Below are 70,516 nucleotides of genomic sequence, written 5' to 3'. Positions count from 1 at the left end.
ACTCTCTCTAGCCGACCATTACTCTGTGGGTGAAACCCTGTAGTCTGGATTTTCCTGATGTGCAAGAATTTGCACAACTGTTTGATCAGGTCAGAGGTAAAGTTTTGCCCCTTGATCTGTAATCAAAGCCCTTGGGAACACCAAACTTAGTAATCACTCTCTGCACTAGAGCTCGAGCCACCTGGTCTGCTGTTTGGTCAGGCAATGGTATAAATTCACAATACCGTGTGAAATGATCCATCACACTCAAGATGTACACGTTTCCTCGACTCACTGATGGGCAAGGGCCCTACTATGTCGGCTGCCACTACTTCGAAAGGAACCTTGGGCTCGTTAAACAACGTTCCAAGGGGGGCCCTTTGCCTTTCCATAGTTGGTTCGTTGACTACAACTGTGGCACGAACGCACATAGTCTAATACGTCCCTTATCCATAGCCCTTCCACCAGAATTTTGCCTTAATACGGTCTAACGTCTTAGCCACCGCTGCATGTCCCGTCGTTGGCAGGTCATGGTTCAACCTGATTACCTCACGAGTAAGAGATGAGGGGACCACAATCTTCTTGTCACCTCCCGCTCACTCTGTACAGGAATCTTTTCTGGGCTCAACTTAAAACACTTGGCCTTCCTTAACTCTTGACAATGAGGATCATTCTTTTGATGCTCACGCAGTGTGGCAAGGTCAACCACAGGGAGCCTCGTCCCTGCGAGTAGCTGCGCACATAGCTCTACTGAGAGCATCAGCGTTGGTATGTCTCTTTCCCGGCTTGTGTTCCACGGTGTAAGTGAACTCAGCAAGCCTCAGCGCCCACCTCATTAGTCTACTACTTGGATCTTTCAAAGATAAACATCCACTTTAGTGCTGCGTGATCTGTCACAGCCTTAAATTCACGGCCTAACAAATAACATCTAAAATACTTTGTAGCCCATACTAAACCTAGCAGTTCTCTCTTTCGGTCGTAGAATAATTCCTTTCAGCAGGAAAAAGAGTGCGAGAAGCGTACGCGACTGGATGTTCTTCTCCATCTACTTCTTGGGACAATACAGCCCCTAGAGCGTCAATACTGGCATCAGTAGCCAAGGTGAACGGCTTACTGAAATCGGGGAAGACCAACACTGGTGATGAGACTAGCTTCTGCTTAAGTGTCTCAAACGCAGTTTGGCACGCTTGATCCCAATCGAACTCCTTCCCTTGCTTGGTCAAGTCAAAAAGAGGTTTCCCAATGGCAGCAAAGCCTTCTATGAACCGGCGGTAATATCCGGCCAAACCTAAAAAGGACCGTACATCTTTTACAGTCTTAGGTACAGGGAATCCCTCTACAGCCTTAACCTTTCCTGGGTCGGGTTCTACACCATGGCCAGTTTATTACATGACCCAGGTAGTTAACCTCGCCTACTGCAAATTTACATTTACTGAGTTGCACGCTCAAATTCACATCACGTAGCTTACTCAACACTTCACTCAAATGCGACAAATGCGAAGCCAAATCTTTCGAGAACAAGATAATATCGTCCAGATACACTAAACACTTTTCCCCTTTTAATATCCCATAAGAACTGAATCCATCAGGCGCTGAAATGTTGCAGGCGCCGTAGACAGTCCAAAGGGCATACGTAGATACTCATAGTGACCTCCTGGCACATTAAAGGCAGTTTTCGGTCGACTTTCCTCATCTACCATAATCTGATGATAACCACTTCTCAAGTCAAGTGTAGTATACATGGTACAACACCTCCCAGCGAGTCAAGTGTCCTCAGCGATGTTGGGTAGAGGATATACATCAGGTACAGTCAAAGCGTTGACTGCTCTAAAGTCTACGCAGAAACGATATTTCTTACTGCCATCCACAGATTTCTTCGGACGATGACTACAGGCGACGCCCACGGGCTATGACTAGGAGTTTATTATTCCCTTGTCCAGTTGGTCTTTAATCAACTCATCCACTATGGGTTTTCTGATGAAATGGAACCCGATAAGCTTTCTTATAAATCGGCGCAGCATTTCCCGTTATGGATAACGTGTTTTACGGCCGATGTGCATTGCAGAGGCTGGGCCTCACTATGCGCAAACACGTCCCTGTATTCCTCTAGTACTCTTTTAACCTCTTGTCGCTCGGGTAGTCTCAAATGGCTAAGTTTTTCATCTACACATTTATCAAACAATTCGTATTCTTTGATAGCTAGTCCTACTCGCTTCGTTGTCACATCTACATCATCCAAGATGGTCTTCCGCATCAACTCTGGCGAGTTTCAGCTTTCCCTCTTCATTGAGGTGTAGCCCATGCTTGGTATACAAGCGCCTAGCAAACCTTCCTCGCATCTCACAGAAGGACATCCTTCCCCGTCCCTCCGAATTGGTTCTTTTTACGAAGGACCTAAGTAGATCATTCGCTCTCTTCAGATCTCCTATTACATTCTTGTCGAACCTATCAGGAATTCCCATAACTACAATGCGAGCATCCCACTTATTAGGTAATTGCTTGAAAGGCTTGTTTGTAGGGTGCGCGAGTAAGGAGCACCTCTATCCACGTCATTAGTTTCCTGCCATCACCAGTACCGTATCACCCTGAGTCAGCTGTGCAATCTCTCTTTTAAGATTACCCATCGCATCTTTAAGCTTACCATTAGGTACAAACCACGAACTGAGCTCAAAGTTCCCTGGCAACCTCTCTTCCAATAACTGCTGAATTCCGCGACCGTGACTATCCGCTATCAAGACTATCTTACGTTTGACCTTATCTATCGTATCGTTACTAACTGATTCCACTATTCCAAATTTAGAATTTACCGTAAGGGATACTTCTTCTCCACTTACATTCACAGCCTTCGCCCAACATTTATTGTTCACTATTTTAGTTAATACTCGTGCCAAATACACGCCCTGTATGGTAAGACCCACTGGTTCGACCACTACATCCGAACCCTCCAGATTATCATTAGTCGTAGATCCAAATTTGGCTTAACTTCAACTGAACCAGTTTTCTCACTCCGCGCGGGTATTGTGACATCTTTTGCGTTATACACGTAATTCTCTATACAACTGTCCTGGCGTTTTAGCCACTCGGACAACCTCAGGTGTCGTAGTAGGGGCCTGTGCCTTTTTGTGGCGCGGCGCAACTACTTGCCTACCTGAATCGGGGACACTCTCACCCCTGTGCAACCGATTTAAACCAAATGTCCATTTCCAGACATACGGAGAACAACCTTCCGTGATGTCTATCGATGCACTTCCCTCTTTCAGAATATCACAAAACCTAACACGGCTAAATACCCACGGGTAGGTTACTCACAACAAAGTTTCCCTTTCACCGGCACACCCGGCTTTAACATCAAAGTCACTTTTTTGTCTGCCGTAAATCTATCAGAGTTCGTCCTGAAATTCCCCGGATAATCAAGTCAGGCTTTGTCATCGGAGCTACAGCGGCCTCCACGTTTGATGAGCGACACACCTGAGCACCGGTATCAATTAATATCTTTCCCTCGGCATTATCCACACCGCCCCATGGCAACTAGTTCCTCGGCTAAATCTTTCACAACCGAACTATTCGTATTTCTTTATCTACTCGGGCGGTTTTCACGACTCTTAAACTAAGGCTCCTACTCTAGGCTCACAAGTGTTCTTTCCAGTCGTTACATTTCTTTTCGTCGCCTTGGCCCTGCGGTTTGTGGCTCATTTACTCTCGGGGACGGGTGGCGGCGACTCCACTGGCCCCTGCCCCGTTTCCCGACTGACTAGCACACTAGGAGTGCTGGTTTGGAAGTTTTACGCGACAATCCTTTTGTCTGTGCCCTGGCTTATTACATCGCCAAGCACCTCGAGTCATTACTGGGTCTACTAAATCCCCTATTGTCCCGACACTCACGAGACGTGGTGCCCCGGATTATGGCACCGATAACAAACAAGGTCAGTTTGAAAAACCTTCCGTTCATCTGTAGCGCGAGACGGATCTTTCGATTGCTTTCAAAATGTGATCAATTGCCACCGCTGTAGTGACGGCTTCTTTCTCGGATGTTAGTAGGGAATTTTAGTCTCGTCTGATCACCAACGTGTCCAATAAGACCTCGGGTAATAAGCAATCCAAAGCTCTACGATCGGCTTCTTCCCTTAGTGCAAGCATTAACTTCTGGATTTGCAGTGACTCGCACTGTCTTTTCATTTAATGTCCGCACTCGATCAGCAAAAGCTTTCAATCGTTTTCACCCCTCCGTTGCTGTATTACAGACAACTGCTGGAAGTAACAATCTTTCGGAGCTTTGTCACTAAACCGTTTGTGTCAAAACTTCTTTAAATCCCGCATAAGTACTCAACCGGCCTTGATCCTCCGATCGAATAAAACTCAAGGCGGTTCCAGCCAATCTCAATTTAGCAACCCTTAATTTTTCGTCGTTTCCCCAATGACTTAATTCACCGACATTGTCGATACTTTTCAAAGAAGTGGAGAAACAGCCTCCCGGCTTTCCTCCATCAAAGGGAGTGATCGAGCCTACCATGTCGAACGTAGGTCGTTCTGTATGACCTCGCAAAGTTTCCTCCAACATGGTGTTTCAGGTGGTCACTTCGATCCAACCTAGCATGACCAAGAGTCTCCAACCGTTTCAGTTTACCGCATCAATGGCTTCCTGGAGGTCCATTTCATTTGCCCTCCAATACTAACGCGACCAGCCCATTGTCAATCAGTTCAGAGCACACTTACTTTCAAAAAGTGGACAAGTCCCAACTTAGTTTTTCCAAAAATAATTTTAAAAGATTTTTCTCAATTAAATTTTCAATTAAATAATTATGTGCTCTCTCCCGTTTGTGAAAAGTAATTAAAATCAAGAAATAATATTTAAAATACCTTTTTACCTATCACTCAATTCATCATACAATTCATCACGAATGTCGAAACCTATTCCACAAAATTTAATCTTCTTTCTTCGTGCCTGTAAATAAACTTAGCAAACTAACTCAATCAGGGTTTGCTGGTTCCACCACGGACGAGAGGAAGAATTTAAACCATAATAAAAAATCAAAAGTCCAAAACTTTAAAGTTAATCAAAAGTTTAAAGTTTAATTACAATTTAACTATCATCAGATGAACAAGTTCCCAAAGTTTCAACAAAAATATAACCAAGTCCAACTTTAATTTTTCAAAAATATTTAAATTTATAATTTATTTCACTTTCCTTTAATGACTACTACCCCTTATCTTCCTTCTCTCACAACGTGGTTAGCCTCCTGCCCTGTACCGGTACCTTTGAGTTAGCCTAACCAAGTCAGAAAGGTTAGGTTATCAACTAATTTGTATAATTAAGTTAGTTTTTAGAAGCAGTTAATTTAGGTTAATCAGGTTTTTAACTACCAGTTTAAATCAGTACATTAAAACCTTAGAGTGTACGTTTATTTTTTGATCAATATCAGGTATAAGAATTGAAACTACTGAGGGACTAGTCCCAATCAAAACAAAGTACTACCGAATAACTACTCAATTATTCACAACTACCGAAATAACGATTGTCGAGATTCAAGTAATCGACAACCGAATGCCTAACAAAGAATATAACTAGTTAGTAATGTCGAATGGAATTGTGGGAGCTTACAACAAGTATGGCGGACTATTAGCGTCTATTGTTCTCTCAGCCAATATGGCGTCTCATATTACAACAAGTATTACTTTAAAATTCAGTAAAAATTATAAAAATTAATCAAAACAAGTTTTCAATTAGTTTTAAATTTAAAACATTAAATTACCTTTGACTTAGTCACCTCGTGATTTCAACAATTTCAAAATATTACGTTTTTATAAACAGTTTCTAGGCTAGCATTATTCTACGGGCAGAATAAAAATTACTTACCCATCATCCTTGTCCCGGCTTCTTGCACCAACTTTTCGATTTCTTCAACGAAACAAAGAAACACTAATTTATTTTTAGAAAGACGAACCGACCGACAGAACCAACTGACACAACCCCACAGAATTTTACCAACCCCACACCTGACACCAAATATGTGGCGTGACGACCACACGTAATTTAATTTTAAAAGTTCTCGGGTTCTAATGCGGACACGGTGATGGAATCTAGCCCAGGTTGCTGTAATAAAAATTCTCTCCTCGGTTGGCCAAATAAAAACAATTTAGTTTATTGCGAAAACAATTTGAATTTTATTGCATAATTTAGAATCAGTTGAACAATTACAAATTTAGAACGGGAGAGAGAGCGAGAGAGCGATTTCACGCGAGCTTGACGCGTTCAAAACCCTGGCACGACTGCGACTCAGAACAACGAACTCCAGGGAGCAGCGTTGTTCCAGACGCTACCTCAGCAAATTCCTGCCTGTTTTACCACCCAGTAACTGCGCAGCTGCTCTGGTATGGAAAATTACCAGGCTTACTGCTGACAGACTTGGACTTACAATTCATGTGCTGAATTAAAATATATTATCTTCTCCACCTGCACTGCTTAACCTAATAAGTCTGGCTGCATATATTCATTACTCGTTACTAACAATTAAATGTTATGCTGAATAAAAATAAAATATATTACTGATGATTTAATATTTTAAATTGGCTGATTAAGACCGCATACGATGTTACCGGTCTGGTCTTAGAACTATATGCTGGGGTCGTCACATTGATATATATTCTTGATTATTATTGCAGAATTTTTAATCAAAGAGTAGTTTTCCTCAAAACCTATATACATTGAACTCAAAATAGTCTTATTGCAATCATGTTGTTGTACGCCGGTCAGTTTGTCTGTCAATGTCTCCGTCCGTCTACGCGATAACTATAACTGGTAAGAAGATTCTTGCGACTTGAAACTTGTTACATATGTTCATATTTGAGCAAGTACGAATTATGTTGAGTTTTAGATCATACGGTTAAAGGTCACCCGTCTGTCTGTAGGTTCCTCGTAGTCCAAGGAAGAACCTTATTGGTATTTAGGTTCAAAGTTCAACGAAAAGTTAATATCTCCGTCTATCTGTCCGTCTGGGTAATAACACTTGACAGTAAGATCGTAGAGACTTTAATTAGGGGTGTCGGTTCCACTTAGCCCTAGTTAGAATTTAATTTTGGGGTATAAAGACCAAAGGGCAGTCCGTTCTTATTAATTGTTTTACCTGTGTATTAAAAACCAACGAAACATCCTTTTTCCTTGTTTTTGATCTTTATTCGTCAGTCTTTTTATCATGGCCGAAACTAAATTCGTTAGACTTATAGGTGGCCATGTTCAGCAGGCCTGCGCCACAACATATACTTGGGTACTGTCGTCGATTGGCGTTTGCATCAGTCTAAGATATGGCAAAAGCTTAGCTTCTTTTAACAGAGTTCCCTGACTGGGTGAAGTACTTAAAAAATGTTTGAGGTAACCAACTAGTACGCATTTATAGCACGGTAGCTACGTTAATGTGCATCATACAAGGGAGAAGTAACCTAAGCCAGTCAACGTGCCGCGTAACTGATTTCGCTGAGGTTACATGCAAAATTTCAACTCTACATGCAGCTAAACAAACTCAAGAGAAAAAAAATCACTCCTCAGTACCGTAAGAAAAACTGCCATGCTCCTGAATGCTGGACAGCAACGACGCTTATAATAACATTTCCATGATTAGATATGCAAAATCATTGAACTTAGTGTAGCACAACAAAGTTGAATGTTAAATGTCAAGTCTATAAATGAGTTCATGTTCAAAATATTAATTTGACATACAGATAGAACCATTTTTAGTTCAATTGGATATTAAAGTTCAGTTGAATCCGATTAGAGCATTACAAAATAAAAAGTACTCTGGAGAATCGTGTTTTATCTCTTGGATGCAGAATAGAGGCGTTTCGTATTTATGAAATAATGAAATGTGATAATTAGACTTAAGTACCAGTAATAGAGGCCGGGCTGACACAGAGCCATTGTCGTCTAGAGTATTGATCTAGACTTGAATGTACGAGGATCTTATACTTATAAGGTTGTTTGTACTCTTGGCATTTGCGTGGATATAAGCATTGCTGCTACTGTCTTGTTTGATACATCAAGCTGTTCAATTTTATAGACACAGGAGGTTAACTGCTGTTTTAAATAAATGTAAACAATCATCATTAATCCCACATTCATTCTGATTAATCATTTCATAATGTGATCAATAGAGATTTTAGATTTCACTGTAGTAAGTACAAACTGTATTTGTTGGGTTGTCCACAACTCGAAACAGTATTAATATATTTTATTATCATAATGACGTAAGGAAATTATACTGTTAAAACTAAAGATATAAGTAAATTCTTTTCTTATAATGCCAAATAAAAATGCCAAATAAGTTAAAATTCAAAAATGCCGAATTCCGTTTAAACAAAATGTTTACTATAAGAATTAAAAATTGTATTTTATAACATTCAAATGTTGATAGATTGACTTAATATAAAAGACATTATTAGAATAGTATGCATTGTATATTATCTAAATTAAAAACAAAATGTCAGGTTTGCTGTGCTATCTAGATTGTTTCTAGAATAGGTTTAATCTATAGATTTAATATATAGATGTATATTGTTTATATATATATATATATATATATATATATATATATATATATATATATATATATTAATTTCTCTCTTAGGGTTCTCTTGAGTTATAAATTAGGACTCGTAACAAGTGTGTTAGTTTCTGTCTCACAATATATATAACACTATATGAAACTAACACACTAGTTACGAGTCCTAATTTATAACTCAAGAGAACCCTAAGAGAAATTACAAAACCCTTTATTTGAACTGAATCACTGCTGTTTTACAATACTTTCATCTGTAATAAATTAATAGGGAATGATACAAACAAAACAGGTTATTTATTTTCAAGTGAAGTATGGAAGACGTCGATTCATTTATGTTAGTGATTCAAATTTATATTATAATCTAATTAACCAATATATTACTAAAGTCATGAGTAATTTTAATTTTATTGAGACTATTAACTATTCTCATGTAAGCATATACTGAACCAAATAGTATAAGTGTGCCATTCTGAAACAACAATTTTAACCAAATTGATTTAAACTTTTTAGTAGAACAATACATTACCTTGTGTATGTGTAGTGTGTGTATTAGTGTGAGTGGGGCGACTTCCTGCCGCATTGGCCGCATCACCCTGTAACAATGAGAAAAGACATCATGAAATAGTGTATCATGGTAAACCATAGAGTTTCCAAAACCAATTTAATTATAGAAATATACGTTAAATAAATAAATAGGTTTAATTCTAAGTATATTCATGGAGCAAATATGTAAACTTAAGTCTAGTATTAGCATATAAATTTAGTTACCTTAAAATGTTGTGTAGTGGAGAGTTATTGTTGTAGTTAAATGTAGTTCTACACGCACGCATACTTTCACACTTTTCCATTCAATCATCATTCATACTTTGTGTATTTTGCAACACACGTGGAATAGTGTTACGTGATAATGTCAAAGAGGGGACGACAAGCCGACGCAGGACCGAAGCTACCTGAAAATAATCAGAACAAAACACTCGAATCACAAATACGACATCAATTAGTAGGCTAACTTATAATACCTTGAAATTTGACTAAAACTGTAGTTTCAGAATGGCATTAACTTTACACCTGAATTGTCCCATATACTTACGGTACTGTGTCATCCCGCATTGAGGATAAGAAATATAGCCTACTGAAACATGATTTCAAATTAATAATCAAAACATAATTATTAAATTAATAAACTAATACTTAGCATAGATAATATTGAAGTGATATAAAGTGAATGTATATGTATATAAGTTCCAGTATCCAAGTTGTCTAAGACGTTGAACTTTGGATCTAAGCTAGAGATAGCACAGGTTTAACTTTTGCTTTTGCTCAGAAAAATTAAAAAAAAAAATAGTATATGTGACATATTTTAAACTAAGTGGTATTAAGGTTTCTTCAAATGTCTGATGGAAGTATCATTCAAAGAAAAACAATCTATTATAGTTTGATAAAACGTCGTGGCTATTCTGTGACATAAAAAGTGACCAGTGACATTTTTACGCAATAATTTTTGTCAATGTAGATAGTCTTGATGGAGAAACTAAAATCATGATTTTGACAAAGATAAGTGAGGTCGCTAACACACTGAGACAAGAATTGACTGATGTCAAGGCAGACCGTCATGAGCACCGTAATCACCAGTCCGACTCACGGTCGAGTCTTAATCTGCGGTCGTGTTCTCACTCCAGCAGCCGAAATCGAAACGGTGTGTGCTGGTGTCACTGGAGGTTCGGGACCAAGCCCAAAAATGCACTATTCCCTGTCAGGACGCTGCCAGACCTCGGGGAAACGAGCCGGGAATCACTATCAAACCCACACTAATGTCAATCCGCCGTCTCTTTATCACGGACAGAGTGAAGAAACAGTTATTTCTTGTATACATTGGAATAGATGTTTGTCCAACCAAAATTATGCTTTAGTGGGGAAGGGTAAAATAAGAGATTTTGCAAGGAATATTTTCACCATCACTTAAAGTCTCATTTATTAAAGACGAAAATAGCCAGGTGCTGTTCTGGATCTATGACGTACAAAAAAACGAGAAAAACTGTGTATTACTGTAATATCGACTCACAATTAGTAATATGAGTTTTCGTAATAGTGAATTACATTGTAAACTGCTTATAAATAAGATAATAAAAAAAAGATTTTTTGGCTAGTAAAAAAAGTTTCTGTAGTTGCTGCAATTGCTAATTTTTTTTTCACATGAAAAGTTAAACCAGAAATGTCCAAGTATTTGTAAATATAGAATATTTTTTTAAATTAAATTATGTTGTATTAAGACAATTATGATAGCTTTGTTATATATACTGTATACTCTTATAACTAAGCATGAAGAGAAGCAATAATAGGACTGCTACTGTGGGGAGTTAACATTGTAACGCCTGGCGTTTAATTTAAATTACTTTCTATGAGTAACGCGCTAAAGTCATACCAATATGATCAATGTTACTGCCTTTTTGTTTTACTGAACGATGGCAAATGTCCAGAAAAATCCTGTTTCCTTCAGAATCTTTCCATCGTCAAAAATAACCTTCAAACAAGGGAAAGAACTTATAATCAAGAAAATCAAGTGCTATATACGTTTTTTAGTTATATTTGTTTAAATTATGCTCAAAGTTTCATGTATACGGTAGCAAAGTTCTATAAAGCATTTGAACTTTCACTTCGGTAATTTTTAGAAACTCTACATACATGTACGTAATATCATGTACTCATACAACGTTCACTGTATGCTCCGCATCAGACATTGTTGGAATTATTGACAATAGGCAGGCTTGAGACGTAATGTTAATTGCGTGATAAACACTGTCTGCCATTGTTTTGTTTTTTAAAACACTCTGGAGAAAGTTTTTGTGATGACATATATGGTTGAAGTGCAATATTTTGTACATTCTTTTGTAACTGACTAAGCAATATTAGAATAGTAATGAATAACTGAGCTCTTGGCGTTTCTTCTATAACAGAATTTAGAAGTATACAATAAACAAGTGAGTAAAAAAATCCTAATACTTAAATATTATATATAATGGAAACAGCTTCTCTAAGGATAGAACGAGTTATATCCAGTCAAGGACACGCACTTCAAGTCAGTAGGTTAATTTGTTGTAGATATATTCCCCTGATTGATCGGCAAAGCTATTATTCAGTTAATTAAAATTCCAGTTCAATATGAGTTCATGTTTAGTTTAGTGTTAGTGTTCAAGTCTAGAAACCATTTGATCCAACCAGGTTACCTTAATATATTTCATATAAAGGGAGACTCACCTTAGTATACTACTTTCAGATTCTAAAAAACTACTTTTACATTTGTTCTCTATTTTGAACTCAGTAAAATGCCTGATTATCAAAAGACATAATAAGCGAGATTATGTTTTAATGAGTCTGCACGTTTGAAATAAAATAATTTAAAATGTGAGAAAATTTATAATTACCAGTGATTTTTAATACGGCCGCACTTCAATTCCTCTAATGAAAAACAGTTTATATTTATAACCTTATTCTGTTGCAAACGATTTAAAGTTTTTTATCGTCTCTAAAGTAATGCGTCATATAACGTGTGTAGAGTCTACTGGATCTTGTGACTACGAATATTTATAGGAAAACTAAGCATATATTTTAAGTGAAAACTATTTTATAGTCTCAAAACATATAAACCTCACATAAAAAAGCTATCAATTGGGAAAATTTCAAAACAATAAAATAATCTGTTACATTTAAAAAAATACTGAAACATATAATCCATCACACGTTTATGTTACGTAAGTCAAGTCATTTAGGTAGACAATCTTTGTTCAGAACATTTAGATGTTACTTTGGTAGTTAAGAAACTATTTTGTGAAACAAATGATGTTTGGTTTTGATTTTGCTTTGGTCAGTTGCATCCCTTATCTTTTTTAAGTTGACATTGTTTATGCTCATCAATTTTAAAGCAAATTACTGTCAAAGCAAAGACAAAGTCAGAATAAGTAAACCAAGCCTGAAAGATACGCAGAATAAAGTTTACAAAATCATACCAACGTTACATTAAAAACAACCATCCGTCAGACTCGTCAGAAATTAATGTCAAATCACCGTCAGTTAAAACTTTACAGACTGAAATTATGTCAGGAAGGAAATGTGTATGAGATCTATTAAAATGTTAATTTAAAAACATCTAAAGACCAACCTTGGCAGGGATTGGGACTGCCTGTGCTTAAAACAGTTACCGTGCATTCATCACTGTTACTAGAACCAACAGCAATGGCTGCAGTGACACTGTTATGCGCACCCAGGTTAGAGCATTGCATGATACTAGGGCCAGTCCTTGGGCAGGTCATCACCCTTCTACCATGTAATAATCCCCTCCCTTATTAGATTGGTTAATTGATATACGTAGGTTACGTCACGTGACAATATGTACTTCCTCAACAAGAAAATAATGTAGATCTGTAAATTCTCACTGAGACATGTTGAACTTTACAGTAAATTACTTGGTTACACCGTTTAATTTTTCAGATTATATAATTTGAAATTATTATTGTAATCCGTGTAGATTTATTAAACAAGAAAAGAGTATTTTATGTAACAAAGCGGTTGATATTTTAAGGCAATATAGTCTATTCTCTGTTGCAATTTAAGTAATATTAATATAGTCATTACCCCATATAAAATGTTAGGTTTGACGTAGAATTTTGATCCAATTCCACCCGATCTTTCAAGTGCACAATGTGGTGACTTGAGAGATGTATCAATATTATTATAGATAGTTTTGAATTAATATTAGGAATGATAAGAATTCTATATAAATGATAAGAATAAGTAAACCGATAAGACCAGTGCTAAACATTCCACAACAAACAGTCGTTTTAGAACGATTAAAACGACTGGATATTGAAAACATTTACGTTTTTGTAGAAAATTTCTAACAATGGAATTCATATATTTATAAACCTCATGGAATCTTTCCTTTTATTAAATATACTTAATAATATCCTCTGTTAATAATTTTCGTCCTATTCTCACTGATGCTGTGTTGGAAGTTAGCCACGACTACAAGTAGCGGGGGCTACTACCATTACCGACTTCCTGGTGAAGTCAAAGGAGACGAGACGAGAACCAACTCGTAATTGAATATTTATTTGAGTTTCAGAAGTGGAAAACGAAATCGTGTGTACCAATATCACAGGAGATTTGGAAACTTAACCGGTAAGTGTACAAAATCCTGTCAGTAGGCCATCAATGTCTCGGTAAAAATCAGGGGATCACTATTAGCGGTTAGTGATCTCGCCTTAATGTAATTCCGAAGTTTCTGTATCAAGGACATATTGATGAACAGCCTTTTCTTAGGGACACTGGAGCAAATCTACATTTATCCCAAATCTCTGCTATAAAGGAGAAGGTTGAGGAAAAGCTGTGAGCGCTTTGCAGCGAATAACACATGCATTCCTTTTCTCTTGTTTGGTGACGTTGAATATATATTTCCGACTCAGACTACCCTTTATTTGGAGTTTAATGATAGCTGAATTATCCAAAACTCATTATTGATTTCTAAACTTCTGTTCCACTATGATCACCTAGTGGATGCCCGATGACACTCTTAGGTTGACCAAACAACCTCGCTTCTGGCAAGTGGCATGAGGTAAAGTAACGCTTGTAAATTTTGTATATTTAGATTTAATCCAACACAATCTGCAATGCTTTTTAACATAAACATATAGTACAGCAATAACAATATTGTCTAGTGGAATCAGATAGTACAGTTACAACGCAGGGTGAGCTACGCGTGTTCACATAAAGCTTATACATGACACAATCAATCTGAGTTTACTGGTTGACCTGAAGAATCGATTGTCAACCACGCTACTCTTAGTGGAATCAAAATAACACAACATCGAAAGGGATACAAAATATAAAACTAGAATCCTTCCTTATACATTTTCCGGGCTTTTTATACTTAGTACTGACATTTAGGTCATAATTTAATCAACTTCAGGCAATTACAAGGGAGAGAAAATCGTTAGTGAAACGTCTAAATATAATTAAAAATATATTTACTTGCCTGGAGTTCAGTTTTAGTGTGTAAAGCTTAAGAAATATAATTTTAGAAACAAATTATTATATCATATATTTAACCCTATTCATACTTTCCTATGTCGACCATCATTACAACTAACACCCAAAACTATTTTTCTAAGATAAACTTTCCCAACAATTTGAAGAACCTGGTTGAGTACTTGAATCTAACAATTGGCTGTGGCATACCATTTAAAAATTAAACAAGTGAATAAATACTTTTCAAAGTAAATATCACAAGTAAGAAATTTTAGAACAGGTTCTGGCAACAAGCAATGGTGGCGCCAATTTAACAGTGAAAAGTGTCTATTATTACACTTCTAAGTTTTTCTTTTCCTTTGTTGTGTCTACTATACTATCTTCTCTTTCGTGCAGTATAAAAAGCCAAAATTAGGTACATCTGAAGAAATACACATATATTTTTATTGTGAACAATGCAAAACAATCGCATGTATAACTTCATTGTGGAGTGATAAGTTTTTTTAATTTATGCAAATATTTCATCAACTGTACTGCCTCAGCGGTAGTGATAATAATGGACATGTATGTAGAATAGTGTCTGGTGCCCATATAATAATTGCATATAGCTAAATATACAGTAAAATAAGTAGGTTATAGTACTTCTGCTGTTCTACAGGTTAATAAGTCAAAGTCGTGAGTTGCTACCATCAAAACTCAAGGCTTAATTATTTAACATCAAAATTCAGACAAAATATACAGCCATACATACAAGAAAACATCTACGTGATTTGTATTCAATGAAAAATGTGATGTTTTTACCTATCCATTTGATGAATATTCCAGCCAAAGCGACACAGGTACAGACGTGGTATTAGATAGTTCGGAAGAAGACTGAATACAAACTGTGTTAACTTTGTACGTTTCAAATAGGAGTAAAATTACTCAATATGCAACTGTACTAAAACATTTTTCAAAGGTATTAGGTTTTAAAATTGTGTTTTCATGGTAACGAGGAATACTTATTGTATGTTAAGAAATAGACTAATCGTAAGGCTTAAGTTACAGTTATATAAATTCTCAGGAAGAGAGCACATCTAGGTCCTTACACTGGGATAGGGAATAAATGAATGAATATTTCTTTCCCCATGGAAATAAAGATCACACATATATGCAAAACAGGATATGATCTCCATATGGGCGTAGCCTAATAAAAAATATAAGTAGTTTTTAAAAATTATAAGTTTTTAACTTCCCATATTTCCTCATAATTAATAATCTTCAACTGTTGTACAGGCATATAAGGTAAGAAGTCAACGACCATGATCGCGGCCTTTTGAGGATTTAAAAAGTTTATTTTTAAATGTTAAGGGCGGAACAAAAATATTTCTTGACGAATTAGTGTTACATATTACTTATCTATATATACACATAAAGGTTATAAAGCAGTAATACAGTATACCACGGATCATGTAACTAGCTCAGCTAAGATTGCATTCAAATTTCAAGTCTAAATTCATTTAGGAACCAAGAGATATGCGGCACAAAGTATCTGTGGCACATTTTAAAATGTCCCATGATTGCACTGTTTTTTTTTTTATTATTCTTAGATTACTCGTTGACATCATGTAGTAACACGGACTATCAGAAAACTAGGCGTTATTTATATACAAATTAAGGCTAATAAAAAATTTATATTTTATAGGTAAGTTCGTTCTTAAGATATCGTGCGGAAAAAAAGAGATATATGGGATTGTCAAATTCCAGCCCCTCGAAAGACTAAGCTCTGCTAACGCTCAGACAACGGTTTTAGCCCGAATATCTGACGTTTACGGTTAATGATGTGCCGCTGCTGGACTTCAATGGGATTGCGCAGATAAAAGTGATACATTAGTTTTTGATGTAACCTGTTTTAAAGATTTGGATGTGGTGCGACAGATAAATATCACTGCAATAAAGAAATAAAAAATTTTTGTCATGTGATTAAAACGTATTTCAGTTAGGGGTTTATTATTTAGTATTTTGTTTATGCTTGTTTATGATTTACTATACTGTTGAAGGCAGTTCACGGTTGAGGGCGTAAAGGGGGTGTACATTTCCGGAAAATACAAATGTATTTGAAAACTTCTAAGTTTTCTGTTTACAGTAACACTCAAGCAATATAAAATATATATATACCCTATATTATTGTACAACAATCAATATATCCGTAATGGTTAATTTATTAAAAATGTAAACTTTAATAATAGAGGAATAATTTAGCCATCTTAGACTACTGTGAAGAAACATTAGGCCGGACAGTGATAAAGTGAGTCGCGAAGTTTATATATTAAAATGCAAATTAGATTTCCTTCCAGATTACATTCCAAGCCAAATAGGCCTGGAAAAGAGCAATTTAGATACAATAAAATTACGTATCACATAATAGTACCTGGTATTGTATCAAAAACTTTTATAATTTCTAAAATGAATTATAAAACACATTAAAAACTCACAGATGTTAAAATTAAAAAATAAATATACCGGTAAATTTTCTTACATTATATTCATATTATATTTTGTATAACCATGGGTTTATAATTATATCCTATGATCCAAATATACTTATTGTTGATCAATAAAACTATAAGTAACACCACGAGTAAATGGGTTATGCACGCATAAAAAATCATATTATTGTATTCAATAGAAGATAATATTTTCTCGTTTATTGAAATTCAAAACTAAAAATTCAAACATTACTTGAACTGCACACAGATAACATGCACTGGAAATGAAATCAAAATATTTTTTGTGGAATTCAGAGGTATAAGTATGTGTTAGTATGTGGTGTGATGTAAGTTGTAGTAGCGTAAAATAAAAATACATATACCTATATTGAGTTACATTAAACTAATATGTATTGATCTACTAATTCAGTCTCGGACAGACTAAATATTTTTTTACATTAAAAATAAAGCAATAACAATTGGTACTCCATTGCCTGGCTATGGCCAGTATCCAATACATTAACGGTACACTATAAAGGTATTAGGTTAAATAATGTCTTGATTGGGAAGGGAAAGTAGTAAAGTCAAATTAAATTGTAAATAAATTTTGATAGTAGTAATTGTAAAGGTAGAATAAATTAGAGTTATATTAGTGTGATATTATAGGACTAGTGTACTACATAAGTAATGAAATAAATTGGTAACTTCCATTACCAAAAAGCAAGATGTAGCTTATTAAACAAAGTGCATTCTACTACGAGTTGTTTGGACTTATCTAACGCACAATTTTCCTAATTTTAAATCTAATTTAGACAGTGGTAAATAAAACATCTCTATGATTCAGTTAAAAGCATGTGGTTGTCATGTGAAACATAAAATTTGATAATGAATTTTTTCAATAACTTTACTTATGGTCTCTGTGGAACTATAAACTGTATAAGAGTGCTCTCTTAGTGTGAAACCTCACCCTCTGGATTAAAGTGGATCTATAGTGGAACTTGCTCAACGGAATAGTCAAGGGTTCAGGATTACTGTTTACCAAGTGTCATGTCTATGGTAAAATGTGCTAACATTGCTGTTGTGGGCGATACAGATAAAACAATAAATACATTTCAATTTTATATTAATACAAATAATTAAACGTGTGACATGTACTTACAAATAGATACAAAAGATCATTGACTAACTAAGTTGAGTTTTCCTATAAGTATATTGTTTTGGATGATTAATACTTACCGATCGCAGGCCACTTCTAAAAAATTTACTTCAAAGATTCCAATACTTGGATGAAGAATTTCGCCGCCAGCAATTTAGAGCTCCAAGGGGAATTAGACGGACGTAAGACCAGACCACATCATAGACCTACTCGTCGTTCTTACAGGAGGCTGAACTCCAAAATTTACCAGAGATCTTTGTTCAAGAACTGGCTCTCTCTCTCTTGTATGAAAACATAATAAGTAACTGAACTAATATAAAAGTTTAAATCCTACTTTGTATTCATGGAAACTTGTGCAACTTAGTTGATTGTTGTTCAGCCAGCCGTGTCATTCAGAATGTTTACTGTTTATGTGAAAAATTGGACGTCATAACCTAGTCGAGAGGCATTTTTATTGTTCGATTGTATCTTATATTAAACAAAATTAATAACCAAATACAAGGGTTTCCTCTATTCCTCTAAAGCTAACATGCTTTATCGTGTTAAGAAATTATAACGTTTTTACGTAACTTTGACGGAGAACAGTTAGAGTCTTAGAGTAACATTGAAATTTGACTTGTAATATTGTAAGATAAGACTATGCCTAGCAGTTCTGTCATCAATGTTGCTTACGGGAAGAAGGATATCGTGGGAATTTACCTGGGTAGGTTCTAAGGGAAGGTAGTATCTATGCTGTTACATTTAATATTTTGTTATGTCCTGTTAGGACGTAATCGCTTTTAGATGTATGACTTTGGAGTACGCGCGATCTTGGTATGTTTTTCTGTGAGAGTAATTTGTCCAGTACATTAAACAAATAAATATACAAGAGGGTAATTTGTCTAGTACGCCACACCATGTGTTGTGTAACAGGCTTTGTTAGTGTTGTATGCGCACACCTTAGCTTATTTCATTCTCGATACGTCCCGCGGACAGATAGACAGGCAAACAATCATACAGAAAACACTTATTTTACATCCCTCGGCAGGCTTCATAATAATTAATTTCCCCATACTACTGAGCCCTGATGCTTCAATAACACAGCTAAATTTCATGGTTGAACCTGCACCACCATAGACGCCATTCTTGTCTATGTAAACATTAAGTTTGTGCTTGTTAAAAAGCCTACAGGTTTCCGTGATATCTCGCCACGTAATATATTCATATTTTTCTGCATTGAATTAGATTTTATAGTAGTGTTCTAATAATAACAGTTCCAGAGAGATTGAGAGAGTACTATAGCGTAAAATTGGGCTGAAATAAAATCTTGTTAAAGATTTTTAGGATTGACGTTCCATTCTGTAACTTTTATTTCTACATACAACCCAAACTTTAAAAATAACAAATAAAAAATCTCATATGATTTTACTAAGGATCAAATAGATTTATTCTGCTGTTTCAGTAAAAAACAATTTAGTAAACATTGATAATTAAATGCACATCTATTACAAGTAAATCATGTAACTGAAATAATTTTTGTATATTTTTAGTTACCAATCAACGATCCTAGCTTTTGTCCCAAATAGGTTTTTTAATTTTATATTTAGAAAGTTCGTATAACTGTAATAATTATTCAACAAATTTTTCAGGACCTATTAAATATCACTTAAAATATATCTAGTTAGTGTTCTGTTGCAAGTCGTAACTTTATATGGAATACGTAAAATTGTTAGTTGGGTACTGGGAACAAAAAGTTTAGTTAACATTAATAATTAAATATTACACATATGTTATAAGTAAATCATGTAACTAAAATAATTTGGCCTATTTTTAGTTACCAATCAAAGATCTTAGTTACGTCCTAAATAGGTTTTTTAATTTTATATTTTTAGAAAATTGGTATAGCTGTAATAATTATTTAGTACAATTTTCAGGACCTATTAAATATTAATTCAAATATACCTAGTTAGTGTTCTTTTACAAGTCGTTTTGAAATGTTCATGTTTGAGAGATATATAATTCTTAGACTTACATAAGTAATAAAACTGGTACAAAGTTGAGGCTATTGTGGAGGGCGACAGCGAGATAGCCCTGAGGTAACGGTAGTCCGTTACATGATAAATCGACATCTCTGGTCAAGTTGGCAGAGACTTCACATTACGTTATCTTAACCACATATTATGTAGTACCCTTCTCTAAACGTCGAAGTATAGCCCCCGAGGTCCATGATGCTCGTGGGCAAAAACCGTGTCTTAGTCTTCTTTCTGTATTTCCTCCAGGCTCAGATCTCATGAGTTACAAAGGCACATGCGAATTGTTCCATCATTTTTAAAGATTTCTAAAAGTATCCTTACATCATATTTGTATGTCTTATATTAATGTGTGTGAAGAATTTAATTCAATAAAACGAAACAAAAATCGTTTTTTATATGGCCTTTGTGGGTAGATGATTTACTGTGTGGTAGAAATAAAAAAGAAAATGTTTGTATTACATTAATAAATTAATTTACTATGAAAAATTACGATACTATAACTTGGTAGATAGGGATAAAGACATTTTTCCTAAGCATCAGATCCCATAACGCCCCACATGAAAGAGTGCCACTTTTCGCTGTGAAGGATGGATGTACTCTCACACCAAGGAATTTCTTTATTTGGTCAGTGGTTGCTATCCGATTTTGATTTTGTACTGGTTCCTTTGTTCACAAGATGTACTGATTTAAAAATCGTTCTGTCGTAGGTAGTACTGTGTAATGGAGGACTGCACTGCTTCAGTTGGAACTTCACGCCATCCAGATCCAGGAATATAGTCATGTACACGATTCTTAACTCTTTCTCTTTGTGACTTCCTTATCCCCTAGGTATCAGGTGACAGTCTTTATCAAAATATTAGTATTGATATCTACTGTTTATTATCTTACTAGTTTATTTGTATTTTCAATAAGCTTGAGTTGCATACTCATTATCAAAATCGCAAACGAAAAACATGTATAGAAAAGAAATATAACGTTTCATTATACGTTGCCTTTAACAATATCACCATTTGCTTAATTTTAAATGGCCGCAAGACTGCAATGATGGTTTTTTAAATTGCTTTATTTTGCTTAAAGCTTTGGTATTTTAATCTCATCATAAAACCCTTAATCGTATTTTACTTGATATTATTTATACTACTAATTTTTACTTTCATATTTGTTCATGTAATCAACGAGAAATTGCAGATAAGATAATATAAAGAGTGATTCTCCAAAATCTATATTTCAGTATTACTTTGCTTTATAGAGTATAAATAAACAATGGTCTGAAAGAATTCCTTTAAATCGTGAAATTTGTAAAGACCGATCTCCAAGAGACAAAGAGAGCATCTCTTCAGTTGTTCTTGATGACATTGTCTGAGGATTGGGTCGATAACAAACAGAGAACACCATCCGAACGTAACCGTAGTTTACTTTAGAATACCTTTTGTATTTTAGAAGTTGATACGCAGGAAATAAAGAGCGTGAGAGAGTGATTTAAAAATGGTTATAAAATCGATGTTGATATTTTATTGGAATACCATATCGTCTAGGAAAATATACAAATTAAAATAAAATCCTTCAGATTATATGAAACATTCTTAATTGCATTCTTTAACTATTCGTTTAACCTGGTATGATGGTTGGAGATAATTTGGTCAGCCTAAATTTGATTATTATTGAATAGTATAACGTCTTTCCTCCTTTTATAGTCAACACGTGTGTTAAGCAGGGAGCGCGTCTAGGGACATGGTTATACTTTAAACTAAAATGGAAATATCTTGTAAATTTATTTTTATCAAATGTAAGTTATTTATTGCGAGGATCATGTAATATTAATCACTGAAATATAGGTTTAAGATAATATCCGACTGGTAATTTGTTAAAAATCCCTTTCTTTTTATCTAGTTGTTCTCAAAATTTAACTACGGGCTGAAGATTTATTTGTTGATAAGCTTCCAAATTATTTATACAATGCTCCTAAAATAACAAGTCTACGTAATAAAGTGTGTAATATCTAAATTATTAATGCTAGTATATTTTGAGATTATCATACAGGCTTCACAGTAAAATGTTAATAATTTATTGCAGTTTCAGTAGGTAGAATAATTACCAGATTAGAATGTAAAACATTGACTGTTAGACATCTGCATTCTAAGTTCTATGATGTATACCTATTTGTTTGCATAATTGAAGGTAGGCTTGTAAAAACAAATCGTACTGATATTGTTTATTACACTACAATTTCTTAGTGTAATATATGTCATCTCAACCTTTATTAAATTGGTTTTTTTTCTGCTTTAAACGTTATTCCATCATACATGCAATATTAAAATACTGCTAATCTATTATCAGCTATTAAATAAATTTGATCCTGCAGATTGAGCAGGTGAAATGTGTTGTGCGGAAATGACAAAAATGCCAATTTATAATATTACCTCATAATACCGAAGAATTTAGGTCAAATTTCCGACTTAAATAAAAATGACTTTCAAACGATGATCTTTAAACCAATCTAATCTAGTTGCTCAGGGATATATGGAATCCGTCCTAGTAAATTGAGGGAATAAGGAGAGCATATATTGAGGTTGGCGTCAGTGATGCTAGGGCACTTTATCGTTTTTATTTCGTAGCCTAATATAATATTATCATATGGATTTAGAATATGAACCTTCGTGGTTCTTCAACCGCAAATCGTGATGTCGCATTGTACTATGAAGCCTTCTCATTAAAGCTCTTTCATTTGAGGAGTCTGATTTTAGTTTGATGATCACAACTCATCTTACTTAACGAGAGGTAGATTATTACTCCTTTGTTACATGCAGTCATGGATTAACGAGATAGTACAGAATGCAAATACTGGTACTTATTCGTAATTTAATTGTATAGTATAACCTCAGAGATGAAACGTTGATATCTTTCTTTATGCGACACCCCACTGGCAATCCTAGAACATGGTGTAGATCAATATAAGTTGCAGACATGGAATTTTCTTCCAATGACCGCCACTTACCTCAAACCTTGGTATTAAAAAAATATATGTTTGTAAAACCTTTTACAAACATTTTGCTGTTCCTACTAAAATCCCAATAGTGACTTCTATGTTTGAGGACATGTGAAATGCTTAACTGTCTTCCCAGGATTCGGTAACGGTGTCGGACATATCCCACATCATAAAAAATCTAATTTAGAAAAGACAATAAAGTTAGTTGCTTTTCTTGAACCACGAAATAAAAGTAGATATTACAAATTGTGTGTAGAATATGCTATAACGAATCGCAATACTGTAATGAGTTTTCGAAACAATTTTAAACTCTAGAGTGAATTTGATTCTATAAAATAACATTCTTATGAACAAGGGACAGATTAAGCAATGTTATATTAAATATATGCTCTATTATTTTAGATATAAACAATTAGCTCATCACGGAAAGACTCAGCTTAAAAACTACTTAATGACTTAAATCAAAATAGGTTTATAAATAAAAGACTTCCTCATACATTGTAAAAATAACAACAGTTCTATACCAAAAATTATAGATTAAAAAATTAACTTCATATCCCCACCAATATGTCTTTAGTACAATAACTATAAACTGTAAAGGTGTTACACGACATCTGCTGAAATTACATTCACGTACTGAGTAAACTCTCATCAGGCCAAATGCTTTCCCAAGTGTTATATTATTTCTTGTATTAAACGTGTTTAACTAATTTACAGAATGGAAATATATATATATATATATATATATATATATATATATATATATATATATATATATATCAATATCTAATATACTATACAGCCGCATGTGTAACTGACTCACTGACTGATATATAGATACAAATTCTAACATAGTTCTAGAAGTGCTGGAAACTTGAAATTTGGCCAGCAGGTTCCTTTCACAATATGACCCGGAGGAAAAGAAAAGTCTGAAAACCGGACTTTTTTTACTTTTAAACCCCTCAAAAAAATTCCTCAAAAATCGCGCAATCTTTACCCCTGCAGGCATTTCTTGTAAGCCTGATAGCGGGTGAACCGTTCGAGCTAGCTTCGATCTGACGAAAAATCGTTTGTCAGGAATAAAGTGAACTACAAAAAAGGTCTAGTGACTTTTTGTCCTATCTCGTGTGGTTAAGCGACAAAACGCGGGAATGTTTGACATTCCAGAGATTTTTTTGCTTAAAATAAAGTTTCGAGCCTGATAGTGTCCAAACGGTAGGTCGTAGCTCAAATCTGATTGGCCCATCAAATTAGCAAATTGCGCGATCTACAGAAAAGGACCAGTAACTTTTTCCTCTACCTCCAGTGGTTCGGCCGAAAAACGTGATTATGTGCATTTTTTGTAATTTTTACGTGCAACTTTTGTTTTCGGGCTCGATAGCGGCGAAACCATTGGTCGGAGGTCGAAATAAGACAAGCGTTGGAGTTAGGAAATGAGGTGATATACAAAAATGTGCCAGTAAGTCTTTACTCTATTTCCATTGGTTTGGCCGCAAAATGCGATTAAGTGAAAATATTTGGAAGTTTTCGCCTAAAAATTTACCTTTCGGGCTCGATAGCGGCTAAACTGTGGGTGGTAGCTCAAAACAAATTTTTAAAAGGATTTATGATATTGCGTGATCTACAAAAAATGTTCAGTAACATTTTGCCCTATCCTCAACGGTTTGGCCGCATAACGCGTTTTAATGTATTGATTTTTTTAAATTTTATTGATTTTTTAAATTTTACTATATACTATACAGCCGCATGTGTAACTGACTCACTGACTGATATATAGATACAAATTCTAACATAGTTGTAGAAGTGCTAGAAACTTGAAATTTGGCATGCATGTACCTTTTGCAATATGACCCACAGGAAAAGTCTGAAAACCGGAAATTTTTACTTTTAAACCCCTCAAAAAAATTATCAAAAAAAACGCGCATTTTGTACTCTTGCAGGCCTTTCTTGTAAGCCCGATAGCGGGCGAACCGTTGGAGCTAGCTTAGATCTGACAAAAAACCGTTAATCAGGAATGAAGTGACCTACAAAAAAGGTCTAGTAACTTTTTGCTCTATCTTCCATGGTTAAGCGACAAAACGCGGGAATGTTTGACATTCCAGAGATTTTTTCGCTTAAAATAATTTTTTGAGCCCGATAACGGCCGAACGGTAGGTCGTAGCTCAAATCTGATTGACCCATCAAATTAGAAAATTGTGCGATCTACAGAAAAGGTTTCTGTGACTTTTTGCCCTATCTCCATTGGTTTGGCCGAAAAACGTAATTACGTGCAATTTTTGTGTAATTTTTACGTGAAAATTTTGTTTTTGGGGTAGATAGCGGTGAAATCATTGGTCGGAGGTCAAAATAAAACAAAAGCTGGATTTAGAAAATGAAGTTATCTACAAAACAGTTCTAGTAACTTTTTACTCTATCTCCATTAGTTTGACCGCTAAATGCGATTAAGTGAAAATATTTGGAAAGTTTCGCCTAAAAATTTACATTCCGGGCTTGATAGCGGCTAAACGGTTGGTCGTAGCTCAAAACACGTCATTTGAAAAGTTTTATTAAATGACGTGTTCTACAAACAAGTCTTATAACTTTTTGCCCTATCCTAAATGGTCTGACCGAAAAACCTGTTTAAATGGAAATATTTTATAATTTTTACGTAAGAATTTTGTTTCTGGAGGCGGTAGTAGCCAAACCATTGCTCATAACCTAAATCCTACATTTTCAATAACTAGACAATCTATAGATCTAAAAAAAGGTCATCTACGTTAACGAGTGACTACAACCCCACAACGTCAATTGGCTGAGCGTTAGCGAAGCGTCAATAATAGGTAGGGACAGAGTACATTTTAATTAATTTAATAAAATAGTGATTCATTGTCAACATTCTGGTATGGAATGATAATTTCCTAAGTAATTTAAACCCTCTGATCAACTTTTTATTTTGATAAAAATTACTGTACACATATTCTCGTAGCACAGACACACATTTCCCACAAAAGTACCTCGCGTACTTGTAACCCCCCGACAACATAAATCCCCCTCTCAATAGATGAACTCCTGATTAAGTTAAAACCCCTGAACAACTTAATAATCTGTTAGTACAAAATAATGCGATCTACAAAAAAGGTCTAGTGACTTTTGCCCTAACTCCATCGGTTTGGCTAATAAATGTTAATATTTTGTAATTTGTATGTAAATATTTTGTTATTGGAGACGATAGGGGTCTACCCGATTGTACTAGCATGAATCTCAAAACGTTTATAAATAGATATTGATACGATCTACAAAAAAGGTTCAGTAGCTTTTTGTTGTATATCTTTCCGAAAAGTTGTTTACGCTTTCAATGGCAAAATCTGTTTTGTAAATTTGCAATTTTTGGGATTTTTGATTTTTCCGACTAAAAATTGTGCAATTTATAACAGTTGAGATTGAGTTTGTATTACTGCGTACACGACTGACTAGTATACGTCTACTAGAGCACATCGCGAATTGGCTGAACGTTAGCGAAGGTCAAAAGTAATTAGGGACAGAGTGAATTTTATTTATGCTCACAAACATAAGACCCTCCAAAATAGGCCCACGTGTGTCTTAACCCCCGGTAACATTACCGCCCCCCTGGAATTTCCTGGTATGAGTAGATAAACTCCTGATCAAATTAAACCCCCTAAACAAGTTAAAAATACTAACTTAGTGTTGGTTTTTTTATTATATTTACACTCAACAATTCACACTAGCTGCCCAGTGCAGACTTTTCTCCCAAGCTCCATATCGAGAAAACTAGAAATCCTAGCTAAAATCTGAGGCCAGAATCGCCAACAAGAAAGGTCCAGTCACTTTTTCTCGTATCTCTAATGGTTAGGCTACAAAACGCCCTCAAAGTCAAAAGTTTAGTTGAATACGGAAAGAATCAATAAAATAGGTCTAATTTAAACTTCCAGATCACTAATCTGATGCTTGGACTTAACCTGTCTCAGAATTCCGCTTATCCCCGCATTTAGCCAACTACTGAATTAGGGGCCTGGGGCTTAGCGAAAAATCCATGGTCAGGAATGAAGTGAACTACAAAAAAGGTCTGGTGACTTTTTACTCTATCTCCATCGGTTTGGCCGCAAAACAAGATTAAGTGAAAAAATTTTGAAATTTTCGCCTAAAAATTTCATTTCGGGCTCGATAGCGGCTAAACGGTTGGTCGTAGCTCAAAACAAATTTTCAATGGGATTTAGAAAACGGCGCGATCTACAAAAAAGGTCTAGTGTCAATATGCCCTATCCTCAATGGTTTGGCCGCAACACGCGTTTTAAAGTATTGATTTTTTAAGTTTTACGTGAGATTTTGTTTTCTGGGCTCTATTTCAGACAAAATATTTATTATAGGCCAGATTAAAAATTTTATTTTTATACAAAATAATGCGATCTACAAAAAAGGTTCAGTGATCTTTTACTCTATCTTCCATGGTTTAGCCGGAAAATGTGATTATGTTGAAAATGTCACTTAAAAATTTACCTTCCGGGCTCGATAGTGGCCGAACCGTTAGCCCTAACTTAAATGTAAAATTTTTTATAACTAGCTATTGATAGGAACTACAAAAAAGGTTCAGCAGCTTTCTATTGTTTATTTATCCGTAAGCCTGATAAATGCTCTAAATGGCAAATTCTTTGTCTTCACTTTTAGGTGTTTTAAATTTGCAACTATAATTAGTGCGATTCATGCTGGTTCCAGATTGGCCTTGTATTACTACGTTAACGAGTGACTAAACCCCCCCCTCCATATCGGGAATTGGCTGAGCGTTACTAAAGCTTTATGAAATATTAGTCCATTGTCAAAACTCTGGCGTGGAATGATAATTTCCGAAGTAATTTAAACCCCCTGATCAACTTTTTATTTTGATAAAAATTCCTCGTGCCCAGACACACATTTACTAGAAAAGTACCACGCGTTCTTTAACCCCCGATAACATTAAACCCCCCTCCCGTAAATTGTCTGCTAGATGAACTCCTGATTAAATTACACCCTCTGATCAACTTAATAATCTGATAAACGTTGTTTTTCTTTTCGTTATACTAAATCTGTTTACACAATAGCTGACCAGTGCAGACTTTTATCCCAAGCGTTTTACCGACTAAACCAAAGCTCGCAGCTAAAATCTGACGACGGAATTGCAACACAAAATTAAATTTCCGACAAGATAGGTCCAGTCACTTTTTCTCGTATCTCTAACGGTTAACGCGTAAAATATCATTAAAGTCAAAACTTTGATTAAAACTGAAATATTCAATAAAATGGGTCCAATTTAATTCCGAATTCCGCTTATCCCCGAATCTGGCCAACACCCGAAAGGGGGCCTGGGATGTGTCATTAACCCCTGGTAACATTAATCCCCCCCCCGGGATTTCCTGGTATGACCAGATATTCTCCTGAGTAAATTAAACCCCCTGATGTGTTAATCCCCCCCCCGATAACGTTAACCCTCCCAGGGAATATACTGGCTTGACCTCATATCCGAATTTTACCAATCACCAAATCTCTTAACCCCGCTTGGGAAGTTCCTGGTATGACCAGATAACCCCCTGATGTCTTAACCTCCATCTGACGACGGAATTGCAACACAAAATTAAATTTCCGACAAGATAGGTCCAGTCACTTTTTCTCGTATCTCTAACGGTTAACGCGTAAAATATCATTAAAGTCAAAACTTTGATTAAAACTGAAATATTCAATAAAATGGGTCCAATTTAATTCCGAATTCCGCTTATCCCCGAATCTGGCCAACACCCGAAAGGGGGCCTGGGATGTGTCAATAACCCCTGGTAACATTAATCCCCCCCGGGATTTCCTGGTATGACCAGATATTCTCCTGAGTAAATTAAACCCCCTGATGTGTTAATCCCCCCCCCCCCCCCGATAACGTTAACCCTCCCAGGGAATATACTGGCTTGACCTCATATCCGAATTTTACCAATCACCAAATCTCTTAACCCCGCTTGGGAAGTTCCTGGTATGACCAGATAACCCCCTGATGTCTTAACCTCCAGTAAAGTTAAACCCCTCCCTAGAAATTTCCTGGCATGACATCATGTCCGAATTTTACCTATCACAAAACCACTCTTATCCCCGAATTTGGCTAACACCCAAAAGGGGGCCTGGGGGCGTAGCCCCCAGCGAGCCGAAGGCGAGTATATATATATATATATATATATATATATATATATATATATATATATATATATATATATATATATGTATGTAAGTATCGCGCACTTTCTATTGTGATTTAACTTTCCGGATCCCTGTAATTTATAGTAGCAAGTTAGAAAACGCACAATCACTATTATTTTGAGACAGAACTTACATACTTGTTATGAGCCCTAATTTTGTAACTCAAGAAAGCCCAAAATAAAAAATTGCAAAAATATGCAAACTGAATCACTGTGATTCTACAATACTTTCATCTGTACTAAGTTTAATAATACGAAATAAGATAAACCAAACAGGCCATTTGTTTACAAGTGAAGTATGGAGGACTGTACGATTCATTTATGGTAGTAATTCACATTTATATTACAATCTAATTCGCCAAATTATTACTACTCTTATGAGCAATATTAATTATTTTAAGATTATTAACTATTCTCATGTAAACATATACTAAACCAATTAATATATGTGTGCCATTCTGAAACAACAATTTTAACCAAATTGATTTAAATATTTTAAGTAGAACAATACATTACCTTGTGTATGTGTCGTGTGTGTATTAGTGTGAGTGGGGCGACTTCCTGCCGCATTGGCCGCATCACCCTGTAACAATCAGAAAAGAGAGCATGTAATAGTGTTTCATAATAAACAATAGAGTTCCCAAAACCAATATAATTACAGGAATATACCTTGATTAAATCAATATTTTTAATATTATGTATATTCATGGAACAAATATGTAATCTTATGTCTAGTATTAGCAGATAAATTTAGTTACCTTAATATGTTGTGTAGTGGAGAATTATTGTTCTAGTTAAATGTAGTTCTACACGCACGCATTCTTTCACACGTTTCCATTCAATCATCATTCATACTTTGTGTGTTTTGCAACACACGTGGAGAGTGTTACGTGATAATGTCAAAGAGAGGACGACAAGCCGACGCAGGACCGAAGCCACCTGAAAATAATCAGAACAAAACTCTCGAATCACAAATATGACATCAATTAGTAGGCTTTCTTATTAATAATACCTTATAAAAGAGTGTAATAACGGTCTTGAGATTTGACTAAAACTGTAATTTCAGAATGGCATTAAATGTACTCCTGAAATGTCCCAAATACTTACAGTACTGTGTCATCTCGCATTGAGGATAAGTAATATAGCATGCTGAAACATAAGTCATATTAATAATCAAAGTACAATGAGAAACATTATTAAACTAGTACTTAGTATTCATAACATTGTAGTGGTGTAAAGTGACCATATGTAAGTTCCAGTAGCCAAGTTGTTTAAGACGTTGAACTTAGGATCTGAGCTAGAGATAGCACAGGTTTAAGTTTTGCTTTTGCACTGAAAAATTAAAAGTTAATATATATGTTATATTTTAAACTAAGTGGGGTTACGAATTCTTCAAATGGCTGATGGAAGTATTATTTAAAGAAAAACAATCGATTATAGTTTGATAAAACTTCGTGGCTATTATACTTACCAGTGACATTTATACGCAGTAATTTTGATAGTATTGATAGAGAAACTAAAAATCATGATGTTGACAAAGATAAATGAGGCCACGAAAACATTGAGGTAAGAAATGACTAACGTCAAGGCAGGCCCACATGAGTACCTTAATCGCCAGTCCGAATCGCGGTCGAGTCCTCATTTGAGCTACAGCATCCGAAATAGAAATGACGTGTGCTGGTGTCACTGGAGGTTCGGAGACCAAGCTAGAAAATGCACTATTCCCTGTCACGACGCTGCTAGACCTCAGGAAATGAACTGAGAATCACTAGCAATCCCTCGCTAATGTCAATCCACCGTCTCTTTATCACGGACAGAGTGAAGAAACAGTCATTGGAGTAGACATTTGCCCATCCAAAATTCTACTTTAGTGGGGAAGAGTAAAATTTGAGAGATTTTGCATGGAATATTTCCGCCATCACTTAAAGTCTCTTTACAAAAGATGAAAATATTCAGGTGCTGGTTTGGATCTGTGACGTACAAAAGAAAAGGGAGAAAAACTGTGTATCATCGTAATATAGACTCGCAATTTGTAATATGGTATACTCTTATAACTAAGCATAGAAAGAAGTAATAATAGGCCTGCTACTGTGAAGAGTTCACAATGTAACGCTTAGCTCAAAATTACAATGTAACAAAAATTAATTTCTATGACTAATGCACTGAATTTAAATAATTAAAATATGAACTTATTATGAAGAGAAATAAAGTGCTATATTAATTTTTTAGTTATATTTGTTTAAATTCTGCTCAACTTTATATTAATTTATACAGCAGCCATACATTTATTTGTAATTTCATTTCGGTACTTTTTAAAACCTCTGCATACATGTACGTAATATGATGTACTCATACAAAGTTCACTGTATGCTCCGCATCAGACACTGTTGGAATTATTGACAATAGGCAAGGTTTTTGACGTAATGCTAATTGCGTGCTAAACTATGTCTGCCATTGTTTTGTAGTTCAAAACATTCTGGAGAAAGTCTTCGTGGTGAAATATTTGGTTGAGTGCAATATTTTGTACAATCTTTTGTAACTCACTAAACACTATTAGAATGGTAATGAATAATTGAGCACTTGGCGTTTAGATTTCTTCTCTATTTTGAACTCAGTAAAATGCCTAAACCCCTCATAAAAAACTATCAATTGGGAAAATTCCAAAACAATAAAATAATCTGTTACATTTAAAAAATAATGAAACATATAATCCATAACACGTTAAGTCCTGTCAATTAGGTAGACACTCTTTGTTTAGAACATTTAGATGTTACTTTGGTAGTTACAAAACTATTTCGTTAAACAACTGATGTTTGGTTTTGATTTTGCTTTGGTCAAATACATCTTTTATCTTTTGCAAATTGAAATTGTTTCTGCTCAACAATTTTAAAGAAAATTATTGTGAACGCAGAGAAGAAGTTTGAATAAGTAAACTAGGCCCGAAAGATACGCAGAATACAACACCATAAAAAACTATACATTGAAAACAACCAATGATCGCCAGAAACAGAAATAAATTTCAAATTAAAATCAGATAATAATATGCAGACGGAAAATACGTCACGAAGGAAATGTTCATGAGATGGAACTTTCAGATCTATATAGAGAAGAGAATGTCAAATAAATGTATTAAAATTTTAATTTAAGAATTGAAAATGACCAACCTTGGCAGGGATTGGGACTGCCTGTGCTTAAAACAGTTGCCTTGCTTTCACCACTGTTACTAGAACCGACAGCAATGGCTGCAATGACGCTGTTATAAGCACCCAGGTTAGAGCATTACATGGTACTAGGGCCAGTCCTTGGGCAGGTCGTCACTCTTTTACCATGTAATACTCCCCTCCCTTATTAGATTGGTTAATTTATATATGTGGGTTACATCATGTGTGCTGCAATCTACCGCAGACAACATGCACTTCCTCAACAAGAGAATAATATAGATCGGTAAATTCTCACTAAGACGTATTGAACTTTACAGTGTAAATATTTGATAACAGCGTTTAATGTTGTCACATATTTTTTTTTATATATTTTTAAACTATTAATGAAGTACGAGTACATTTATACAAGAAAAAAGTATTTTTTTATAAAAGACCGCTTGATATTAAAAGGAAATGCACTGTGTTCTCGCTTTTAATTTAAGTAATATAAATAAATGGAGGTTACACCATACGTTCTTCGATTTGACACAAATTTCTGCAATGATTGTACCAAATCACTCAAGTGCACAATGTGCTGACTTGAGAGATGTAGAAATATTGTTATAAATAAGTTTGATATAATATTAGGATATGATATGAATTTCACGTTCCCTAGGTGTACAATTTTAATCCTAATGCTAAACATTGGACTAGCCTTTTAATTAAGATTATGTTAAAAAACGGTTTAAACACGAATAAATATTGAAATATTTATGAATTTAATTTCTATATATACGAGATAGAACTTCCCGATCTATATAGAGAAGGAAACGTAAAATAAATCTATTAACATTTTAATTTAAGAATTTAAAATGACCAACCTTGGCAGGGATTGGGACTGCCTGTGCTTAAAACAGTTACCGTGCATTCATCACTGTTACTAGAACCAACAGCAATGGCTGCAGTGAAACTGTTGTGCGCACCCAGGTTAGAGCATTACATGGTACTAGGGCCAGTCCTTGGGAAGGGCGTCACACTTCTACCATGTTATACTCCCCTCCCTTATTAGATTGGTTAATAATAATTGATATACAGGGGTGCTGAAAAGTCCCGGGACGGTCTAATAACTTTTGAACTAATCACAATATAAGAACCAAAATTTACATCAAGCTTTTGCTCATATAAAACTTGGTTATAGCGTTTTATGTATTTCACCATGATATTCTGCTTATGGGGGACGTCCCGCTAGGGGTTGGTGAAAATTCTTAAATAGAAGCATAGGTCGAGTCGTATGCTACATCAAATTAAAACTCTTTTAATTAGAAACATTTTGGCAAAAATCTGACGTAAAACAGTTGACGCATTACAAAATGGCGGACACTCAAAGATTATAAAATACAGAATTTTTCGATAAAATACCAACATATCGTAAACTAATGAAAACTGCAGTAGATTATAATTTTAAGTAAACACGGAGCAAGCTCATTAATTAAGTTGAAGAAAAAGATCCTCTTGGATTAAATAGTATTTAAGAACATGTTTTTAATAATTTCCAAGCGTTGATGGATATACAATTTTGCGTCAATACTATTTATTTATTCTATGTCAGCTATGCCACAGAGATTTAATTGAAACATTTTACACCAGCTGGCTTTATTATGTGTTATGTTTATATTCATTTAATAACGTGTTTCTAACATAATAATTTGTCGCTTCTAGCAAATCAAGAAACAGTGTAATACAAAATGTGCAGTAACCTATTTCGGAGACGTAAATCAGTCAGATTGTCAAGGGTGGAACGACGTTTTTTTTAACAAAGCATACAGGCGTCTTTTGTATAAAAATCAATTTTTACATTTTCGAAATGTTGTTGTAGTGGCTCAATATGACATGGACTTATATGTGCATTGCTGTCTCCCAGTGAGAGGTTACAACAGTTTAACAGTTAGTGAAAGTTAACCCACTCGTCAACTGAAATCTGGAATTCTCACTAAATCTTCAAATCTGAGTCTCTGCAAAATAACCTGAAGGTCCGCTTGGTACCTCTCCAAATGGTAAATAAAAATATTTTATTTGTTTCCCCGATTGTAGCCCTTGTTGTGTATGTATAATTTTATATTTATTCTCTTTAAATTGGCATGAGTTATAGAAACTATCATTAGTCTACATAATAATAAAACAGCTTAAATATTGGTTTTTATAAAATATTGATAAATTCGATAATTTTATCGGAAACAAAGTACACTGACACTTCCCAAAGTGGTTTCATTAGGAAAATGATAACAAGCTATCATAAATTTTTAAATCTTTGGTGTTTCATCTATAATGACAACCATGTATGTGGACTTGTTATGAGGGTAATAATTTACCTTTTAAGGTAGGGCGAGATATTTTTTCAGGTTAGAAGCGGCACTGCTTTTATTATTTTATATTCTTTTAGAATAATTTGCATGTAGTTGTGTTAAAAATTCAATCTTTTCTGCGTAAGAATAGGGTATATGTGTAATTTAACAAGAGTAAGGACTCACCATCAAATAAAATAGGAAATTGCCTTAAAGTTGGAAAGACTGATTCATAAACTTCATGCACAGGCTAATGTAAGTGATGACTAAAACTCGTTTCATTTCTTTAGCAAAATTAAACAAAGATATTCTTAACGTTATTGTATTAAAGTCCGACAATCATCAATATTGTTCTTTAGATCACGTAATAGAATATGTATAAAAAGAAAGAAAAGGCACACTACAAGGAAGTAAATGATGTTGGTCTCATAACAACGCAACTCTAATCATCTTATAAAAAAAACCAAAATTAATTACTGAGGAAATACATTTAAATTTTGAATTGTAAACAACGCACACACATTCATAGACTGGTGTCAAGAGAGATTAGTTATATTTTTAATTTTTTAATCTATTTACAACTGTACTGTTTCAAACGCGATTATAACTGAAAAGTATGTAGTGTAGAGGATGGAGCCCTTACAGTAATTAACTATAGCTAAATGTACAGTAAAATAAGTAAGTTACAGTACTTCTGCTGTTCTATAGGTAATAAGTCAAATTATTGAGATGCTACAATCTAAACTCAAGGCCTAATTTTCAACATCAATATTCAGAGAGCATCTACAGCCATACATACAACACTACATCTAAGTTATATTCAATGAAAAATGTGATGTTTTGACTTATCCATCTGCAGAATCTTGCCGTCAAAGACACAAGGGCTCAGCCGTGGTGTCAGGGTCACACGGAAGAAGACCGAACATTAACGCTGCTAACATTGTCCGTAATAACTTGAAGTAAAACTATTCAGAATTCCACTCTACTGAACAATTTTTCGAAAGTATTAGATTTTAAAATTGTGTTTTCGTGGTAACTAGGAATAGTTGCTGTTAATTAAGAAATTGACAGCTTAGGTTATAGTTGTATAAATTCTAAGAAAGAGACATAGTGTAGATCTTAGCACTAGGGTATTAAATGTTCAATGTGCACTTACATAATGCTATGGATTTTAAATAAAATAATATCAGTTCCTTATGTTTTGGCCATAAAAAATATACTTTTTTTTTAAATATTTGCTCAAAATTCGTGTATATGCGCTGTTTTTCCTATAAATATTTTGAGGGTAAAAGCAGGATTAAATTAAAACATATTCTGAATATTGCTTTTGTTATTGTTTAATTTTTGCCATCCACATCCTAAAGAATAACATTACCTTGCCAAAGTACCGCATTTTGAAAATCAGAGTTTTGTCTTTGACCCTTTTGGGATCCGAAAGCTCGTAGAGCACAGAGAAGGTATTACGTATTTTACGAGCAATGATTGAACTTATATTGGTTGCTGTATAAACATATACATATATATTAAAACTTCATTCTATAAATGATCAAAGTTACAAAAACTGATACCGAATTATTTTATGATTTAATATATGTACAATATTTTGAGCATTTTATATACGTACTGTGAAGGCTAGCATGCTCTTTTAACTAAAATATCAGATTTAACGCATCATAAAACTTAAAAGTACCAAAATAATTTACATTAGTATATTTTTTGCTATTAATTGAATATATAAATTAGTTATAAATATTAGAAATATTTTTTTGTTTTTAACCCATATAAATCAATATACCAGGGGTAGAAATGTTGTTAAACACTATTAGAATCGTATAAATACTTAGTTGAACAAGATGATGTTTTGGTGAACTGTGATGTGTAAGCTCACTATTTTTTGGTAATTCGTTAGGCTATATGCTTCCATGATGGCTTATAATTTTATGCAACGAAACAAATATTATCAATAAATTTTTAAACCTTTATTGAGTTACAAAGTACATCTATAACGTCAAAATTTTCAGCTTGAGATTAACAATGTAAGTTCAAATTTTCACGCTCAGACTCCTTGAATTGACTGTTTGGCTTAGATTAAAAATCCTAAAGAAATCTCATTAAAATTTTATTGTAATGTAAATCATAGTTTGTAACTGCTGCTCCTTATTTTCTCAGATTATGTTCCAACTTATCTTGAAACGTTTTGGATTTTTAAATTTAGCTTGAGATTAACAATGTAAGTTCAAATTTTCACGCTCAGACTCCTTGAATTGACTGTTTGGCTTAGATTAAAAATCCTAAAGAAATCTCATTAAAATTTTATTGTAATGTAAATCATAGTTTGTAACTGCTGCTCCTTATTTTCTCAGATTATGTTCCAACTTATCTTGAAACGTTTGGGATTTTTAAATTTAGAATGAATACTCTAATTAACTACTAAATCAGACTCACTAATCATACTACACTAACTACACTATTAGACAGTGGTGAATATGTCACAGATTATTAGACACCTAACCATAGTATCCCACTCTCATGATACAAAACAGGAACAAGGAAAGCTAAGCTATGTTACGTTACAAAATAATTTGCTTTATAGTACCTTGTGTAGCATGTAAAAGAGCATCGTGGAAATGGAATGATTTCACTGGCACTGGTCTGGTGTGCTTGTATGTTGACTGTCTTGTTTGGGATTTGCTTTCTCTATTTTTATCCAACATCTTTTTTCTGCAATTTCATTGTGATGTGTTTATATAACCTACAAACAAAGTTACTCCGTAAAATAGAAGTAGTGCATTTCTAATTTATTATGGTACTGTAAACTAATAATGTGCGATAAGACCAGCGACCAAAGAAGAACATTCTTTGGTTCTTCTTTGGTCGCTGGATAAGACCCCTAAAAGTATCAAATTTTTCAGTAAGAGAAAATTCTGAGGTAAATATTTGTAGCATTTCTAAATCTATTACGTTAAAAAATATATAGTTAAGTAATAAAATATTAAGTACATAATTTAATAAGATTCCTTGAAAATATACATTCGACTATAACATTATATATATGTGTAAAATTTGGTTTTTAATTCTGTGCGCACCAGTTGTGTGACAGAAAAAGTATTACTCTTAGTTTAAAAATAATTAAATGTATACCTAAATTTAAAAATGTAAATTTTAACAGAAACCTGAAGTGATATGTCTTGAAAAAATAGTTTCACTAACCTCTCTACACACAAACAAGTTAACAATTGTCAGCAGATGCAGACTGTACACAATAGTTTGCTCTATAATAGCTATCTTACAAAACAATTATATGTTTTGATGTATATTTCGACAGTTTTTTTTTAGTTCTTCGATAATTTTTTTGAATTATTTACTTGCAACTACACAAGTATACTTCATATTTTTTCTGTGCCACATAGATTAGTATATTTGATTTGTTACATTTAAACTATGGAGTGTTAGATTAGAAGTGGTATGCATTTCTATTGTAGTAGTTTTTTATTTAACAGAAGTATTTTTGCAAGATTTATTTTTCTATAAAATACTTTTGGAATCCATATAATTTACAATCCATATGTAGCCTACATTTCTTTCAAAATTGAAATAAAAATACATTTATGTTTTTACACGTATTTAAATGATGCTATAAATCTCTGACTTGTACAAATAACTTAAACATCATCTACTTATGAATATTTAGTTTTATTATTAACCTATTAACAAAACACGAGTTTATTTCAGTCTACTGTATTTAAACACGAGAACACTTTTCTTCTTATTTTTATACACAAACCAATATTTGATTCCCGTCATTTATATAAGAAATTTGCATTTGAACAATATTTAAGGATTCATCAAAAATATAATGAAACTGTTTAATGACATTTTCAGTTATATTTTAGTCTTAAGTGAAAAGTATAGTCAAAATATCTGAAAATCTACTAACGATATATCTATTAACTAGTAACTTATATGTTTTATGTTGAATAGTTAGAAATTGTCATCAGAAGCAGACTGTAGACAATATTTAGCTCTACATGTCCAACATATATTTTTGTAAAATAATTTTAGTATGTTGCCACACTTTTAGTTTTACCCTTTTGTTCGTATGAATAACCGTATGTATTAGGGTTTGGATACCTGAGTAACAGGTTAGATTACGTTACTAGAATTGTAGTATTTCATTTTAGTATCATAAAACGATGGACAAGATCCGAAATACTGTATGATATTTATAGGGAGTATCATGTACACTTAAAGTGTGTGTTTAATCTATGTATTACAGGTATCGAGCTAATATATAACAAAATAACTCAGTTAAGTTCTGTGTTTCTGTGTGTGTATCTCGTAATTCTGTGTTTTGACATTTTTTTTTTGACAATGAAAGGATTGTAAGGGAATCATGACTGTTTTAGGGCATTTGGAATCGATCAGTGATACAAAAATTAGTAAAACAACATTTAAAGATCTGCAATTTGATGACCTCCTAAGGGAAATACGTAACTTGACACATAACTAGAGGTTAAGATAATCGAACGTTTTGACACGTCAGGAATCAGAACTAGGTGTTGCGTGTCAAGTTCATGCTACAGAAAACAGGTCACAATAGGTTTAAACTCACCGACAAATCACATTGAACTGACCAGAGGCCAAAAGTAAATAGGAGTGGACCGTTTTTAAGAGTTTTTATGGCCTCGTATACCAATAGTTCACCTTGTTGAATTTCTTAAAACCATACTGTGTCTCTGATATGATTTGTTTATTTTAGTATAGATTGCAGATATCTCTTATGTAAGTCATTCAGCTGAGGAAGAGTTCAGATCTCAGATCTCGATTGTTACTTTTATGGATGATTAGTATCACTGAACGAAGACACGTATCCATAAAAATCCAGTTTCCTTTTTAGTGGAACCTATTAGTGATAACAATTTTTTTCATCCCGCATTATTGTATGTAATTCAAAATGCAAACACTACTCTTCAGTTATTTTAATTATTTTTACACTTGTAAGAAATATATATATTTGTATTTATTATATGATAATTTCCTAGATAGCTTGCACAGTGTTTTGTGAATGTTGTAAGTGAAAACATGTTATTAACATATTAATTATCAGTAGTTTAAAGAATAACCTATTCTTTGCAGAAATATAAACACATTACTTTGCATGAAGAAATACTGAAACAAGAGATTGTTTATGCTAAAACACTTTTTCTGTAAAAGCACTTTGTAAATCTAATTATCAGACTGCTATCTAAATAGCTGTTGAGTGCATTCACTATTTTCCTACTCAGGGAAGTGATTACAAATAGTGTCGTTATTTATTATGCTTTTACAAATAATATTGTTTTTCACAGGTGGTGTTAATAAACTGAAAATATTGAGATGTATATAATAACAGCTTTTGCAATTCACTTTAAATATATAACCATAACTTTCTTTTGAAAATTAAGGAATGGCAATAATTGATTATAGTACAATATTATTATATACTCGTGTTATACAATATATTACATCATCGTGCCTTTTGTATAATATAATGTATTTTTTTTAGGTTCGGCAAGTAGTTGACCTAGACACTCAACGATTGGAAGCGCAAGAAAACGACACGTCGTTGCCTTGTATGTATGTAGAATATGTATACACTCGATAGTCCCTGGAGATACAATAATCATTGTAAATCACAAGTGTTCTACTTGGCAGAGGTGTTTGCAACTTTGAGGTGGACGATCTTCGAAATCCTTATTTCTATGAAAAGAATGGATTTTGGTTATAGAACCGTGAAATAATATTTTAGAGGCTCGACTAAGAAGGACCACTTCACACTAGGCAGTGAAGACGCCGAACACACTGATTTTAACAAGAGTTCACTAGGTTACACATAATGAGTTTATGAACAGTGCATATTCAAATAAAGTGTATAAAATAAACAGTTACCTTTATTTTCATGAGAGATACCTAACCGTAGTCTGCTGTTGTGGAGGGCCAGGTTGTGATCAGTAAGTGTGGAAATAGGCTGCTGTCTTGTAGGCAGGCGTGAAGACGGAAGATTTCCTTCACGGATTCACTCACGCACAATACGTCCGCAAACGAATAGTTCATAACACTGTGGCCAGTCCTGTAGAGCACGGTAGACGCGGGTGTCCGGGAGAAGAGACGTTCTGGTAGAGATTGCCAATCCAGAGCACTGACTTTAATGTTAATGTAAATGTACAACAAATAGAATAAACTAATATTTAAATGAGAGAGTAACACATGGGGGAGAGAGTAAGTATGGTAAGCAGTGGCTAGAGAGTACATAAGTGCCCCAGGCGGGATCGAGAGTATAATGAGCAAGCGTGCCTACGCTTGCAAGGTGGGCAATTGATAAGTCAACCGTTGTGATTGGTTGGTCAGTGTACAGTAAACAGCTGATTCGGGAAACAATGGTTCATTGGTCTGTCACTGTACGTGAATATTTTAATCCAGTAAGGAATGGTATTGTAGGCACTAGGCCGCAGAAAGAGATATAGGATTAATGTAGTATATACAGTTTAGTAAACAAATTCAAATATAGAGTATAAATTGCCCAAAAAATATATACATAATTATTATTCAATAAAAGTAGCCTTTTCATATTAGGCAATAAAAAACAAGTTATTTAATGCAATAATACTTAACATACCGGCCGCCTTGAATCACCTTGGGATTCAATGAGAGAAAGAGCAATATAGGCTCAAATTACAAAGTTTATAGGCGGTGGTAGAGAGATAGTTAATTAATTGTAGAGGTGAGGTAAGAGAAACACCTTCACTGCTGGACGAGTGAGAGTTCCACTTGAGGTCTTGAGATGTACCACTCGAACTGTACCATCTTGTCCTGGAGTGACATCAGTGACCCGTGCAAGGGGCCATGAGAGAGCGGGAGTATCCTGATGCACCAGGACGAGGTCTCCAGGTTGGAGGTTGCGGGAAGGAGTGCTCCACTTGAGGCGCTGCTGAAGAGTCTGGAGATATTCTCGCTGCCAACGCTTCCAGATACGTTGGTGCAGCGCTTGAACCAGATGCCAGTGAGAAAGGCGGTTCGTGGGTATGTCCATCAAGTTCTCTTCAGGCACGGAAACCAGAGGAGAGCCGATCAAGAAGTGTCCAGGCGTCAGTGGGAGAAGGTCGTTGGGATCACTGGAGAGAGCGGTGAGCGGGCGGGAGTTGAGCATCGCTTCAACCTGACTTGTGAGCGTCATGAATTGAGACAAAGTTAGTATGTGGAGTCCCATGACACGTTTTAGATGGTGTTTAGCACTCTTGATGGCACTTTCCCAAATTCCACCTTGATGGGGAGCAGCAGGAGGGTTGAAGTGGAATCGAATTGAACGGTCAGCAGCAAAGTCTTGGACTTTGCGCTGGTCAGCCGTGAGGATTTTGTGTAGGGCATTTTTAGCACCTACGAAGTTCGTGCCACAGTCACTATAAAGGTCTGTGCACAGGCCACGACGAGAAACGAAGCGAGTGAGAGCACCAAGGAAAGCTTCGGTGGACAGGTCCGTCACCACCTCAATGTGAACGGCCTTCGTAACCATACAAACAAAAATACAAATATAGGCCTTAATAATGCGGACAGAGCGTAAATTATGGACCTTGAGCGAAAAGGGGCCACCATAGTCCATGCCGGTGGAGAGAAAAGCTCGGGCTGGAGTAATGCGAGCTTTGGGGAGGTCGCCCATGAGAGGGGCGTTATTTTTAGGCCGATTCTTAAAACATGTGAGGCATCTAAAAATGCGAGATCTTACCACGCTGCGTGCAGAGAGGATCCAGACTTGCTGGGAGAGCAGAGAGAGAGTAAGCTGCGCGCCAGAGTGGAGATGTTTGACATGGACATGGTCAATGAGGAGGTCCACGACAGGGTGCTTCTTGGGCAGGATGCACGGGTGAGACATGTTCGGCGGGAGGTCAGCGTGGCGCAGTCTGCCGCCGACGCGGAGAAGTCCATCCGGACCCTGGAATGGGGCGAGGCGTTGAAGTCTGGTAGAACACGTCTTTCGGTCCCGCAGTAGAGCCAGATCTTCAGTGAAAGCTTCCTCTTGCACGGTCTTGAAAATTCGCAGCTGGGCGGAGTCCCGTTCTGTCTTGGAGAGAGGTCCGAAGTGGCGGTTTGGTGAACGACAGTTGTGGATAAAACGCAAGACGTAGGCCATCACGTGCAACAATTTCCTCCAGGAAGAGTACTGGATGAGGAGGTCCCACGTAGGCGGTGCTGTGGCCAAGGCAATGACAGGAGTGGAATGCTTCAGCTCCCCTAGCTCCTCCAGAGAGACCGAGTACAGGCTGGAATCAGTATCTGGCCAGGCCGAGGAGGGGAGACGCAACCAGTCGGGTCCATGCCACCAAAGGGGATGATCCACCAATTGAGAGGGAAGGATCCCACGGGAGGCGCAGTCAGCAGAATTGGAAGCACTAGGTATGTAGCGCCAGCAATCCACAGCCACAAGCTCTTGAGTTTGCGCCACACGATTAGCCACATATGTTTTGAGGCGATAAGAAGGTGTTTTGATCAACGCGAGGGTCACAGTAGAGTCGCACCAGCAGACAATAGAACCAAACTTGTGGGTGGGAGCTAATTGAGTAACACAATATTTCACAAGTTGGGCCAGGAGATGAGCTGCGCATAGCTCCAGTCGGGGCAGCGTCACTCTTTTGAGAGGAGCGACGCGAGTTTTAGCCATAACTTGGCTTACGTGCACCGTGTCATTGGAGGTAGAGCGGATGTAGACTACAGCAGCATAGCCTAGTTCTGAGGCGTCAGAGAAACCGTGCAAGTCCCAGTGAGTAGCAGCAGAGTAGGGGATAGCACGAGGAATTGTAATAGTAGCAACGTGCTTAAGTTCAAATAAAAATGCGTGCCATTTTTTGTATATTTCTGGAGGGAGCGGATCATACCAATCTATGCCAGAAATCCATACGAGTTGCATGATATTTTTTGCGAGCATTATGCAAGGCGCCAAAAAACCACAGGGGTCATAGACTTGAGAAATGAGACTTAACACTTTACGCTTAGTGGGGTTTTCACAAGAAAAATTAAAGTTAAACGTAAAAGTGTCAGTCAGAGGGGTCCATTTTAGGCCCAAAATAGAGAAATGAGGCTCCTGAGAGGGTTGCAGAAAAACTGGGATTTCCCGATGATCTTCAGGAAGGTGTTGCAGAAGTCTCGGAGAGTTCGAGACCCACTTCCGGAGCTCAAAGCCACCGAGCCGAAGGAGTTTGATGAGTTGATCTTGAAGTTCAGCGGCGAGTTCTTCAGTCTCAGCTCCGCAGATCAGGTCGTCGACGTAGCTCTGGTGCTTGAGAATCTCAGCAGCATGGGGGTAGCGGTGACCTTCGTCTTCTGCCAATTGATGTAGCGTTTTGATGGCCAAGTAGGGTGAACAGTTCAGGCCGTAGGTAACTGTCGTGAGCTTGAACGTGGACATCAAGTCGGTGGGGTGATCACGCCATAAGATCAGTTGGAAATGTTGATCGTCAGGATGCACCTTAATTTGGCGGTACATCTGTCTGATGTCACAAGAGAACACTACGTTCTGAAGGCGGAAGCGCAGAAGAATGTCACAAATATTATTTTGCAGCTTAGGTCCGGTCAACAGAGTGTCGTTGAGAGAGAGTCCGGAACTGGTTTTGGCACTGGCGTCAAAAACGACGCGTAGTTTGGTGGTGCTACTTTGTGCCTTAAAAACACCGTGGTGTGGCAGATAGTAGTGGGGAGTGCTTAAGTCAGGAGTAGGGCAGCCCTGCATATGGCCTAGAGAGAGATATTCATGTATAAAATCAGAATATAAATTATAATACTCCACATTAGTGGGAGCGTGGAGCTTGCGCTCGAGTGAATAGAGTCTACTTTCAGCATGAACTTTGGAACTTCCCAGATGAGTACTGGTGTCCTTGAAAGGGAGGCGGACCATATATCGACCCTCACGGTCCCTGGAGTGCGTGGTAGAAAAATATTCATCGCATTGAGTTTCCTCTGCAGACCTTTTACTGGGAGCAGGCAGTTCCTCTTGTGTCCAGAAACGCTGCAGAGAGGCGTGGAGGTCCACCTCAGCAGTCGAGAGAAGAGAGACAGCCATAGTAGAGACAGACTGCGTCAGTGGTGTGCAGGGAGCCGTCCCCATCAGCACGAAACCAAAACAGGTGCCCAGGGCGTGAGGTAAATTGAGACCAAGAGAGTAGGTCTCGTGAGTAAGAATATGTGGAAATAGCGCTCCACCAATAAGCACGTCAATGCCACCAGGGAGGTGGAAGGTTGGATCAGCCAGTGTAATATTTTTAACCTTATTCATGACCTCCTGAGATATTTGCACTCGTGGGAGATCTACAGTGATTTGTGGCAATATGTGGAACGAGTGCGGGGCGGCAACTGGGTGGCCAGCAAGAGTTTCCACGCCCAGAGTTAAAAATCCGCGTGTGTGAGCAGAGGTTTGAGAAAGGCCGGCGAGATTAATAGTGGCCGGACGGCGCTGTGTACCCAACAGTTGGGAGGCTTTCTCGCTAATAAAATTTAGCATGTTTCCTGAATCAATTAAGGCACGAAAGACATAAGCTTGTCCGTTAGAGGCGGTGAGCTTGACAAGAGAAGTACCCAGAAGAACCGTGGTACTAGGGGCGAGGTCTTGATGCAGTGTGCCATGAGCGTGTAGTGTGGTGTGTTCGGCCGGGCTAGGAGGTGAGAGCGCTGTGGTCGCAGGCGGAGGGCGGACAGCAGGTGTAGGTGTTGCAGGCCGGCCGCCGTCACGGCCGTTCTCCACAACGGGACGAACGCGGTCCGACGTACTAACACTGGACCGTGTTGGCCGATCAGTGAAGTGTAGCAAGGTATGATGACGACCACGACATGTTCGACACGTGAATTTAGACTGACATTCACTTAATCTGTGCGTTCCCAAACAAGAAGAACAGCGGTTGTGCTGTTTAATAATCCCGTGCCGTTCTTGAGGTGTCTTTTGGCCGAAGCTGGGACAGCCATAAATTTTATGACCGCTCTGATGGCAATAAAAACATGATGGGCCTTGTTTATAGGCCGAGGAGGGTGGAGAGGAAGCCGCTAACAAGCTCACGTTTTTAAGAGACGATTTGGGTTTATCAAATTTGGGTTTTGACCCAAAAAAAGATCTTGAAGCGTTCTTGGGGTCCACAATATTGTCATGTAGACTACTGTCCTCAATGTGGCTGCATTCCAGGTTGAGAAACTCAATTATTTGTTCAACCGAGGGCAAAGTATGAAGCTCTTCCTTTTTTCGAAACTGTTCTAGGCGTGTGACCATCCGATTATCAATCTTGCGTAATAACAAGGCTGAGAGAAGTGGGTTGTTACTAGTGATGTCATTGTTTAACGCTTTAAGTGATTGCGTATGTTCGTGAAAAAGATTAAGGAAAGCACGGATATTCTTCACAGATGTGCTGGAGATGACAGGAAGGTCTAGTATTTGATTTAAATGTAGTGTGAGTAGACGCCTAGTATTATGGTAGCGATCCTTCAGCAGCTGATAAGCGATTGCATAATTTTGCTCAGTTATATTTAGCGACTTTATCAGAGCGAGTGGTTCGCCTGAAAGCACGCTCAAGAGATATTGAAATTTCATTACATCGCTTAAGTGCGCATTGTTGTGTACGGCTTGTTCATAAACGTTGATGAACGTACAGAAGTCCAAGGCAGCTCCGTCAAAAGTTTTTAATTCCAATTTCGGTAGCCGGACGTTGACTTGAGGGGAGGCAGGCGGAATAGTTTCGCTTTTATTAGCTTTAGCTTGTCTCTTGGTCTCAATCATAAGCACGTTAGCAGAAATGTAATCAACTAACTCGTCCACGCTCGCTAATGCGGAATAGTTAGGTGTATAGTCGGCATCCACTTTTAATTCCAACTCGTGGCACAAGTCTAATATTGCTGAAAATTCCTGTCTAAGTCTCTGAATAGATTTAGCTCTGACAAGCAACTGCTGAAGTATATTTGGATCGGAAGTCTTCTTAGTTAAATCATATATACTTTGTATCTGAGAAAAGAGGTGTTCTCGCTTTGCATTGGCCACTTTAAGAGACATCGCCATGTTGAAAGTGTTTGTAGAAAATTAATCAATTTCAGTAATACTTCAAAGGTGAAAAGTAAACAAAATATTGTCCTCTTGAACTGAGACAGTGATAAAAATAGAAACTAAATTATTTTCCTCTGAAATATTTTCCCCAAGAAATAAGAAGTATCTAAACAATATAATACAATGAAACACAATTTAAAAAATATTTATGATACAATATAAATAAACCTTTTAACACCTTTTGTAAACTTTTATTTTTTTTACTATGTACATTTCGAAATCATTGATTTCATCTTCAGGTACCAATTGTTTAGTTTTTTGAGGTAAAAACTCAATAATAATGCAATAAGTAGAGTAGGCTCGTATAGGCCTATAGTATAGTTTTGTTTTGAGAAAATAAAATACACTGTTATTATGGCAAAACGTAAACAAGACAAGTTTTTATTAAATAATAAACAACAATTAAGGTTATTGTTGAGCTAAATTCAGCCATAATGTAGCAGAGGCTCTGGAAACATTATGCGCACGTACTACATGTAAACTGTCAGTGGTAAAGTATGGTAGTGTTGTGACAGTAACCATAAACCATGCATACATATGCGTGAGCAATGTTCAAATAGAAATTATAATAAACAATTGTGAGCAGTAAGTAGCCTTTTTTTCTTTTTAAGCTGAGACTAGAATATAGTGTTGACAAAATAAACATTTAATTTTGCAATAAGGGTGCAAGTCCTGCTCAAGGTAAAGTGTCAATAACCAAGATTGTTTATATTTAACCTGCTTAGAATAATGCGTATTACAAGTAGGGCTGATAACCAGCAAGTATTGAGAAGCGGTAACCATTAAACACAGTAATCAGTTCACCTGTGCTGTAACAGTCTGAAAGCTTGTTTGTCAACAAAACAATGCAGTCGACAGAGCACCACAGCTGATATGATCAGACGTCACAGCTGATATGATCACAGCTGATATGACTGGAGAGGGGATTGGAAAATCGATATGCACGGACTTTGCAATCGTGAAAGAACCTGAAACCACACTTTGAAATATGCACTGTATATAGCTTATAAGAGTTGAGATTGCACTGATATTCACCAATGGACTAAAGTTCTTATTATCCGGCTCGCTAAGGACCATGAAAAGAATGGATTTTGGTTATAGAACCGTGAAATAATATTTTAGAGGCTCGACTAAGAAGGACCACTTCACACTAGGCAGTGAAGACGCCGAACACACTGATTTTAACAAGAGTTCACTAGGTTACACATAATGAGTTTATGAACAGTGCATATTCAAATAAAGTGTATAAAATAAACAGTTACCTTTATTTTCATGAGAGATACCTAACCGTAGTCTGCTGTTGTGGAGGGCCAGGTTGTGATCAGTAAGTGTGGGAATAGGCTGCTGTCTTGTAGGCAGGCGTGAAGACGGAAGATTTCCTTCACGGATTCACTCACGCACAATACGACCGCAAACGAATAGTTCATAACACTGTGGCCAGTCCTGTAGAGCACGGTAGACGCGGGTGTCCGGGAGAAGAGACGTTCTGGTAGAGATTGCCAATCCAGAGCACTGACTTTAATGTTAATGTAAATGTACAACAAATAGAATAAACTAATATTTAAATGAGAGAGTAACACATGGGGGAGAGAGTAAGTATGGTAAGCAGTGGCTAGAGAGTACATAAGTGCCCCAGGCGGGATCGAGAGTATAATGAGCAAGCGTGCCTACGCTTGCAAGGTGGGCAATTGATAAGTCAACCGTTGTGATTGGTTGGTCAGTGTACAGTAAACAGCTGATTCGGGAAACAATGGTTCATTGGTCTGTCACTGTACGTGAATATTTTAATCCAGTAAGGAATGGTATTGTAGGCACTAGGCCGCAGAAAGAGATATAGGATTAATGTAGTATATACAGTTTAGTAAACAAATTCAAATATAGAGTATAAATTGCCCAAAAAATATATACATAACTATTATTCAATAAAAGTAGCCTTTTCATATTAGGCAATAAAAAACAAGTTATTTAATGCAATAATACTTAACAATTATTTTAAATTTTCCATATGTTTATCGATATGCAATATTCTCTTATATGTTAGTCCGATAACAACAATACACACCACAATATAAACCATTCTTCATTATACCATATATAAAAAGAGTAATAAATAAATATACGAGCAATAGTCTTAAATGATTTGTCAAATACAATGAAATGGTCAAAAATAAGGTAAAAGAGAAACAGTTGTTATGCATTAAATGCATGAAATAGGCGCTCCTTTTGAGCACGAAACATGCATTAACATAAAGTAATATATATTCTATTGTGTTAGTATCATGACATATTTTACAAGATTGAATGCCAAAAAAAGCTTGATGGTTATTGGGAGATATTTCTGTTTCCTTATCGACCTTCGCAAAATTTAAATTAAAAGATCAGTGCGACGAATCTTCAGGTTAAAGAGTCAAACAGTGTCTTTGAGCACAAAAAAATAAAAATAATTTTACAGTACGCAAAATTTCGCAGTTGAACAACCTACTACGGCGGAATTGAAAACATAATGGCTCATTAGGATTTTTGTAAAACATGCCAGGGTGAAGAAGACTTACATCACCAATAAATTTAGAGTATCTCACATGTATACATGTAGAATGTTTTCATTAAGGCGGTTCGGTATGCCCTATCCTTCCCATGTTAATTTGACCAATTTTATGTACCTTTTTCTCAGAAACCTTTAAAGCTATCATCATCAAACTTTAGGACACTACTATTTAGACCTTTGTTAACATTTAGAGCGGAACAAAGTTAAAAAAAAGAAGTTTTTATCTAATTTGTTGTAAATAAAAAATGTATTAATTTTTTGTAAAATAATTTATAATTATAATTTTTTTAATAAAAATTTAAAATATATTTTTATAATGTCTTCCGCTCTAAATGTGTGTACTGGTCTTAAGTACATGTGTATTTTTTTAATGTTAATCTGATCAGTGGATCTTGAGAAAAAGGTACATAAGTGATAAAAAAGTTAATTTTCGGGAAATCGCAGCTAAAGGCAACACACATCAAATAAGTGAATTCACTGACCTTTATTATAATATTAATGACATCCAGCTGCATAACTAGGGTTATCAGGATCCTCCAACTCTTCCTTTTGACTGATATTACCTAGTTTCACTTTTGAAGCACTAACAACATCATCTGTGTCCTCATTATTCGGCGTAGGACTAGGCTCAGTTTCACTCTCAACTAACCTATCTTCCACAGTTTCTTCCAAAACAACACCACTACCACTGCTTTCACACTCTACAACTACTTTCTTTTTGTAAAACTCAATTTTTCTCTTTTTAAAAATTCTATTACCTCTAGGCATTTTAGAAATCAAATGCGTTCTACAATCAAAATAACAGTAACTACAATCCACCAAACAGAACTTGTTTTGTTTACAAACACAAAATTGGTTTATTGTAACTGAAGACAGTTATAGACAGCTGTATTTTTTGTTAGTAGACAAGGCAGGTGTACCAACCCATAAATCTAAATCATAGTTTGGAAGAATACAACTGTGTTACTATAACAAATACTTCAGTTGAAATGGAAACACTAAATTGTTGGCATGTAGTATATTTTTCAAAATAAAAATAAAAATAGTTCCCATCATCGGATTTTAATAGTTTTTGCATTAAAATGTCAGGAATTAGTCACAGAATAATAAAATATTAAAACACGAAAATTTATAAAAATTTCATTTTTTGGATACCGAACCCCCTTAATTTTTTGCTCTATAACATATATAGGTTTGTACATGCGATTGGTCACATTCGACACTAAATATAGAGTAAAACCATAAGGAATGTGCTTCTGAATCTTGGTTGTAGTCGATCTTTGTGGATTGTTCTTGCATGTTGGAATGTTTTCTAATATACTCTCAAAATCCATATAAATAACGTACGGATGGCTAAACTTCTTTTGATAATTAGTAAATTTAGTTGTTAGACCTGAAAACGGCATAATTGGCTTACAAACTTCATGTTGCTTGCAAATTTCTAAATGATCTGTTAAATCTCCAGATTTGTAGAAATGGCTTAAACATCTTCTACATAGAAAATTTTTATGTCCATGTTTGGATGTTTGAGAACTCACTAATCTACTTAAATCGGTTATCAAAACAAAATGAGATTTGTCTTCTTGTTTAACATACAATAAATCGATTTCTAACTCGGCATTATAAACTTCGGAAATTTGTAGTGGAACAATGTTGAGTTTTTCGTCATAAGTATAGATATTTATAGATATTTTTGGATATTTGTACTTGGAATTGGAGCTGCGTTTCTCAAATAATTGTATATCTTTTAAAGACATTGGATACTCAAAGCCCGAAAATATCTCGTCATTTACAAATTTCTCGTATTGCTTTGGTCTGTCAGCATTCTTTTCGGGTTTTCCAATAGCACATCGGATAGAATAAACAAAACAGAAATCATCTTTATTTTTTATATTTATACAAGCTTTCTTATCTTTGATTTTCTTTGGTAAATCGATATATGATCCTGCGTTCATCATTTCGTGTTTATTAATGCTCAAAACTAGTTGTATGCAGCTTTTAAATGTCCATCCAGAACCTCTATTTGGATGATTTGTCTGTTCTCGATGTGTTAATTTATTAAATTGCTTAGTAATAAAGTCGTTTACGTCAAAGATTTCATCTGCTTTTATAGTAAAGTACATTGGGCAAGTTTGTGGTTCACCGTTCACTAAAGTTCTTTCGTATTCACATTCCAAAGAGAGATATCCTTTCATATTTTTAACATTTTCTTGAAATTCCTCGATTAAACTTTTAATTTCTGGCCGCATAATTGAAAGATATTTGTAAATTGACATGAAATTGTCGTTCAAGTTTGTTAAAATGTATTGCTTGAAAAGACCGTGTATTGAGGATAAAACTTCTACATCAATGATATTTTTAGGTTTTTCGTTAAGAGTTTTGTCAATTTCTTCGATCATTTCAGACTTAGTTTTATCGTTTGTTTCAATGGAAAATTTTTCAGCGATTGATTGAATTTTTCATCATTAAATAGATTGAGATCTTTTTTATCTTCCTTAAAGCTTTTCTTTAATTCACGCAATTTTTCTATATTGTACATCTTTTCATGATCGATAATTTGATTTTCTTTAGCCCAATTCCTCAAATAATTCAGATCACTTTCGTAAAGTTGTTTGTTTTTTAAATGAATTTTTGAGCTATAATGCCTCGTGTAATGATGTTCAAAAACATCTTTTTTGCAGTAGGGGCATGCTATCTTTTTGCGCTCCATTTAAATAAGAGAAATTTTAACTACCAATTTTTTTCTAAATTCCAGTTTTATAGTGAATTTTCGAGAAATATCGTTCAAATTATCAACTTTTAAGCTAAAACTTCGCAATAATTAGAGATATTTCGGTAGATTTTTCAGGATTTTTAAAAAAACTCTAGTACCAGTTTGTATGTACCTTAAACAGTTGATAATTTGAATGATATTTCTCGAAAATTCACTATAAAATTGGAATTTAGAAAAAATTGGTAGTTAAAATTTCTCTTATTTAAATGGAGCTACTAAAGGAATTAAATGAGGTTGGTGATTTAAAGTTCAAAGAATATAAGAAGTTGAATGAATTAGAAGAAAATAAGAAATACAAAATTTTGAATCTGGAGAAAATGAAAGATAAATTCGGGTTTACAATAATTGCCGAATTGGAAGATTATAAAGTACACTTACCGAACAGATTTTTGACTGTTTTGGATGAAAAAAAGATTAAAGAATTGAATAAACATGATAAATTACACTTGGTTGTTACTGGAAAGAAGACTATTAAAGATAAGGACTGTGTTACCGTCAATTTTGTAGAATAGAAGATTTTTCGTTTATTCGTAGCAGACATTTCAAATAGATTGATTTGGCTAGACAGCTATAGATTCGGTAATTTTTCATTCGTGAGTTACTGTTTGATTTTACAGATTCGTTTATTGTCCTTTAAACAGGAATTTCTATTGATTTACTGTCTGTCCCAAAAGTGAGCTAGAATCGGCATATTCATATCTACTAATATATATTATATATATAAAGTTAATTTCTAGTTACAAGTTTGCAAACGCGCACACACATACACTACTAAGACAGAAACTAATACACTCGTAACGACCCCAGATTTGAAATTCAAGAGAATCGCAAAATACGAATTAAAAAAAAAACTTGAAAACTGAATCACTGCGATTTTACAATACTTTCATCTGCAATAATTTAATAGGGAATAATATAAAACAAGTAAAGTATGAAAGACTGTGCGATTTATTTATGGTAGTGATTCACATTTATATTGCAATCTAATTTAATAAATCATTACTACTGTCATGAGTAATTTTAATTATATTAAAATTATTAACTATTATCATGTAAACATATAATAAACCAATGAATATAAGTACGCCATGCTGAAACAACAATCTTAACCAAATTGATTTAAATATTTTAAGTAGAACAATACATTAACTAGTATATGTGTCGTGTGTGTATTAGTGTGAGTGGGGCGACTTCCTAATAAATAAATTACCTGTGACAAATTGTAATTTTATTCATATTTATAATAAGTACAAAAGACTTGATGATTTTATTTTAATAGTGCCCTGTCATGGTTGTGAAGACTTAACGACAATATAAAAATAAAAAGTAATTAAAAAGAACTTTAACCAACAACATCATGAAAATTTCACTTTACTGTCCACAACATCAATGTAAAAAGGTTTCTATGCAACCACTTCATCTTCATCCTCCATTAAATCGAAGTCATATCTTCATGCTCAATAGGTGTACCGGTATTTAAGTTGGCTTGCCGAACAAATACATTGAATAGTATTGCAAAAGTTCGTTTTGGCTCCATTCTTCTCCAAAATGAAGTTCTAGAAGTAGTTTCACATCATCAAGTTTGGCAATTTTTACAGTAATTCCTTTGCTCACCATTTCTGATCGTATATTCTTCAAAGTTTTTCCTCTTCTGCATAGAGTTTTGCCCTTCCCACTTTCAAAATTATAAAAAGGTTCTCCTCGAACCAAAACGGTTGTCAACGTTTTGTTTCTTCTAAAAACAATCTTTTTTGACTTTTGGAATTGAAAATGCCAGTCAGTCGTCCTCTTCAAAACTTCATCTGAAGACTGTTTCCAATCAATAACCTCACAGTCTTCTCCAAGTTGAATAACTGTTTTAACCTTCCGGAACATTTCAAGATATTTATCAGGATTTTCAATAACACTATTACTTTTGAACTGTCGCTCAAGGATTCCGAAAACCCTGTCAGGTGGGATAAACGAATGGCCAACGATGGGAAACAAGAGAACGACTTCTTTGACGTGTTGTGGAGCTGTATTTAATAACCAGTCAGACAGCATGAATATTATAGTGCTAATTTTATTTAGGCCACCACAACCGTCGGAAAAGAGATGGACAGATGTGATCCCATTCATATCTGTAGAACATAGTCTATGGTTCAGGGCAGAAGCAATTTGAACTGATCCCTTAGCATATTCATTTTCACACCATACATAAGCAAAAGTGTTTTCCTTATTTAAATTGGCTTTTGAATTTTCTTTCAACAATTGTAAAATTGTACAAATACATCTGGCGTCGATAATATGCTTCCTAATCTGGTATTTTAAGAAGAACTAAATTTTTTTGGCAGTCATAACTTAAGATTAACACATTTTCTTTCTTTTCTTGCAATGCTTTAAAAAATGTATCAGCTCTTCTTTTGTGAGCAAGAAGTTGCAGCTTTAGATTGTCTCTTTCTTCTTTGTTGCGTTCTAAGTTCAGCTTATTCTCAAGACTAGTGCAAGTAGAGAATTTGTCACTATACGGGGCATGAAAACTAATATTAAAATTTTCATTGAAAACATTCCTAAAAAATTCATATTCAACACAAATATTTTCATCTTTTCCCCTAGCTGTATATATCTCCCACATTTATTTTACTGATAGTTCACTTGGTAGATATTGACGTATTTTAATTTCCCCCCTTGATTAATGATTCTGAATCGGCTGGAATGTTTTTATAAAGTCTATTACAGCTTCCCTTTTTTTTGGAACTTGTCAACTTGACGGGCACCTCCTCGTGTTTCTTGGGGAACCTCACCTGTTTGCAGATATTTTTATATAACCTTTGTAAGCGATCACGCCCTTCTTGTATTATTCCCAAAAATGCAGTTCTGCAGACCCTTAGTTGCTCGATCTCTCCTTCACGTTGTTTGGGTAGGAAGTATGAAGTGCTTACCAGCCGTTCACGAGAGCTGCCTGCATCATTGGGCTTACCTCTTTTTTTGGCAGATGAGATTGATACATGCCGCAGGATAAAATTTTTCTTCGTATCCAAATTTGCATCTTTATAAAGTACTTTTGATGAATTCTCCGTGCATCCTGTAGTGATAGTTCATTGCATCTAAACATGCTAGTTCCTCCATTTTTGCATCTGGGTAACTCGGGGAATCCTTTTGGTAAATGTCTGAAACAACAAAACCAATTATTAGGTTATTATTATTGGCTTAAGACGCCGACTTCAAGACAGGCGAATATGAGATGAAGGGTGAGTGTAGAATGAGTGTAGCGCGATCTTGTAGTCTTGTTACTAACTAAGGTCGACATTAACCTTAGAGAGGACTGTTAATTAATAGCCCAACAGCCAATGGAAACTTACGGGACCTACAGTTTATGTTAGGTTCCATCTGGTTCCATCTAGGCTAACAAACGACCAACTCATATCAGTTTGGCTAGTAAACAGAAATTATCCAAATACTGTAGATTATGGTTAGATTCCAGTACATATGGATTAGAAAAACAAAACAAAAAAATCCTTTGAAGTGTTCAGACTATGAATTGGCATGTTGTGCATTTATTTTGTACATAAAAGAAATCCATAAAACAATAGTTAGGCCTACTTATTAACTTTAATAATGTTTCGAAATGCATTATAGCTACAAGGGTTGTAGGCCTAAATAAAAATCAGTTTTGTTACCGGTAGAAAAAAACTAATAAATATAATGTTTACAGAACTAACCTTGCTTTCTTTGCAACGTTCTTCTGCCAATCGTCGGGGTACCTTTTCCTTTTCCTTGCTAGTTTAGGCGTTGTCGTTTGAACATTTTCCACAATATCAGTAGGCCTACTATTTTGTAGATTATCTAAGACTGTATCCTCAGATTCCATTAGATCAAACTTAAAAAACAAACTAAATAATTGAGAACAATATAATTTTCAACTTAACCACAACAAACAACAAACGCTGTTATAGATCTTGATGTTGGCGGCAAAATTAAAGCACAGCTGGTAGAAACATACGTTAAATATTTTGTTTCTGCAGTATTGCCAACACTTGTAATAAAATATTTCATAAGTAAAACTCAAATAATTATTTTATAATTAATAATTATTTTATGCAAAAACTTCATTTTGAAATGCGCCTAATCATATGAGTGAACAAAATAGCTGGTTTTGGAAATGTTTTACTTTGACGCCATTTACATTTATTGATATATAACAGGCTTTGGAAAAAGATGGATGAATAAATAACAGGTTTTGATATTGAAGCTTGAGTGTAAATAACAGGTTTTGGAAATGAAATCAATTTTTAAATCCAATTTTCTTGCTGTTTTAGCAGGTTTTGCAACTTGAAAATATTTCAAAACGGTAGCAAATTCACTAAAGTTACCATGGCAACCATTATCTCAATTTCGATTTTTTTGACGGAAAGCTGGTTTTGGAAATGGACTACTCTCTACGTCTTGGCCACATTTAAAATTTTTGAGTGTAGTTCCATAAGCAGTTTCTTTTGGAAATTCTATCTTTATTGGGAAAACTTACTCTTTTTCAGTTTATATCTTGATGGAGTAAAGAAATTGTAGACGAAGATTTTTCTTTATTATGTGAATTCATAGTTACTTATTTATTAAGCTGATTTTCTTGATGGTAAGGCCTTTATCCTGCTCAATTTCTCAAATATTTTACTAAATTTGGTTTTCTCTGTTAAGTTCCTAAATACTATATCCAATATAAGAAATTAATTTCTTAATAAAATATACTAGTTTGAATCTACTTAGAAATTACATGCCTTACGAAACTCTTTTTCTTTTCTTAATACATATGAATAGTACGGCTTCTGTTGCAAGCTTTTAGGCAATTTCACTCCATCTTATTTGTTAAAGTTATATTTGTTCCTTTTTATTTATAAATTTTCTCTGAAAATAGTAGGGAATTTTTGCAAGTAATTTGGTTTTGACTAATTCTTTAGCGTGCAATGGTACATTCCAAAATAATTCTAATAATAGTATATTCACACACACACACACACACACACACACACACACACACACACACACACACACACACACACACACACACACACACACACACACACACACACACACACACACACACACACACACACACACCACACACACACACACACACACACACACACACACACACACACACACACACACACACACATACATACATATATATATATATATATATATATATATATATATATATATAATTATCATTAATAGCACATATCTGAGTTTCTCTAAATAAAACTTATTAGGAATATATGGATTATTAAATTTGATACCAACAGAAGATTGAATCTATAATTTTAATATGAAAAAATCAAATTGTTTATAATTAGTCAATAAAAACCTAATGGTTTTCAATAGGCCTAATAATTAAAATGATATCTATATTTTACATTTGTTTACAACATCACTAAATAACACACTAATTAGTAATTCGTTCTCGGTTGTTGTGCTTAATATAAATTGAAATGTTCAGTTAATTTGCACCAAATTTTTGCACACTTTATGCAGTTGTGAAGGAAATGTTAGACCTTTATAACAGCTGCAGTTTCAAGTTTCATAATGAATCGCAACGTGAGTACAAACTATCCTACGCCATAGATCAATTTATATAATTCATAGGTGAACTTGTCTACCTACTTAGCTGTTGTAATATCACATTCGGTATAAGATAATTATATATTTCCTTGTAGTATAATGTTACTTTCAGCTTTTAGTGTTAATAATGTTTTATTTTCATTTCTCCAAAGCCAATCTCACAATTGGCCAAAAATCGATTTCTTGCTTGGATTGTGTGCTCTGTATTCAATAACTTGTAAAGAATTTCACAATCAGATACATTTAACTCGTATTAAAATCATATATATTTTGTTTTAGTTAACTGTTCGTACAGAATATTATTCTTTATAATATTTTTAACTACGTAGATATGTTACTTATTTTTAAATGTTTAAGATATAATCCATATTAATGATGGTGCCTATATTGTTTTATTTCGATAAGATTTGCAAGTGACTGAAGCTAAAGCAAGTAAACGTATTCATAATTCCAGATTCAGTTTTACTTGTATGTATGTCTTTTAAGATTCTATCGTGTTGTATTTTCATCGATATTAAAAGATTTCTTAAAATTACTTAACAAATATTTCGTTTTTAATCTCAAATGAAAGCTGTACAAAAACTTTATTGTTCTTAAATTTTAACTTAAAGAGCTATTATAACTTAAGGAAGTGTCATTGCTGCTAACTGTTCTACATAATTTTGTATCACAGAGGAAAGTATAATGTATGATATTTCCGTTGTTTTTTTTTTTTTTTGAAGTAATATTAAAAATAATTAACTATAAATATTTACTGGATGATACAATAATCAAACAATTCATATCTACAAGTAAATTAACAAGTAGTATAAACATGTATAAGTTCCAATCTATATTCTCTATATTTTTTGCTTTAAGTTAAAATAAATGTGAAACATAAAATAACACAATAGATGAAAACACGTTGAGTACAAGAGATTTAAAACTTCCCCGACCTCGTTAGGGTTCTGTAAACATATCTGAAACGTCCGAGCAAAGTTTGAAACTTCAAACTTTTATCTTCTATAAACAAAGGTTCATTGGACCATTGACACAATTATCTCGTGTTTTAAAGAAATTTATTTAGAGAATAATATTGTCCTTTATATTTTTCATAAAAAAACTAAAAAAAGTTTAGACTATAGTCGGCTTGATTTTATCACTATTATCAATTCTCAAAATTGAATTGATTTATCATGCTGATGTAATTGGCCTGTTAGAATTAGCGTTTATTATTCATATGTATGGGTTTATTATGAATGTACAACAAATTTACATACCAACCACATTATGAAAAAGGTTGACACCATTATCTCGTGTTTTAAAGAAATTTATTTAGAGAATAATATTGTCCTTTATATTTTTCATACAAAACCTAAAAAAACGTTTTGAGTATGGTCGGCTTGATTTTATTACTGTTGGTTGTCAATTCTCCAAATTGAATTGATGTCTCATGCTGATATAATTAGCCTTTTAGAATGAGCGTTTATTATTCATATGTATGGGTTTAATTTTAATTTAAAGGCTGAATTTACATACAAACTTTTATAAATTACAGTCAGTAATTTTGGAAAAAGTTTTACCCTAAGCCAAAGCATGAATAACATTTACATGTGTGTATATACGTATTCAGTTTGTGGATAGTCAATAAATGTGAACTCATCAAAATGTGCATTAACTTAGATCCTTGAAACGTCCTCCTCTTTCTTATAAAAAGACACAACTGTCAATCACTGAAATTATTTCTGAATTGTTAGAATAGTTCCGTAGCTGTCGATAAAACTTTGAAGAAGTATTTCTGTATCTTGGTTGTCTGCTGCACAGCTTATTTTTAAGTGGTCCAAGAGATAAAAATCCAAATCACTGAGGTTGGAGAATGTTACATGCTTATTATTGCTACATGTCCATTTATCGAGTATACTAGATTGTGAACCTCGAAATTAGACTAAAATATCCTATAGCCTTATCGCGCAAAAACAGTGTACTAATATTTATACTTGATGTCAGGATATATATATATATATATATATATATATATATATATATATATATATATATATATATATATACTTTAATAATTAGTATTGAGTATTCCGTTTAAAAAAATCCATGTGGGTATGTCGTATTTTGTGGATAACATTACCGGCTAATAAGATTCTAAGTTCACTCAGAGAAAAACTTTTACTGACATCTGATACTGTCAATGAAAGGAATTTATGACAAATGCTAATTATGAATTTGAACTGTTCTCAAAGTTTGTGCATTAAAAACAGCTTTTACTATTATTGAACCTTATGAATCATTAACAAACTAATCTATAAATTACAATGGTGATTGCAGTTAATGACCACTTCCCGTCAAAGTATTTTAAACAATATTAACCAATTGTGAAAGGTTTTGGATGGATAGACTCGAGTACTTATCTTTAATCTTTACGAATAACTTGAATAATCTTGAAGAACATCTACTAATTTAAATTATAAAATAGCTAAAACTTTCCTTCCAACGATGGCAAAAAATTATATCAACCCAACTATACGTTGATATTTATGAGAATCTGAATTTGTTATATAAAACTAGGACAGATCTTGCTTATTTGTAGAACAAATTACATTGAGTTGTACTCAGAAACTCAGTACCTATCTGTTACGCGTGTTTGAATATGTATACGTGGTGTACAACCTTGCATTGACTGTTCTCAATTCTTTCAATGTTGTCCAGAAAAAGTAGCCAATTCTTAGAGGGCATCGTTTTTTTGTTTTTTATTTTGCAATTCATGGTTTAAATGACCATATTATGTTGTATTCTTCTTGGAAAAGTATGCCTATTGCAACACAGTTAGTTTAAAGCGCTACCTTACATTCCTTATATCGTATTTATTGGCATTGATTTCAGCAACTGGTTGGAATTTTTTCAAAACGATGTGATTTTATAAAGCATGCAAATTACTACGCTTAACACATAACTAATAATTAATGTTGAATTTTAAAATAAATTTCTATAGTTATACAATAATTATTTTTATGAATAGGCTACTTTTGTAAAAAATAGTAGTAAAATTCCTATATTTAAACGGTAAAGTATGAAAATATCTGAGTTGTGGTGTAGGTAGACTATGTAGATCATTTAATTTAGTTTCAAGATTTCACGTATATGTGTGAACGATCCTCCTTTAGGAGATAAAACCGATAAAACTTAAAGGTTAAATATTCCTGTCAATAAATCACTTAGAAGTATAAATCCCTCAATCATATCTATAAATAAAACACAAAATTGCCACTCACACATGAATTTAGGGTTAGATAGCCAAAAGTATACAGGACAAAAATGATTTTTTAGTTAAATAAAAAGGGTATTTATCAAATTTAGAATTTAGAACTAATGCTGTGTTTATCCTATTTGGCTATAATTATTGATATGTGTACTAGACATGTAGGCTATATATCTATATCTATGAGCTATAACTAGTTTTTGTGCCAGAATCATTAATGTATGGCAATGTTGAGTTTAGGTCCATTTAACCTTCCAACTTAGATGCATCCAGTGGACCAAAATATCTCTATTGAATCCACACTTCCCACAATACTTTATTATTTGTTGTACACTGATAAAAGGCAGTAGTGTTACATTTGAAGTTGAGTGATAGAGAGGGCTTTATAGCCATAACTCAACCTCTGTAATAAAGGTATCTTTTATATAATTTTCAGCATTATAAAAATTAAAGTTTTGCACTCAAACGATTGTAATGTTTCTTTATATAACTCAACATTTCGCTATACAATAATACGATAGAACAGTTACTGAATTTATAATGAAATGTGTGTCCAGTGATGACAGTTGCGGTGGGATTGATGACAGAGCTAAATCAGCTTGTGAACGTACTGTAACTGTGTATTGTGACACAATTGTGGCCGAACTGTAATACAGTTATATCAGCGTTGTAATGGATCTTTGGCAGTTGTTTTTGCAACCGGTAAGAGTGTAACTCCACTGTAATATAAATTTATTAAAGTATCAACATTTAACTAAAGTCAATCTTTAAACTGAGGATATATAAAATGTATTCTGTAAATTCTCAAGAAATTTACATATAGCTAGGACAAAACTGCTATAAACTGTGAATTATACGTAAACATTTTTATTACCACAAAGAACAAATGTGTGAGTTCTTATTTTGTTGGGATTTTTGGGATATACTTAAAAAGTACACAAGTAATGAAACATTTTATAACGTTATATTGATATTACCAGTTTTACAAAATATATCTTCTTATATTTTATTATTTTACAAATAGAAAACAACTGTTTCAGAATAGATAAAACTTCTGTAATTTATTAAAATGTCTATTTTTTCAATAATAAAATTGTATATAAATATAGTTTTCAAATTTAATAACCCTCAGTAAATAATATGTATTTAATTTTTTTAAACAGTACACATGAGTACAAGTAAATAAATGAGAGGAGTTCCTCTACATATAAAATATAAAAAAAACAACAAAAAATAAACTTTAGACGCCTGTAATGTCAAATTTAACTTCTGGTCCTCGTTTGATTTAGTGGTCCTCAAAAGGTTAACAGTAACGGGAGTGCAGAGTATAATGTTATAATAAGCGTTAATACAGACTAGTATAACAGTATTATAACCGATATATAATATCAATACATATAATTTAAATAAATGTAGAAGTATTATTATATGTATTATACATAAGTATTAAATGTACCATATTGTAGTTTCTCCTTCTCTTTGTAACAATGATAAACACCATCATGGGGGAGCAGTTATAACGGGCGGTAAAATAGGCGGATAATGCTACAAATCCTAAAATATTATTTTCATACATTTTAGTTCTAAACTTGTTAAAATTTTGCTTAGATACAATACAGTTTTAAATACATTTAAGTAATAATAATAACTAATAATTTTTCTAACTTTAACTCAATAATGTGAAACAGTTTATAAGCAAGATAAACAGTCATTATTTAGATAAATATTTATTTTGCGATAATAATGTATAGAATATAGAAAATCCCACTTATTATTAAGTCTAAAGTAAACAGAAGTCATGAATATAGTGGTAAATTATAAACCTGACTGAATTAACACAGTTTAAATGCAAACATTTTGCAGAATAAATAGGAGATTAAATGTGATTTATTTACCTCAATTACGTATTTTCGCATGTTATATGGTCGTATTTTAATCTTCATTGTGTTACTTCCCACGAAAAAATATAGGCTAATATGTAAATATAATGCACTAATATGCCTATTATTACTCGTTTTGACGATAAATATACATATGGGGATAAACCGTACTTTTTAGTATTAAAATTTAATGATAATATTAATATTGGAGTATTATTTAATGACGTTGCGTACTTTATTAAATATGAATTAGAGGGAACATAGTCCTAATTAAGTACTGAAGGAAAATGTCCGGAAACACAAAAACAGCTTTTTAAGTGTTCTTAATTGTAGTACAAGATATAGAAATTAAGGCTAATTTTATCATTTTAACTGAATCTTGTCTAAGCGCTGATAGGAACTTAATTTATTTAGACGGATATAACATTTATGGAACTTACAATAGCCTTAAAAAAGTGTCGGACTGCTAATGTACGTACTTGACTCGTTATAGTTTTCTTGTACTCAACTGAGACTGAGCCACATGTTAATATTGTTTGAGTTTCGAGTGGGCTAGGATTCCAAGGGAACTGCTCGAGATACTTATATTCATACTCGAGGTAACACTAATAATACAACAATCTAAAATCCGGCTAGACATGCAATTTGTAGTGTCTTTAATTCTAGTCAGACCTATGCTGAAAAAACTTGATGTGTTGTTTGACTCAAGAAATTTTGGATCGCTCAACCAGTTTCGTAGCTTGGTAGTCAGACTTGCATCGATCACTTTTTTTGTTAAGTCTACTTTTCGATTGAAGAAAATATTGGTGTTAATATTCGACCATAGTTATTTTAAGTCGACAAAAGAAAGCATTACTCACAATCTCACTAAAGCTTACTGGAATAATGTAAATTAACCCTTAAAATAAGAAAACTAGGAAAGTTTTATAAACTTTGTAGGAACAGCTATCAAAAACGAGAGATTTTTAAGGAATTTTACGGAATTCACTTAATAATGAAAAGAAGTATATTAAACTAAAACAAATATTTAGTTTTAATGGATTGAATTAGTTTCATAATGAAGTACCGCTGGAAATCCAATCTAGGTAAAGCGACCCGTATACCAATCTCACTCTCACTTAAGCTTTGATTGCGTAGAGTAATTAGATGACCTTTTCAACTTTAACCCATAATTTTTAATAAATTGAAAAAAATACGAACGTATTATTATGATGATTGATATAGAATCTAGATACTTCCTTAGTGATAGATGTCTGTGTTATATCCATTTATAATAATTTTGAATTGAAAAATAAAAATTACGTAAGTTGAATTAAAATGTTATTATGATCCTAACCATTTCAAATACGTAAAGGAAATGAATTTGTGATGATTAAACATCGATGATTTACAGAACAAGGGAAGTGTTCCTCTGGCACTCTTCGTAACGAACGAGGTTCGCTTAGTATATAACGCTTGACAATGCCGCAGGGAGGGACTGAGGGCTGTCTGTAAGGTCAGATTTTAAGACCCCTTGAGATCTTTACCTATCCGTTACTCAGAATACCGAAGTGAGCGCATCAAGAGAATTAGTTCCGCCAGGACGCCAAGAAGCATGAATTAGAAAGCATAACCTGTCTTAGATCCAGATCTAAGAGATTACTTCAAGACTTGGCCGTGATGGTGACATTTAGGAACCTAGTTAAAAATATATTAGGCTTATAGTATATGCTGAGTTTTATATGTATTATCTCATTTTACCTAATTTATCCCAATGATTCTGTAGGTTCATATGGTATATAATATTTTTTAACAATAACTTTAGACGGTCAGATTCCGTTATGTGCTCCCAACGCTTAAACTTTTTTCAATAAACTTAGAACGTTATAAAACGATGTAGTTGAGTAACAGAACTAACATTCCATCAATCAACAAGCATTTCCATGTATTGCGGTCGGTATTGTTGTCGCTGTTATCTTATCTTTCTCGAGAATCCCGATTACGGCAGGCCGCGCGATATCACATGATTATTTAAGTTTTTTACACGGTACATAATTGCCTTTCCATTACAATTCAATTTATATTTCTGATCAGCCCCTCTAGAATTTGATATTTTACTTATAGGTACTATCTCGAGGGATGTTTTTCTTTCGTTGACATCAGCGTGGGCTTCGGCAGCACCATGTTGCTGATGGCCGGAGGCACTCGCATTTTGGCTGGCGGAGTGTGATCACGAATAAAAACAAGTTTTGTGTGTTTTTTTCAATAAAGAGTTTAGTTTTTGTTTTGTAGAGTTTGTTTTAACCAATTGTAATTGGTTATAATCATGCGTAAATGAAAAATTAGCGTTGGGGGTATAATGTTACTTCTGTTACTCAACTACATTGTTTTATAACGTTCAGCCCTGTTAATCTTCCTGGATATAAAATCTTTATTTTGTGACATATATTTATATAAAAATTGTTATTTCAAAAATAATAAGATCTTATATATATGTAAGATATAAGATCTTATTTTTGAAATAACAATTTTTTCGAGATTTTTTTAAAATTCGAATCATTTAAAAAAGTATTTTTGTTACTTAATAAATAGTATTAAATCGCTCTGCATAAGCACGCAAAATGTTATTTGGATATGTTGATTAGTCACTCAGAAAATGTATGTATGTATCATTTATTAAAAAACATTACTTTCGGACAACAAGTAAAAAAGAAAAATATAGAGAAATAAATTTATTTTATATAGCTGATACATTCTAGGTACATAAAAAGGCAACTTTCGGTCATTTTCAGCTAAAATTATTCTTCCAGCGTTCTCTAGGCAACTAAAAAAATATGTTATGGATAGGAGACCAATTTCAAAATGCCTTATTTAGGGTAGTTTAATGATTTTCATGGTAGTTTCTGAATACCGAATATTCCAACATGCAACAATGCTGCTTGGTTTATCCACGTCTCAGATAATTTTCGAATTTAGTCTGTTTGGTTCTTGTTATGGATTCAATTGCTTTGTGAGTTTTACCCATTGTAAGTGATAACAGCACAGTTCGTGCTGTACAAATATAATAATCATTGTCCCTCAATGTACAGATTGCACAATGTTGTTAATGTTGTACAATACTAAATTTGCATGAAATATAAGTTAAAAAAAACAAATGTTATAAAGTATAATATAATTTTATATAACGTATCATTTATGTAATAATACCATATATTAACATATATTTGTTAATTTTATCATTATATTATTTCATATATTAAAATGTTTAATCTGTTCATCAGAATACAAAGTGTTATTTAGGTACAATATATAAAGCAATTTGTGTTCAAGGAGGTAAACAAGTGAGTAGACTCAAACCTCAGATGATAACATCAAGAACAACTCGCGGGAAGCAGAGAATCACGGTAGAGATTACTTTGTGCTACGGCTATATCCTATTGAATAGACTCAGACCTCAGATGATAACATCAAGAACAACTCGCGGGAAGCAGAGAATCACGGTAGAGCTTACTTTGTGCTTCGGCTATATCCTATTGAATAGACTCAGACCTCAGATGATAACATCAAGAACAACTCGCGGGAAGCAGAGATACACGGTAGAGCTTACTTTGTGCTACGGTTATATCCTTTGTGAATTCTTTATATAATCAGTTTCTCACTTGAGCTCATTCTTCTTGTCTCCTGTATAAAATGCAATACAACAGCATTATTTGCAATAATATAAATGTTTATTAAAATGCGCTAATTACTTACATCAATTTTAGTTTCTTGAAAGTTGTGCTGCTTAAATAGTATGTAACGCTTTCTCGATTAAATGTCTTATATTGTTTGTTGTATAGATCGTATATTTTCGTACGCTTGTAATACAAATTGAATTTTAGGAAAATAAGTAAAAATACAATACATTTATTTCCTAGTAAGAAAATAGGATTTTGGTCTGGCATATCTCTCAAATATAATATGTAGTCAAAAAATAGCAATGCATTGGTGATGTTTAGCACATATATATATATATATATATTGAAATTTTACAGGTCCATGCAATCTAGAGGAGCTAAACACTCCTTCAAATTTATGTAATTTGAAATGTAATATATTGATGTAATAGAATGTAATTTGATGATGTTGTAAATCATGAGTATATATTTTTTTAATTTACCTATTTTTTGGAACTTTGATTTTAAATTTGTTTAAGAGTGCATTTTACATTTCTCGAGAACTGATTTGGCGTGGTTTTTTTTGGTTTCTATTGTATGTTATTGCGTAGTAAGGAGCAGTTTCCCAGAACCATTACATGGCTGTCTTGAGTTTGTCACAACGACTCCGCGACTGGAACGGCTCAGCTTACCTCTGATAACTAGGCTACATGTCACATGTTACTTTGTGTACGATTGTACTCATCTTGTTAAAAAATTTATTTATACAACAATTTTCTCCTTTCAATCATGGTTACACTTTGTTATATCCACATAAGATTTAGCACGTAAGACCAATGTAAAAATATTAGGAAAGAAATGCCCAACAAAATTCGATTGTGTGACAGCATCATCATCAGACTCAGTATCCTTAGAAAGAAATAAAGCTTAATGAAAAACTCCATACATTAGTTTCTTTTCCAGATACTGTGCGGATAGACAGAAAGATAGTCAGGCAGAAAGACAAAAATAAAATGTTTACAGGTCCTATGTTATGGAAATTCACAGTTTTACCTAAATAATTCATTACCACAGTTAATTATTAAATGATGGAATTTATTATTTTTTGTATCTTTACCGCATTTTTTGAACCTATTCTTATTTGATATTGAATTTATATATTTAATTATTATAACAAAAATAAACTTCAACTTGTACTGAATTTGTTTGATTAGAACTCAATCATTATTCTAGAATGTGGAATTTAGAATAGTTGTTGTAATTTATTAATCACAAAAAAGTGATTTACTTGTAGATTTGATGAAATACTTAAATTCTGTAAATAAATGTTCTACTTGCAATAAAATTATCTATACCGAAGCGATAAGATAAAAAGTGGAGCAGAAGTTTTTACAATTACTGGCCTAGTGCTATCTGGCAACAAAGTGTACCGTTATTATAGCACATATATTACATTTATATGGAGCTAATACTTTATAAATCAAAACAACTTTTCGGAAATACTTGATTTATTCCGAAATTTAAGTTCACCCAAAAGTTTACAAAGTTTACAAACTTTTGATTCAATTTTCTTCAAATGTCACTCAATCGAACAAATCTAATTAAGAGTCTGATTAAAAGGTATTAAAATTAAAATTAAACTAAAAATGTATACTTCTCCAAAAATGGTTTAAATTAACAAAACAAAATAAAAAGTTCTCTTCTCAAAATACTCAAAATTAATATAACACAAAACTTGATATTTACTTTATGACCAAAATTTAATTCACAATACTTCAAAAATTGAATTAAATTTTCAGACTCTGAAAGATGGGAAACTTTAGAAATTTTAATTACAGTATTATAAAATAAAAGATATTAACTATACGCTGGTACGGGACTTACTACTTTGAAGATTACGGAGGCAGATCGGAAAATAAAACGCACTAAAAATTTAAATACTTGAAATTGAATTTACCCGCGATAAATAATTACTCTAAATCCCAACTATTGGGTTAGAGAAAGAAATTCAGCATCTAACTCGACCGGTACACCTTCTCTTCGAATCGCCAAGACTGGACTGACTGCTTCTCTCTCTCTCCAGGCTTGCCGGGTCGGAACGTAGACCGATCAGCTGATTACCGGTCCAACTAAACAAACAATGTCCACGCACCGCGTCTAGTTAACAGGAGCCTACTTCCTACCGCGATTCAGCATAAAGAATTAGAACTATGGTACAAAAGAGCGTTAATTTTCAAGTGATGTATCATTCTTGTTTCCTGTGTTTCTTACAATTCCATTTCTTAAAGTGCAAAATGTTGCTAGGAACCAGTGTGGATATTATTATATTAATTGACGATTTTTTTCTTATACTACTCAGTTAATTTATACTTTCTTCACGTGATTAAACAACCATTCAGCTTAGTGTTGAAAATGTGTTTATTGGTATGAAAAGCTTCATTAGATTATCCCTATATTTGAATGGAAAACATTAGGTAGATGAAGTATTGGAATCAGTTTGTATAATTGTAGATATTTTCATTCCTACAAATTTTCTGATCATATTATTTTGTAACGGAATACGTGTAACTATATTTCATGTATTATATATTGAAATTATTAATCTAGTGAAATATAATTGCCTTTCAAGGTTTTAAAAATTCTTTAAAACTAATTTTAATACCAACGCTACTTGGAGTTGTATACTAAGCCAGAAGAATTTATATAGAACATTTACATGTGAAATTCATTATTAACACGAAATTCATATAATATTTATATATATTTATATTATAATATATTTATATATAAAATTTTGATTATTTACAGTCAGTAGTGTACTTACTACTATAAATACTAATATACACTAATACTTACTACTTACTAATATTTAATCGTAGATTTTCCATTCAGAAGATATATATATATATATATATATATATATATATATATATATATATATATATATATATATATATATATATATATATATACAATACAAGAGAAAAATTTCATATAATCCTTTAATATTTCGACTATATATATAAAACTATATTATATATATATATATAATATATATATATATATATATTCGAAATAGTTTAGTTTAGGTTTTATATATATATATATATATATATATATATATATATATATATATATATATATATATAAAACCTAAACTAATTTTTAGTGCAATAGTTATTTCAGTACTTTTGAGAATTACTGTTGTCCTAACAAAGGTCTTTACTAAAACATCTTGTTTAAATATTAGAAATTGATGTTGTAAAAATTTGCTGCAAAGATTTTACACACAATTTTCTCTTCGATGCTTAGACTCAATTTGGCCAGTCTATAATACGTTGAATGAAATATTTTTGACCTTGTAATGTATCAAGACAATAATATTTTTATTTGATACATATTAAAATTCATAATTTTTATGTCGTTTACAGTTTTCTTCGTGAACTTGATATACAGGTATGTAATGATTTAAAATATCTTATTGTTAAAAATTGGTTCGTTTGTATCATATTAAAAAAAACTTTGATTTGAAAAAAAGTTGAGAGTTTAATAAACCGGTAAGCAACACATTTAGTTTTAAATCACTACTGTGATATTTGGGTTACTGTCTCAAACTACGATATATTTTTATATTATTAAATCGTTTCCCATTGTCAAACATTGTATCAAAATAACAATGAAAAGTGTGTTTGTATTATTAATAACTTCCCTAAATGTATTATATTAAAAGAAATTCTATTCGTAGAGGTTCAGCATCTCCACTAGGAGTAATTTATTTATGTATTTATTATGAACTTTATGTTGTTTTTATATTTATCATTCTCAGACGGACATTTGGAGATACAAAATAAAACATTCTTATTTTGTCCTGTT

At 33.9% G+C, this 70,516-nt stretch overlaps 1 long non-coding RNA gene across 1 annotated transcript; it reads left to right on the top strand.

The window, feature by feature from the left end:
• The first annotated feature begins 34,191 nt into the window (after positions 1 to 34,191).
• Positions 34,192 to 66,850, top strand: LOC124373879. The gene is made up of 3 exons (XR_006923482.1): positions 34,192 to 34,571; positions 40,405 to 40,471; positions 66,318 to 66,850. It is a non-coding gene; the product is annotated as an uncharacterized LOC124373879 (long non-coding RNA).
• The last annotated feature ends 3,666 nt before the right edge of the window (positions 66,851 to 70,516 follow it).

The sequence above is a fragment of the Homalodisca vitripennis genome, unplaced genomic scaffold (genome assembly GCF_021130785.1).
Source record: "Homalodisca vitripennis isolate AUS2020 unplaced genomic scaffold, UT_GWSS_2.1 ScUCBcl_6569;HRSCAF=13847, whole genome shotgun sequence".
NCBI lineage: Eukaryota > Metazoa > Arthropoda > Insecta > Hemiptera > Cicadellidae > Homalodisca > Homalodisca vitripennis.
The sequence above is the reverse complement of the archived record's forward strand: the minus strand, read 5'-3'. Positions and strand labels throughout refer to the sequence as shown.